This window comes from Mobula birostris, chromosome 14, assembly GCF_030028105.1.
Source record: "Mobula birostris isolate sMobBir1 chromosome 14, sMobBir1.hap1, whole genome shotgun sequence".
In the NCBI taxonomy this organism is placed as follows: Eukaryota; Metazoa; Chordata; class Chondrichthyes; order Myliobatiformes; family Myliobatidae; genus Mobula; species Mobula birostris.
The window spans coordinates 92,741,504-92,813,592 of NC_092383.1; the positions used below are offsets into that span (position 1 = coordinate 92,741,504).

The following is a 72,089-nucleotide window of genomic DNA, read 5'->3' on the forward strand; positions in this document are numbered from 1 at the left end:
TAACATTGTGGGACAAGGGCCTGTACTCCTATAACAGGCAGGCAGAACTGAATGCAATACTCGGGCTGATGTGGCCAAACCAGAGTTTTTATAAAATTGCAGGATAACTTCCAGAATCTTGAACTCAATTCCTTGACTAGTAAAGGAAAGCATTGATAGATCCTTGATGATCGGTCAGGCCATGAAGTGATACGGGGCAGGAGATTGGGGCTGGGAGGAAAAATGGATCAGCCATGATGAAATGGCAGAGCAGACTTGATGGGCCAAATGGCCCAATTCTGCTCCTGTGTCTATGGTCTTATGGTCTAGTATGTTCGATTTACCACACTGACAACCTGTGGTGAGAAACCTGCATTTAACTGCACGATTGGAGCAGGGCCGGAAAAGGTTAATATTTTTCACAGCTGAGGGGGCTGTATCCTTGTTCTCGAAGCAGCTCTCTCTGTTTGGCCACAGCCTGATAACATCAGCGATTAGCTGTTTCTAAATTAAAAGGTTGACTGTGACCAGAAGGCATTATAAACACTGGCTGCACACAACGTTTCAACATCTGATATAATAATCTGTGTTTCTGCAACATGACGCACAAGTCGATTACGTGCCCTGAGTCAGTCGTTCAGACAAACTGCAGCCTGGGTGCTCTCTACAAGGCCTGAGGCCGGAATGCAAACAAAGCAGGTCACACCCAGGCCTTGCTTCCAAAAAAAAGCCTCCACGTTTACAAGACTTCACATCAATGTTAGTGATCTTCTCGATATCAGCGCCAGTTCCATCCACAACTGACAACAAACTCAAACCTGAGCTCCATTCTGGGCGTCTTTTTATTCCTTATCTGTCGGGAATTGTTTACCACGTGCAGACTTTGCCGGAGTCCAGGCACGTCCAAACCCTCGGAAGCTGAGACCGCCTGGCATTGCCGTAATCACTTTACTGTTTAGTTAAGGTCACGCAACCCTTTCTCAGCTGCCCAGTCAGCAGAAAAGGACATTGGCGGCAAAATCCCGGTCACTGCAGGACTCGTAAGTGTCCAGCACGAACCAGCAAGAGGAAACTTCGCTGTGGACTCTACTCATCCTGCAAGCTGCCTTTTCCAAAAGCTTCATACTGGAAAGTGCTAAGGGGCTATTAAAACATAAATTTCACACCATCTGAGAAGTTTCTTCTGATCAATCTGATTAATCACTGTGGGCCTTCCCACCCCCTTCTATCTATTACCTCAGTCCCTGCACGACACAGTAAGCACTTTAAACCACTTTTTATAATACCGTTTGCATTGTAAATATATGGTGGCATTTATGCTTATTTTATTTCATATCTGAACTTTGACCTTTGTTTTTTTTAAATATAATTCTTTATAATTGTGGATTGTTGCATTTGTTGCATGTCACACCCTGCACAACTCACCACAGCAAATCTCAACCACACGTAAGTGGGGAGTGAAGTTAATCCCAAACAAGAGAAGATCTGCAGACGCTGGAACACAAAGTGCTGGAGGAACTCAGTAGGCCAGGCAGCACCTATGGAGAGGGGTAAACAGTCGACGTTTCGGGCCAAGACCCTTCATCAGGGATAGCAGAGGGAAGGAGCGCTGTACCCCTCCTTTGTTAGATATGTATCTCCACCCCGCCACCCCACATGGCACATAGTGAACGAATCATGGGAGAAAGATTGTGTCTAGCTTATCACCGCCTCTCTAATTTTATACTCTAGCAGGACGAGCATGGATCAGATGGGCCGAAGAGCCTCTTTCCGCAGTGTACGATGTATGACTGCTCACCCGCAAGGTAATTCATCTGGTGATGTACTGCCTCTCCATAGCTTCCTCAGAGTCCTTGCTGTGTTAGCACTCTAGATGTTGGAAATCCTTTGGTAACTCATCACAGTGCCCCCACTTTCCTATTCTGGCTTCTACTCCCCTTCTTTTCCAGTCTTAAACATCGACTATTCATTCTTCTGCATAGATGCTGCCCGACCTGCTGAGTTCCGTGTACGTAGATCAACGGTGATATTTCTGATGTTAAGTCATCCTCAGTTTCTTTACCAGCTGAGGCAAAACCGTTGACTCTGATGGTGCTGCTCGGCGAGTGTCTCCATCCGGCCGCACTTGATGGTCCGTATCTTTCTATAACTTGCCACTCCACGCTTCTGTCTAAATGTCTTTTAAACATTGCTACTGTATCTGCTTCCAGAACTTTCCATGAGGGCACACTCAAGTTCAAGTTTACTGTCATTCAACATGTCTGCTGCCAAAGGAAACAACATTCCTCCAGACAAAGGTGCACAACACAGTACATGTAACTCACAAGCAACACATCAAGTAACACTATCACAAATAATAAAACATATTCAGATGGTTGTCGTTCAGCATAAGGTGTATTTAAGACACAAGTTAAAATGTCAACAGTAAGCCGCTGACACATCACACTCTACGTGACGAGACCTGGGCGGTGGCAGGGAATTCAGTAGTTTCACAGCCTCGGGGGAGAAGCTGTTTCCCATCCTACCAGAGCTTGACTAAATGCTACGGTGCCTCCTGCCTGATGGTAGGGAGATCGAAGAGATTGTTCGATGGATAGTAGTGATTACTGACAATGCGAAGGGCCCCCTGCATTTGATTAGGGTCTCTGATGGGTGGAAGAGAGACCCCGATGATTCTGTCAGTAGTCCAGCCACCTACCTTCCTTTGTGCTAAATACTTACCTACCCTTTGACTTTAAACTTTCCCCCTCTCACCTTCTAGCCGTGCCCTCTGGTACCTGACATTTCTACTTCGGGACTCTGACTATCTACCGTATCTGCGCCTCTCCTTGGTATATGAACTTCTGTTGGTTCTCCTCTTAGCCTCCAAAGTTAGATTATGAGAACACTCAGTCCTCTTTTATTGTCATTTAGAGATACATACATGCATTAAGAAATGATACAATGTTTCTCTGCAGTGATATCACTGAAAACAGGACAAGCCATCAATTTGATGAAGAACAAACTATGGGTACGGTAAATAAAATCTCAAAAGTCCCCGAGTCGATCGACTCCCGAGTCCCCGGTAGCAGGTGGCAAAAGGGAGAAACTCCCAGCCATAAACCTCCAGGCACCGTCAACTTGCCAATACCTTGGAAGCAGCCGACCACAGCCAACACTGAGTCCATCGGTCCGAAAATGTCGAGCCTCCGACCAGCCCCTCCGATACAGCCTCCCGAGTGCCATCCTCTGCCGAACGCCTTTGATCTCGCCCCGGCCGCTGTAACAAGCAAAGCCAAGGATTTCGGGGCCTTCTGCTCCTGAGATTCCGGTTACCACACAGTAGCAGCGGCAGCGAAGCAGGCATTCCAGAAGTTTTCCAGCTGTTCCTCCGTACTCTCACGTCTGTCTCCATCAAATCAGGATTGTGCACAGTCCCCTACTTGACAGATAACAGACATCACCACCGAAGTGGCTGCGCGCGCTGCCGTCTTCTCCTCCTCCGGACAACCCAAGTTTGTCCAAACTCTCCCTCTAGCTAATACTCTCTAATCCAGGCAGCATCCTGGTGAACCTCTCCAAAGCCTCCACATCCTTCCTGTAACGGGGCAACCAGAACTGTAGGCATGACTCCAAATGTGGCCTAACGGAAGTTTTATACCACTGCAAGTTGTGGTGTATTTTGAAATACCTTTCATCCAAATACACTCGGTGGCCACATTATTAGGTGCCCACTTACCTAATAAAGTGGCCAATCAGCGTATGCTCACAGTCTTCTGCTGCTGTAGCACATCCGCTTCAAGCTTTGATGTGTTGTCCACTCAGAGTCGCTTTTCTGCACACCACAGTTGTAATGCATAGTTCTTTGAGTAACTGTCACTGTTGTGTATTTAATGCGTCAGTAATATTTGAGTAGCATGTAAGTATATTGTTTGATTAAACATTCTTGTTTGTTTAAGTAATTCACTGCGGGTTATATGCAATGTTCCCTCTAATTTTTAGTAGGCAGTTTGCGCAAAAATCTTATGTTGTGCAAATTTTTTTCCAAAAGAATCTTCCATCCTTGGACTCACTTTACACCGCACGCTGTCGGAGCAGTGCTGCCAGGATAATCAAGAACACGACCCACCCAGCCAACACACTTTTCATCCCTCTTCCCTCCGGGAAAAGGCTCAGGAGCTCGAAGACTCGTACGGCCAGATTTGAGAACAGCTGTGATAAGACTGCTGAACGGATCCTGACCCGGATCTGGGCCGTACCCTCCAAATATCCGGACCTGCATCTCAGTTTTTTTGCACTACCTTACTTTCCATTTTTCTATTTTCTATTTATGATTTATAATTTATATTTTTAATATTTATTAATTTTTACTATTTTTAATATTTAATATTTGTAATCCAGGGAGTGGGAAGCGCAGAATCAAATACCGCTGTGATGATTGTACGTTCCAGTATCAATTGTTTGGCGACAATAAAGTATAAAGTATGTGCACACTGAATGCACGCATGGCACAGTTTATGTAGGTTTACAAAATATTTGATGTAAAACTGCACTGAATAAAAACAAAATAACATACATATTTAAGTCACTCAGTTATATGTGAAAATACATCATCACGCCTCCAAGTCATACGTGCATGCGTCTCACTAAAGTAAAAACAAAGTACACTCAAGTTATGCCAGCTTCGTATTTTTCTTTCAATTAGTTTAATGTTTTGGAGTTACAAAATATAACAGTCACCTTCCTGTCAGCTTGAACCAATCTGGCCATTCTCCTCTGACCTCTCTCAATAACAAGGCATTTCCACCCACAGAACTGATGCTCACTGGATTTTTTCTTTGTTTTTTTGCACTTTTCTCCGTAAACTCTAGAGATTGCTGTGTGTAAAAATCCCAGCTGATAAGGGATCTAGTGTTTTCCCGACGTATATGATGAATGAACTCATCTCAGGCTTCCAGTCGGGTACAGGTATCGATTATAACCGACGTTTCAATTACAAACTCTGCCATCTTCTTCAGCCATGATGGCTGGGCATGTCTAGTCAGATGATATTTATACCCCTGTAGGCTGTCCTTCCTGATTGAATAGTCCTCATCCAGTCAGGTTTCCAATCTCCCACCTTGTCTTTGCTAACATTCTTTTTCTCTAGTTTTCATTCAATTGCTTCCTTCACCAGGCAATCCCAAAAGCTATTGGCGTGGCACAGTAGTTTGTGCCATCAAAGTCAATCTTGTGGCCATTGAGAATTCAGTGTTCTTGCTGCTACTGATTTCTCTGGGTAACCCACTCAGTACAACTCCTGTGCTCTTTGATGTGTGTTTCCACCGTGCATCCTGCCTGGCTGATATACGCTGCCCCGCGTTCACAGGGGATCTTGTAAACGCCCCCCGTCCTGAGTCCCAGGTCATCTTTGACCCGTATAATCTGTGACTTGAGTTTCCTCAGCAAGCCAAACTACACCTATGGAAAAGAGTAACAATTGACGTTTCGGGCCAAGACAGTATCTATGGAAAAGAGTAAATAGTTGACATTTTGGGCCAAGACCCTTCACCTCTTGGCCGGAAATGTCGACTACTTATTCTTTTCCATAAATGCTGCCTGGCCCGCTGAGTTCCTCCAGCATTTTGTGTGTGTTGCTTGGATTTCCAGCGTCTGCAGATTTCCTCTTGTTTGTGACATGTGCTTCCTTACAGGTTCGTATAAATCCAGTACTTATTCAGGATCGTGGCCATCCTTGCAGAAACCATGGGAACATAGGGAAGACTGGCAGTAGTGATGGGTCCTCCTTCATTGCTAGGTTCGTAGTGTGGCCTCATGGACTCCAGGCACTCCAAAGGTTCCATGACCAACTGATCAGTATACATCAAAACATTCAGTTTACAGTGGAGATGGAGAAGGATGATTGCCTCCTGTTCCTAAGCATTCTAATATGATGGAAACAAGATGGCAGCCTCGGACATGGCATCTATCGGAAACCCATTCACATGGACTTATAACTCAACAATAACGACCACCGTCACGTCTCCCGACGTAGAGTGGTTCTTTCTACCTTGATTAACTGTACAAAAACTATTTCAGACCCGGAGAGTCCCCCCGAGGAAATAAGATAGTTATGCACGACGTTCCTACAGAATGGCTACAAGATGAAGGAAATCAATCAGGCCCTTAATGGGCCTAAGGAAAACCCAGGAAACCGAACAACAAGGAGGAGCCCGTCACTACCGCCTGTCTTCCCTATATTTCCACGGTTTCTGGAAGGATCGGCAGGATCCTGAGGAAATACCAGATTAACACCATCCACAAACCCGTAAGGAAGCTCAAATCACAGTTTATGCGGGTCAAAGATGGCGTGGGACTCAGGCTGGCTGCTGTTTACAGGATTTCCCGTGAATGCGGAGTAGCAGGTATAGACCAGGTGGGATGCATGGTGGACACCCACATCAAGGAGCACGGGAGGTGTATCCGTTTGGGTGACCCGGAGAAATCGGCCGTAGCAGAACACTTCAATCGGTTGACTTCGACAACACAAAACAACTGAGCTTTTGGGACTGCCTGGTACAGGAAGCCATTAAAATAGAACTAGAGGAAAAGAATTTTAACAAAGACAAATGTCTCACTCCGAGTAAGAACTGGAATTCGATTGTAAACAAGGTGAGAGAATGGAAACCTGATTGGATGGGGATTAACTGGAAGACTACCACACACTGGAGGCTGTGGTAGAACGAAGGATCCTACGGAAAATCCAGGAAATTCTTGTCAATGTTCCCCGCCTTCTGCATGCCCCCTTGGCTGAACAGAGGAGCACTTTTAGTAATAGACTAAGACAACTGCACTACTCTGAAGAGCGCTATATGAGGTCATTCTTACCCTCGACCATTAGGCTCTATAATGACTCAACCTATAGCTGGGAAGTGATGACCCCCTCCTGTTGGACTGTTTGTGGTAACTTATTCTTTTATTTTTTCTTACTTCTAATATTTTATATTTGTATATCTGTTAACTTGTAATGCTACCGTGACACTGTGATTTCCTTTGGGATCAATAAATTAGTTATCTGACCAATCAGGAGGGATGGTCTAGGTGGGTAGGTGGGGGGGGGGGTTATAAATACCACTGGACTAGACATGCCCAGGAATCATCCCTGAAGATGATGGCAGAGTTTGTCATTGAAACATCGGTTATACTGATACCTGTATCAGCTGGAAGCCCGAGAAGAGTTTATTCAAAAATCACGGGTGATCAGCAGTTTCTGAGATACTCAAGCCACCCCATCAGGCACCAACAATCATTCCATGGTCAATGTCAATTAGATCACATTTCTCCCCCAGTCTGATGTTTGGTCTGGACAACAGCTGAACCTCTTGACCACGTTCACATGTTTTAATGCATTGAATTGCTGCCACATGACAGATATATGTATTAACAAGGTGTGCAGGTGTAACTATTAAAGTAGTCACTGAGTGTATATGTCCTTTCTTGTACTTGCTGAAAGCACTTTCCCCTGGTATGGATTAAATGGATATTCTATGCTTCTCTGGCCATGAACCAATGCAGAGATGTACGAACGGCAGCCAACAGCAGAACTCCATGTTCCAGAGCACAGCCTGTGCTTCTGAGACCTCTCTAGACATTGGGAGAGGCTTGTTCCATCCAGGAGAACAGTAGATACAGGATGTACTCCTGCTAATGCAGGGGGCACAGAGACATAACGCTTGTGTTACGGGAATAGCAGCCGGAGTTGAATCCAAAGAATTCAAATCCCACCATGCCAGCTGAGTAATTTAGACTCAAGTTATTAAATAAATCTGGAATTTAAAGAAAAATGCAGTAACCATGGAAACTATGGAATAGCTAAATGAACTTTACTTGTTCAGAGGAAGAACTTACCTCTTTAACTCAACCTGGTCTATGTGACTCCAACCAGTGTGATTGAACATACAGTGCAGTACAGGCCCATCGGCCCAAAATGTTGTGTGGACCTTTTAATCTACTCTATGATCAGTCTAATCTTTCCCTCCCCCCATAGCCCTCCATTTTTCTTTCATCCATGTGCCTATCTAAGAGTCTTTTAAATGTCCCTAATGCACACCTGCTCCACCACCACTGCTAGCAGAGCGATTTCGGATATGAAAGGGTATGAGGAGAGTTTGATAACTCTAGTTCTGTACTCGCTTGAGTTTAGAACAGGGGTTCCCATCCCTTTTTATGCCATGGATCAATGCCATTACGCAAGGGGTCTGTGAACCTCCGGTTTAGAAGAATAAGGAATGGATCTCATTGAAACCTATCAAATATTGAAAGGGATAGACAGAGTGAATGTGGAAAGGATGTTTCCAGTGTAGTGGTATCGCTTTAGCTCAAGATGAGGGGGAATTTCCTTAGCCAGTGGAAGGTGAATCTCTGGAATTCATTGCCACGGATAACTGTGGAGGCCAAATCAAAGATTAACTCTGGGTGAAGAAATTTTTTCTCCTTCCTGACTGGCTTGGCCCTTTTCTTAAGACTGTGACCTATAGATCTAGACACCACTGCATTGTCTTTTCTTGTCACTGTTGTTGTTCGTGTTGTTCTGCTGAATATTGCGGGCGTGCTATTTTGGCATTGGAATGAGTGGTAACACTCGTGGGCTGCCCCCAGCACACCCTTGAGCGTGCTGGCTGTTAACGCAAATGGTGCTTTTCATTTGTATGTTATAATGTATGTGATAAATAAATGAATCTGAATCTGGTTCGTCAAAGCAGAGCAAAACTCCGATAATCTGGGTTCCGATTGTCTGAGTATTCCAATATTTTGGCATCCTGCTTTCTCATCAGCCTATCCCCCGAGCCGGGTGTGTGGAGCGTCTGCGGCAGGAGCCAGTGTCGGGACTATGGGCCGGATGTGAATCCGGGGCCAGGATTCGGATCAGGAACGTGGGAAGATGTCAAGCCGGAGAGGGATCTGCACCACTCGAACGCTTGATATTGCTTTTAAACTCGCCGGGTTTTCTAGAGAATTCACTCGCACGCTGTGCGACAGGTGGAAGAAGTGAAGTCAAAATATGTGCTTCGGTATCATCTAGAGGAACTTCCAGAAGTCTGGAACGTCTGTCGGTAGATCAGATGGGTCCAGCCGAAGGATCTCGATTCAGAACACCTGTGCCTGAACCCTTCCAGCAGACTGCGTGTCGCATCAGACTCGAGCACCTGCAGTCTCTTGTGTGGTCAATGAGTCAAGCTGGCAGAACGGGTTGGATCAGTTCATCCGTGGGAAAATTCCGCCCCGGTCGTCACGAGGGAACTTGCGAGGAGAGTCGGCAGGTGAACTTTAACCCTGACCAGAAAAACAGGCCCCTTTGCCACCCTCCCAACCACCCACACACATACACAGAGCCAGGCCACCTCCAGAGTCCTTGGCCCAGACTCTCCAACTCACAGGCATCAGCCCTCCGGCCTCCAAGCCCTGGACCAGACTGGCAGACATCAGTCCTCCAACTTCTAGGCTTCAGTGTCTGGTATCAACATAGGAGCTTGCTGATCACAGGACTTTGAACTCCAGACTTGCACGGATCTCTGACCCTGGGACTCGCTGACTGGGGGGTGGGGGGGGTGGAATCACTGGCCATTGTGTTTCTTGCCTACATAGTCCTCTGATCCTAGGACTCACTGACCTGAGGGCTTGCCAGTCTTCATCCTCAAGCCCTTCCAACCACGGCCCTTGTCCACGTGAGTACTTCAGACAGTCTGGAGTCCCGCCCTGCCGCAACCCTTCCCCAGCAGCCAAATGCTCACGTTCAGGAAGGAGAACCAGATTTATTATCACCATCTCATACAACATGAGATTTGTATTTTTCACAGCAGCAAAAGATGTAAAATCGGTATAAATTACAAAATAAATAGAGCACCAAAGGATAGTGACGTCATGTTCATGGGTTCATGGACCGTTCCAAAATCTGAAGGTGGAGGGGAAGGAGCTGTTCCTAAAACATTGAGTGCGGGTGTTCAGGCTCCTGTACCTCCTCCCTGATGGTAGTAGTGTGAAAAGGCCATGTACTGGGTGACAGGGCTCCTTTATTGATGGATGCTGCCTTTCGAAGCTGTCCACAGTACTGGGATGGCTTCTGCCCGTGATGGGGCTGGCTGAGTTTGCAACTTCCTGCAGCTTTTTCAGATCCTGTGAAGTGGGCCCTCACTTGTCCATTCAGAAGTCTGATGGCGGGTAGTGATGAGAAGGGAAGATAATGCTTCGACTCCTTCCAGTGGTGCCTAGATCTATGGATCACAGACTTAAGAAGAGGGCCAAGCCAGTTAGGGAGGAGAAGAAATCTCTTCACCCAGAGGTAATCTTTGAAATTTCCTACTCATGAATCTTATAACTATGGGGTAGGGCTTCCCTTGAGCCTGATGTTATGTGTGTTCAAGCTTTCCTTTCTTCTTCCCAACGGGAGATGTGGTGGGGTGGGTGGGGGGCGGAGAGGAGAGAGAACATCCGGGTTGGTTAGGGTCTAATGTGCCGGCTGCTTTACTGAGACAGTGGGAAGTGTAGACAGAGTCCATGGAGAGGAGGCTGGTTTCCGTAACGTGAATAATATTTACTGCAGGACAATGGAAACCTGCTGAATCTTAAAAGAAATGCAATATTCTGTTAGACAATGTAAGACTTAGCGGGGTGTGAAGACGGACAGCAGGGGAGAATTTTAGGAACAAGAGAAACCCTCTCTGCAAGGCTTCTGCTTATAAGACACAGAACATAGAAATCTACAGGCCCTTCGGCCTACAATGTTGTGCTGACCAAGTAACCTACTCTAGAAACTGCCTAGAACTATCCTACCGCACAGCCCACTATTTTTCTAAGCTCCGTGTACCTATCTAACAGTCTTTTAAAAGACCCTATTGTATCCGCCTCTACCCGCCGCCAGCCCATTCCACACACCCACCTCTCTCTCTGTGAAAAACTTACCCCTGACATCCCCTCTGTACCTACTTCCAAGCACCTCAAAACTATGCCCCCTCGTGTTAGCCATTTCAGCCCCGGGAAAAAACCTCTGAATATCCACATGCTCAATGCCTCTCATCATCTTATTACCTCCAAATTTAGAGCTTAGAATCATAGAACACTACAGTACAGAAACAGACCCTTCAGCCCATCTAGTCTGTGCCCAAACTATCATTCAGCCTAGTCCCATCAACCATCTCCTGGGCCGTAGCCCACCATACCCCTCCCATCCATGTATTCATCTAAACTTCTCTTAAAGATCGAGACTGAACATCCACTAGCACTCCAACCACCCTCTGAATGGAGGCTCCCCTTTATATTCCCTTGAAATATTTCACCTTTCACCCTTAACCCTCGACCTTGAGTTCTAGTCTCACCCAACCTCAGTGGAAAAAGCTTTTAACCAGTACGTCCTCTCCCTTCACAACCTGAAACAAGCTGCAGACATGTTAAAACACCCATTTTTTCTCTCTAGAGTACTTAGCCCTGTTGTGATTTGAGACTGATTTTAACCAGAAGCGTCAGTTAATAACATTCCTAATGACTACACGGGGACAGAGTACTCCAGATAAACAAGAAAACCCAGGAGAGAAGGTGAACCAGTTACGCATTGGTTCCCGAAATAGGAATAGGCTGCCGAAATAGGAATAGGTTCCCGAAATAGGAATAGGTTAAGTAAATTGTTCTGTTTGGAATAGTTAAACACAGGTACAACAAACTGAGGTGATCTCCAAATAATTTTTAAAAGTTGCCCAATAGCCGTAAAATCAATGCAGCCAGTGGACTGGGCAAACTGTCTGATCCGGAATAAACTAGGAAAATAAATAGGGAAGGCCTTCAGTAAATTAATAAATAAATAAAATGTTTTTAAAAAATAATATTACCCAATGGTCATAAAATTAATGGAAGAAAATCCTTTAACCCTTTCCTGTCAGGAAACTGATAGACTTGGATGGAACATAAAACAGAGAACATAGAACAGTACAGCATAGAATCAGGCCATTCAGCCCTCAATGTTGTGCTGAACCAGCTCAAAAGCAAATCAAAAGCACCCAAGCACTTGTAAGGGGATTTCATCTCTTATGTTACTGCGTAGGCTCATTAAAATGGCTTCTTCGTTATGTTATACTTGGGAATGCTTCTTCGTTATGTTAAACGCTGAGAAAGTTTTTGTGCTAGCAGCTTGTTTTTGTTTAGACTGTGATAAGAATATGTTACGAACCAATTGGGATAGTTGTTATGTTTTTGGTGTATGCGCAGGATTTTGGGGGAGAAGGCGGGAGAGAGAGACAGAGGATGGACCAGCTGCTGTGAGTCCACTAACGGGGTCGGACCCCGAGGAGGGCGTTCGGCGAGGAGAGGAGACGGAGATGGACTCGTGTGGAGCGTCTGGTCAACCACCGTTGTTGGTCCCAGGCGGCCGGTCAAGGTGGTCCGAAGGGTCGCAGGGTGAAGAAGAAGGGCCTGAGCTCCAAATGTTTGTGCACAAAGAGATTGAACTTTGATAAGTGTGGCGCCTTTTATTTTCCTTTTATATTTTATTCTCTATTAATTATATAGTTCCAGTAATATCTATAAACTGTAAATCATTTAATCGTATCTGGTGTATTGTCTGTTACTTGTGCGGGGTGGGGTACATCACACAGCATCCACACAAACTGATTACCCAGTTTGGCGGGGCCGAGGGCTGTTTCCCTAGACGTCAGCAAGCCGAGCGACCTTGAGGTTGGCCAGGGGGGCTACACACTAATCCCTCCTACCTACACAATGTCCATATCCCTCCATCTTCCTCACATCCATGTGCCTATCTAAACGCCTCTTAACAGCCTCTAATGTATTTGCCTCTACCACCACACCTGGCAGCGCACCCCAGACATCCACCACTCCCTGAGTAAAAAAACTTACCCCTCACCCTTCCTTGAATGTAGCCGCTCTCACCTTCAATGCATGCCCTGTGGTAATACTCATTTCAACCCCAGGAGAAAGATACTGTCCGTGCCTCTCATAATTGAATTCACCTCTATCAGATCTCCCCTCAGCTTCCAGCGCTCCGGAGATAAACTGCCCAAGTTTTTCCACCCTCTCATGCCCTCCAAACCAGGCAGCGTCCTGGTGAACCCCTTCCACATCCTGGACATCCTTCCTACAGTGGGGTGACCAGAACTATACACAATATTTCAGAGTTTTATAAAGTTGCAACATAACTTCTTCACTTTTGAACTCAACGCCTCGACTAATAAGCATTATATAAACATTCTTAACTACCCCATTGACCTGGGTAGCCTCTTTCAAGGAGCTAGGAACTTGGATAGTGTAGACATGCAGATGTTTGGACAAAGAGAATGGTTCTAATTGTGCAAGGGTCAGAACAGAAGGATGTCCCTTTAGAGCAGAGATGAGGAGGAATTTCTCTCGCCAGACATTGGTGAATTTGTAGAATCCATTGCCATAAACAACTGTGGAGGCCAAGTCATAGGGTATACTTAAACAGAGATCAATAGATACTCAATTTTTTTTTTGGCGTGTGCCTGTGTGAATACGTCTGCGTGTGTGTCTGCGCCTCCGTGCGTGCGCGTCTGTGTGTCCGTGCGTGCATCCGTGATGATGTCTTTTTCATGGCTTTTACAAGGCGCGGAGCAAGAGAGAGACCGTGTGGCGCGTCACTCCTCACACAGACATTTCCGCAGTATTTTCCCTTTATTTTACGAGGTCGAGTTGCAATCTCGACACTCAACCCGGCACGGATGGAAAACGTACTCGGGAGTGGACCCGACTGGTTTCGAACCCGGGAACCTCCACTCCCGGGTCCGGCACCGATATCATTGCGTCACCAGCCGGCCCTCAATTATCTTTTTTGAGGTGAGGGGGAAGCTGGTGGGTGGAGGAGGGAGATGTATTCAGAAGCTGGATAGGTGGAAGAAGTAAAAATTTGAAGAAGGTATCTGATAGGAGAGGACAGTGGACCCTGGGGGAAAGGGAAGGAGGAAGGGAACCAGAGGGAGGTGATGGACGTGTGAGGAGAAGGGCTGAGAGGGTAGGCAGATGAGATAAAGGGCTGAAGAAGGAATCTAATAGGAGAGGACAGATCAGAATGGTTTTTCCAAGCAACACATCCTGACAATTGGTTCCCGTTCTATGACATTTCTAGTCTGTGTGCTCAAAATATTCTTCATTCCAAGCGCTGAAGAACTCACTTCAATTAATTGGGAAAGATAATTTGAAAGTTCAAAGTAAATTTATTATCAAAGTACATATATGTCATGATGTAGAACCCTGAGTTTCATTTTCCTGTAGGTACACACAGTAAACACAGTAGAATTATTGAAAGACTGTACCCAGCAGGATGGGTAAACAACCAGAGTGCAAAATACAACAAACTGCAAAATACCACAGAGAAAGTAATAATGACAAAAGTGAGTCTGTAGGTTGTGGGGAACAGTTCAGTGATGGGGCGAGTGAAGTCACCCCCTCTGGTTCAAGAGCCTGGTGGTTGAATGCAATTCTGTCTCATGCGCTGATATTCGAAGACATGCAGTTGGGAAAGCCCTGTAGTAGTTTTACAGCATGAGACAGGCCCTTTGGCCCTACTGGTCCATGCTGACCCTGGTGAAACCAAGCTAGTCCCATTTACTCGCATTTGGATCATCTCCCTGTAAACCTTTTCTATGCCATGGGATCCCTACCATTAACCAAGAGGCCCATGGACACTAGGTTGGGAACCCCTGGTCTAAACCTTTCTCATCCATGTACAGTGTCTGTTCAAGTGCCTTTTAAATATTGTTAATGCGTCTGCCTCAACCACTTCCTCCAGTAGTTCATGTTCAAGTGGACATTCAACCAGACATGAACGTCCATGAGGGCAGCCAAGTGAAACAGTGTTCCTCTGGAGCCAAGGTACACAACACAGTACCACACTCATACGCGGCACAAGGCACATATAAGATTGAAAACAAATATAAGACATTAGTAAAATACAGTCACACAAAAATAAACTGTCCAAGCCCCTGAGTCCATGAACTCAACACAGCTTGCCTTTTGCCGAGCATACACCGAGGGGCAGCACTGGAGGGCGCACCACGCCACCTCTGGTGGAGTGTACTGGCACCGATGCCTCTCTCCTGGGCGGCTGTAAATAATCAGCAGCGTGGACTGAGGCCTGGTCGTTGCCCTGCTGTGACTGAGGCCTCCCAGCTCCCCCGCCACCCGCCAGTAAACAAGTGAACCGGACTTGCAGCGTTCCACATTAAAGATGTCCAACAGGGTCTTGCGCTCACCGGAGAAGCGACCGGGACGATTGCTCGCTGTCAGGCTGCACTCTTCCTTCAGGCACTGACCCCTGCAAATCCTCTCGGACACAGACAGCCGCACAATCCAGCTCCTTCAGCTTCTCCACCAACCAGCAACTCCCTGGTGGGGTAGACCTGCAGAACCACTAGGTTCTGGATCTCCAGCAGGGTCTTGTGATCATAAAAAAATGCACTTGAAAGGAAACCTTGTTCAACCCTGTAGAAGCCAGTGTGATCGAACATCGTTCCCGCCAGAAGTGGACCAGTGGAGGAACTCAGCAGGTCAGACAGCATCTCCAGAGAGAAATGGGCAGTCAACTGATGAAGAGTCTCGACCCAAAATGTCAATGATCCATTCTGCCCCGCCCCCTCAGACGCTGCCTGACCTGCAGGGTTTGCTTCCTGGTTGAGATGCCATCATCTGCAGTCTCTCCGAATCAAAGGTGGTGACGAATCAGTATACAAGAAGGAGTTTGAAAATCCAGCTGAGCGCTGCCGCAACAACAGCCTCTTTCTCGATGTCAAGCAAGACCAAGGAGCTGATTATTGACCTCAGCAGGAGAAAACCAGAGGACAATGAGCCAGTCCTCATGGGGGGGATCAGAGGTGGAGAGAGTCAGTAATGTCAAATTCCTCAGTGCTATCATTTCGGAGGATAGGGCCTGGCACGTAAGTATAATTATGAAGAAAGCACGGCGGCACCTCTGCTTCCTCAGGAGTTTGAGGAGATTCAGCATGACATCTAAAACTTTGACAAACTTCTATAGATGTGTAGTGGAGAGTATATTGACTGGCTGCATCACGGCCTGGTACGGAAGCGCCAATGTCTTTGAATGAAAAATCCTGCAAAAAGTAGTGGATACGGCCCAGTCCATCACGGGTAAAGCCCTCCCCACCGCTGAGCACATCTTCGTGGAAAGCTGTCGCAGGGAAGCAACATCCATCAATGAGGATCCCCACCACCCAGGCCGTGCTCTCTTCTCACTGCTGCCATCAGGAAGAAGGTACAGGAGCCTCAAGACTCACACCACCAGGCTCAGGAACGGTTATTATCCCTCAACCGTCAGGCTCTTGAACCAAAGGGGATAACGTCACTCAACTTCACTGGCCCCATCCCACAAGCAATGGGCTGACTTTCAAGGGCACTTCATCTCATGTTCTCGATATTTATTGCTTATTTATTTATTATTATTTCTTTCTTTTTGTATTTGCACAGCTTGTTGTTCTTTGTTCACTGGTTGAACGTCCAAGTTGGTACAGTCTTTCATTAATTCTTTTATGGTTATTATTCTATTATGGATTTATTAAGAATGCTTACAAGAAAATGAACCTCAGAGTTTATGTACTCTGATAATAAATTTACTCTGAACTCTTGAATCCCACCATCTTAGCAACTGGCTGCCGAGCTCCCTCCCTTGAGGTTAAACAGATCACTGTGGAGAAGCAGGTCCCATTGAAAGTTTCCAGCCTTACTCTTCACTCAGTACGTGCTCCTAACCATGGACAATGATTAATGCAGTGACTCCCCGATCAGTGACCTCTCTCAGGCTGTGCTGTTGCGCCACCTAATGTGACCCGATGATGCAACAACTCAATGGATTTCAATGAACCAGAACCTTGCGAAATTTGTAGTTTTGTTGCAGCTGCACAGCGCAATGCATTAAAAAAAATTACTATGCGTTACAATGAGAAACTCTGTTTCCTCTAAGCTGCGAGGGGGCACTGTCGCACAGTAACTGAAATGACCCCATGCACATAGCCTTTTTTGCCACACAGCTGGAATAAAGACTGACAAGAAAAAGTTTATGTAACGTCAAAGATTTTCTTTGTTGTACTGTACATCATTATACCCTTCAGTTAGTAAATAAAACCAAAAGTATGTGGTTCTTCAATTTTCATTCTAAATATTCATAGTGTGCATATTATATTAAAAAAAATTTAAATTGCCGCACTGATTTCAGGCCAGGTAAAAATTTCCTGCTCAGAGCAATCTTTGGTCCATGCAGCTGTAAAAAAAAATAGAGGGAACATTGATGAGAAATAGATTAAAAAATAAATAAATAGTACAAAAGACAGGTAAACAGGTAGTGTTCATGGGTTCATGGACCATTCAGAAACCTGATAGCAAAAGGGAACAAGCTGTTCCTAAAAATGTTGTGTGTCTTCAGGCTCTTGTACCTCCTCACTGATGGTGGTAATGAGAAGAGGACAATGTGGTGCGGGTCCTTCAGGATGGATGCTGTCTTCTTGAGTCATCGCCTTTTAAAGATGTCCTTGATGGTGGGGAACCTACTGCCCATGATGGATCTGGCTGAGTCTTCAAGCCCCTGCAGTTTTTTCTGGTTCTGTTCCCTGGCGTCTCCATACCAGACAGAGATTGCAACCAGTCAGAATGCTTTCTGCCATGTAGAAACTTGCGAGAGTTTTTCGTGACAAACCTAATCTCCTCAAACTCGTACTGAAGTTTAGCCACTGGCATGCCTTCTCTGTGGGTGTATCGGTATCCTGGGCCCAGGGTAGTGTTAGACAATAGACAATAGACAATAGGTGCAGGAGTAGGCCATTCAGCCCTTCAAGCCAGCACCACCATTCACTGTGATCATGGCTGATCATCCACAATCAGTACCCTTTTCCTGCCTTCTCCCCATATCCATTCACTCTGCTATCATTAAGAGCTCTATCTAACTCTTTCTTGAAAGAATCCAGAGAATTGGCCTCCACTGCCTTCTAAGGCAGGGCATTCCACAGAACCACAACACTCTGTGTGAAAAAGTTTTTCCTCTGTTCTAAATGGTCTTTCCCTTATTCTTAAACTGTGGCCTCTGGTTCTGGACTCTCCCAACATCGGGAACATGTTTCCTGCCTCTAGCGTGTCCAATCCCTTAATAATCTTATAGGTTTCATTCAGATCCTCTCTCATCCTTCTAAATTCCAGAGCATACAAGCCCAGTCGCTCCAATCTTTCAACATATGACAGTCCTGCCATCCCGGGAATTAACCTCGTGAACCTACACTGCACTCCCTCGATAGCAAGAATGTCCTTCCTCAAATTTGGAGACCAAAACTGTACGCAATACTCCAGGTATGGTCTCACCAGGGCCCTGTACAACTGCAGAAGGACCTCTTTGCTCCTATACTCAACTCCCCTTGTTATGAAGGCCAACATGCCATTAGCTTTCTTCACTGCCTGCTGTACCTGCATGTTGATACACAGGAATTTGAAACTGCTCATCCTTTCCACTGCCGACCCTCAGTGAGGACTGGAGTGTGTTCCCTCGACTTCCCCTTCCTGAAGTCCTTGTTCTCACTGACACCAGGGGGACAGTTGTTGCTGCGACACCACTCAACCAGCTGATCTGTCTCACGCCTGGACGCCTCCTCGTCGCCATCTGAAATTCCGCCAGCAATAGCTGCGTCATCGGTAAATTTATCTATGGTGTTTGAGCGGTTCCTAGCCGCACAGTTATGGGTGTGGCGAGAATAGAGCATCGGGCAAAGGAGGCATCCTTGAGGTGTGCCTGTGCTGATCGTCAGCGAAGAGGAGGTGTTATTTTCAATCCGCACTGACTGTAGCTCCCAATTAGGAAGTCAAGGATGCAGTTGCAGAGGAAGATAGATAGATAGATAGATACTTTATTGATCCCAAAAGGAAATAACAGGGTCACAGTAGCATTACAAGTGCACAGATATAAATATTATAAGGGAAGTATAAAGAATAAAAAATAAGTTACCACAAACAGTCTAACAGGAGGGGGATCATCACTTTCCCAGCTATAGGTTGACTCATTATAGAGCCTCATGGCTGGGGGTAAGAATGACCTCATATAGAGCTCTTTGGAGCAGCACAGTTGTCTTATCTATTAGTAAAAGTGCACCTCTGTTCAGGCACGGTGGCATGCAGAGGGTGAGAAACATTGTCTGGAATCGCCAGGATTTTCCATGTGGTCCTTTGCTCTACTGCAGCCTCCAGTGTGTCCAGTTTGACTCCTATAACAGAGCCAGTCTTTCTAATCAGTTTATTGAGCCTTTTGGCATCACCTGTGTTGATGCCATTGCCCCAGCACCCCACCACACAGAAGATTGCACTGGCGACAGCAGACTGGTAGAACATGTGAAGGAGAGGCCTGCAGACTCCGAGGGACCTCAGTCTCCTCAGGAAGTAGAGGCGACTCTGGCCTTTCCTGTACACAGCCTCTGTGTTGGTGCTCCACTCAAATCTGTCATCCAGGTGCACCCCCAGGTACTTGTGGGTCCCCACTACATCCACGTCCTCACCATCAATAGTAACAAGGAGCAGTGCAGGCTTAGTCTTACAAAGGTTACAAAGGGCGAGGTTTTGAAGCTTGTTGATTAGTACTGAAGTCCTCTGTATTAGAACACAGAACATAGACTATTACAGCACAGCACAGACCCTCTGGCCACAACACTGAGCCAACCTTTTAACTTATTCTAAAATCAATCTAACCTTTCCTTCCCACGTAACCCTCCATTTTTCCATCATCCATGTGCCTACCTAAGAGTCTGTTCACTGTCCTCAATGCTTCTGCCTCTGCCACCGCCCCTGGCAATGCATTCCACTCACCCTCCACTCTCTGTGTAAAACACCGCCCTCTGACGTCCCCCCCTATACTTTCCTCCAATCACCTTAAAATTATGAATGCCCACTCACGTTAGCCATTTCCACCCTGGGGAAAAGACTCTGACCGTCCACGCTGTCTATGCCTCTTATCATCTTGGACACCTCTGTCAAGTCACCCCTCATCCTCTTTCACTCCAAAGAGAAAAACCAATGCTTTCTCATGAGATATGGTCTCTAGACCAGGCAGCATCCTGATAAATATCCTCTGCACCTTTCTACAGTTTCCACAGCCTTCTTATAATGAGGCGACTGGAACAGAACACCATATTCCGAGTGCAGGGTTTTATAGAGTTGCAACATCACCTCTCGGCTCTTGAACTGAGTCCCCCTGCCAACACACCTCATCGGTATTGATGTCCTCTGATGTCAAGAACTCTCCAACTCATGTTCTTAGTTTTTTTTTGTTTTAGCAGTCTTCCTCCTTTTGCTCATTGGTTGTCAGTCTTTGTTTGTGTGAAGTTTTTCATTGATTCTATTGTATTTCTTTGTTCTACTGTGCATGCCTGAGAGAAGATGAATCTCAGGGTAGTAGATGGTGACATATATGTACTTTGATAATAAATTTATTTTGAACTTATATATATTTAAACAATCTATCTCTAGAGTTAAATGGCAATAGCACCATATAAAATGCAGGCAGTTAGCATAGAGTCATATAGCACGAATACAGGACCTTCTGACCAATGTATCCACCTAGCTAGTCCTAAACCAATCAGCTAGTCCCAAATTCCTGCATTTAGCTCATATTCCTCCGAGCCCTGCCCCTTTCTGTACCTACCCAACTGCTTCTTAAATCGTCTTGTTCTACCTGCTTCAATCACTTCCTCTGGCACGCTGTTCCATATAGTCGTCACCCTCTGTGTGGAAAGGTTGCCTCTCTGGTCCCTTTCAAACCTCTGTCTCCCACCCCCGGTCTTGGACTCCCCTACTCCAGAGAGAAGATCATTGCCACACACCTGATCATAGTTTTAAACATTTTTATAAAGTCTGCCCCCCCCCCGATTCTCTTATGCTCCAAGGAATGAAGACCTACCCTAGCCATCCTCCCCCTATAACTCAGGCCTTTGAGCCCTGGCAACGTCTTCGTAAGTCTTTCCTGCACTCGGTCCTGTTTAATCATATCGTTTCTGTAACAGGGTGACCAAAACTGTACACAGCACTCCAAGTGGGACTCACCAGTGACTTACAGAACTGCAACACGTCCCAGTGCCTGAGTGATGAAGGCCAGCATGCTAAAGGCCCTTTTCACCACCCTGTCCACCTGTGGCATTGCTTTCAATGAACTATGCCCTTGTATTCCTTGGTCCCTCTGTTTCATTACATTCCCTCTTGCCCTACCATTCATAGTAGAAATCCTATGCTGGCTTGACTTTCCAAAATGCATCATCTCACACTTGTGTATTAGTTACCCGAAACAGAAGGCGATGCGATCAGCCCAGATGAAGGAGCTCAATCCCAAAACATCAACTGTCCGTCATTAAGGACCCCCATCGCCCAGGTCATGCCTTGTTCTCATTGCTTCCATCAGGAAGGAGGTACAGGAGCCTGAAGGCACACACTCAATGATTCAGGAACAGCTTCTTCCCCTCTGCTGTCCAATTTCTGAATGGAGATTGAACCCATGAAAACTTCCTCGCTAAATTTTATTTCTATTTTTGCACTACTTATTTAATTTAACTATTATATTTTTTTTCCTCTCTCTCCCCTTATGGATGTTGTGTATGTGTATTTTTTCTTCAATCTCGGGTCCTCTACCAGAGGTCTGGGAGCTTGAGGTTTCAGCACAGTATCCTTGCTGTTCCCAGTAGTGCACTCTCCCAGACCGAGATCTCAGATGTTGTTCCCAGGATTTGTTGGAGCCTGATCTCAGGTGTCACAGTTCCAAGTGCTCCAATCTCCACCGGGATTACGCTGGCTTTAACCTTCCACATCCTTTTTATCTGCTCTTTCAAGCCCTGGTATTTCCCCAGCTTCTCATATTCTTCCTTCCTGACATTACTGTCATTTGGGATTGCCACATCTGTGACTATTGCTTTCTTCTGTTCCTTGTCCAGTATTACTCTTTCTGGTTGGTTGGCCAGTATCTGCTTATCAATCTGCATTTGGAAGTCCCACACGATCTTAGTTCTGCCATTCTCCACGACCTTCTCAGGTGTTTCCCGTTTGGAGTTGGGAGTGTCCAATGCATACTCAGTGCAGATGTCCCTGTACACAATTATTGCAACTTGGTTGTGCTGTTCAGTGCATGCTGTCCCTGCCTGCATCTTGCACCCTGCTACTGTGTACTGGATGGTTTCAGCAGATTCCTTGGCCAGCCTGCATCTTGGGTCTTGTCTGGCAAGGTAGACCCCTGTCTCTACTGCTTGTGCTCAGCGCCTGTTCTTGTGCAGCCACAAGCAGCGTCTGTCTGCCGTCCCTCAGCCCTGCCATTTCCAGCCATTGGTAGGTCCTTCTTATGTCAACCACCTCTGATATCTGGTGATGGTCTATCTCATGCAGAGTCTGGTCCTGCCATGGTCTCTGTCCTCTGGCTCTGCTTCACCCACTTTGATTTCCATGTCCCCTGCCTGCTGTCTGAGGGATTCTCCCAGCAGGTCGTCTGTAGGGGGCCGTCTTCCTGACATACTCATGGGTGTTTCACATTTCTTCCAGGACTGTGACTTTGACACTTCCAAGTCCCCATCCTCCTTTATTCAGTAGAGAGTACTGTTATAACCCCTCACCCTCCCCGCCCACACACACTGTATATGTATAGACAACCTACCCCTGCATTTCTAATGACCAACACTGTTGATTGTTCTTGTGATAGAATGCTTCTGTGGGATTATGGCGGGAAGTTCCAGTTCATTTATTGTTCCATTTTAGCTCGGATTATATAGTTACTCGCTTGTGTACTTGTGGGTCACCCTAACTGAAACCGGGTGTGTGATGGTCACCTCCCCCGTTGGTGTGAGACTGGTTGGGTTCACTCTCCACGCAGGATGCCTGGTCTGTTTTCTGTTTATTGCAATAAAACGGTTATTGAGTTAACGAACATCCTCGTCTGTCATTATGGACCTTCAGTAATGCACCCCCCCTTCACCATTCCCACTATATATAATATATATTTACTGTAATATACATTTTTTAATATTATTATGTATTGCAAATGCACTGCTGCCACAAAACAACAAATTTCACGACATATGCCAGTGATATTAAACCTTCCACGGACTCTGCCTGACCCAGCAGAAGTTTACCTGTTTGTCCAGCAGGTGGTGCTGTTGTACCACAGGCAAACAAATGACCGGGATAAACTTGGGCTGATTTCTCTGGAGCAGCGGAGGCTGAGCGGAGACCTGATGGAGGTTTATAAGATTATGACAGGTGTAGTTAGAGCGGACAGGGAGTATCTGTTTACCAGGGTTGAAATGTCTAATGTCAGAGGGCATGCATTGAAGGTGAGAGGAAGTAGGTTCAAGGGGCTGTGAGGGGTAAGTTTTTAACTTAGAGAATGGTGGATGGCTGGTATGGGGGTAGAGGCAAATAAATCAGAGGCTTTTAAGAGATGTTTAGATTGACTCATGAATGTGAGGAAGATGGAGGGACATGGACATTGTGTAGGTAGGAGGGACTAGTTTTTTTTACTTTTTAATTGGTTTGGCACAACATTGTGGGCCGAAGGGTCTGTACCAGTACTGAACTGTTTTATGTTCCATGTAATATCTAAAAATGTGAATGGGGTTGGGAATCACAGGGAACATCATCCAACAGTCTGGACAATCTCCCAGCTGGACATCACCCCAACATCCAGAGTGTGCGGCATTGGGCCATTGCTGTCCGGGGAAGGAAGGATGTGCTTCCCTCAGAGTTCAGGGACAGAGGTGAAGCCTGAAGAGCCAGCAGTTTCTGCATCACCCCCCCCGCCCCCCCCCCCACACACACACACACTCTCACACACACACACACACACACACACACACACACACGCACTCCACTCCGACATGCACGAGAGAGAGAGTGAGAGAAATCATACACACAGCACTGAAACAGGCCCTTCGATCCAATGACTTTTAGAAGTCAGGGTGCACTGTACTGTAATGGTTAACACCTCATCTTACAGCGCTGGCTATCACCATTCGGGGTTTAATTCCCACTACCGTCTGTAAGGAGTTTGAACGTTCTTCTCGTGACTGTGTAGGTTTCCTCAGGGTGGTCCGGGTTTCCTCCCAGATTAGTGAGTTGTGGGCATGCTATGTTGGTGCCAAAAGTGTGGTCCCAGCACAATTCTCGCTACTTCATTTTATTTATTTGTTTGTTTGTTTGTTTATTGCGATACTTCCGGCCCTTCGAAACACGCCAGGCAGAATCCTTTGATTTAGTCCTAGCCTAATCACAGGATTGTATGGTTACATGGTCGGCACAACGTTGTGGGCCAAAGGGCCTGTAATGTGCTGTAAGTTTCTATGTTCCATGTTCTAATCACGGAACAATTTACAATGCCTAATTAACCTACCAACCGGTAGGTCTTTGGACTGTGGGAGGAAACCGGAGCACCCGGAGGAAACCCACAAGGCCACGGGGAGAACGTACAGACCCCTCATAGACAGTGGCACATACTGAACCTGGGCTGCTGCTTCAGTAAAACATCGTGTTAACCATTAGTCTACCATATACTTGATGCAAAGCAACGCATCTCACTGTATGTTCCAATGTACATGTGACAAATAAAACTGATCTTTATATTTATCCATCTTATACCTCCCTCAACCTCTTCCTCTGGCAGCTCGTTTCACATGTTATCTACCACCCTCCGTGTAATAAAGTTGCGCCTGAGTTTCATGTCTCCGTTCCTAACCTTGTCTGCCAGTGACAGTGAAAGTTCAGTGACGTTGGGTCATTCAGGATGGGAAACTCTTCCATCAGCTACGCTCTACCTAACCCGAGTTAGCACGGTGAAGAGATGCTTGTCTTGCGGAGGACTTCCCCTCAATCCAGGATGTTCCCAATCGATGTCCAAACGATCAAAGCCGTACTGTCGGAGGAAGCTGATGGCGGACGTTATGAAGGTCTGACGGTTTTCGGGTGTGGACACCGCAGTGCTGAACCTGAGGGAGGAAACCCATCTCTGATGACCGTAACGGGCTGACCATTCACTCTTAGCTTCCCAGTGCGAACGACAGCTGTTCTCACCTCATCACCCAGACAAAGGTGAAACAAAATGTGTTCACACTTACTGCTGAGTTCCAAAGTTCCAGCCTCCGCCAGACAGCAGGGTTTTCAACTTTTTGTTCCTGTTGTAGATTAAGCGGATCGTTGGAGAATGATGCCTGAAATTATAATATCCCATTTAAAGTGCCTGTCCCCATTGACCTGCATCTGGACCATAACCCTCCATACCCCTACCATCCATGTACCAATCCAAACTTCTCTTAAACGTTCAAATCAAGTTCACATGCACAACTTGCACTGGCAGCTTGTTCCCCACTCTCACAACCCTTGTTCCCATTAAATTTTCCACTTTTCACCCTTAACCCTTGACCTCTAGCTGTAGTCCCCATCAACCTCAGCGGAAAAAGCCTGCTTGTGTTTACCCTATCTATACCCCTCATAATTTGGTATACCTCTATCAAATCTCTCCTCATTCTTCAAGGAATAAAGTCCTAACCTATTCAATCTTTCCTTATAATTCAGATCCTCTGGTCCCAGCAACATCCATGTACATTTTCTCTGTACTCTTTCAATCTTATTTACATCTTTCCTGTAGGTAGGTGACTAAAACTGCACACAATACTCCAAATTAGGCCTCACCAACGTCTTATACAACTTCAACATAACATTGAATATCCTGTACTCAATACTTTTATCTTTGAAGTCCAATGTGTCAAAAATGTACTTATCCAAATTTCTCTTAAATATTGAAATGAAATCCATATCCTCTACTTCCACTGGCAGCTTGTTCCACACTCTCACCACCCTCTGAGTGAAGAAGCTCCCCCTCAGGTAGCCCTTAAATACTTCACCTTTCACCCTTAACCCATGACTTCTAGTTCTAGTCTCAACCAAACTCATTGGAAAGAACTTGCTTGCCTTAATCTTGCTAAGGCTTATTCTGGAGTTAGGTTATATAAAAAAATGCTAACTTCAGCAACCAACTTCAACAACCAATCTTTAGATGTGAACATGGATAGCAGATTAAATTTAAAATGCAGTCTGGGACAGTAATTTTTTGGAGCTGTGGACACCAGTTGATTGGAAAACTAGACAATGCTGAGTAACATTCACTTTGGGATCTGGAGTGTGGGTGCAAACAAGGATGTGTGAAAATGATATGTAATTTAAAGGGAAGCATTGTAGCTACATTGTAACTTTAGAACTGTCCTGCTGTTATCTTTGATCTTTATTGGGTCCAAGAGTGTCTCAATTTGATGCCTGCTGCTCATTTTTATTGAATCAAACACTTCTGTATCCACAGCTTCAGTGTCTGGTGACTTTGTTGCAACATTTGGGGGCTTGTCCGGGATACCTTCGTGTGACCAGCGATCTCAACAGACTAACTAGGTGAGTTTTTTTTTTAAATTAGCACTCACACTTGGACCTGTTGGGTTGGTGGCTATGGGATCATGAGGTATCACAAACACGGTGGAGAGCTGAACTAGTAGATATGAAAGGAGCGTGGCGCACGTGCGTGCACGTGTGTTTATGTACAAGATTAGACTTTGTGTGTTAACTTGGTTGATGAGGCCATCAGCAGTGAAGGGTGTTTACTGATGGCTTGGTATTCCGCAATGGGCCAGCGAGATAGACCAGAGGAGGGGGAAGAGAAGTCATAAAGCCGTGACATCACAGATAACTTGCTTTGTGTGCCAGCAGCTGGGGCGCACAGTGAGGAACTGCTGGAACAGGCGTAGGAGGGGAAAGGAGATGGTTTGTTACAGCCGTGACTTCTCAGGCCACAGTTGGGGTCAGTGTCCAGAAAAAAGAGGGAAGTGTGAAAGTGACTCACCAAAGCAGGCAAACTCCACAGCAGCGCCCTTCTTTTCCAATTTGGCTGCTGCCCAGATTATAGAGCTGGTGATGGCAGTCTCTGTTGCCAGTGGTGGCCATCAGCGGACGTACAGAGGAGGTTTGTTAGAGGGTCAGCAACGTGTAGTGTTGGTGGGCACAGGGTCGTCAGTACCAGTAACTAATCTACCCTTGCCCAGGACTAGCGAGACGATTTACATTACCATTGCAGGAGGTGAAACAAGGAGGGCGGAAAGAAGTCAGCCCAAACAATGACGGGACTATCCTGGGGTTAGACACACTGGCGAAGGCAGCTGCTATCACAGACTCAGGGAAGGGAGAAACTACACAGACAAGAGAGGGGCAGCGAGTGTGCGTGACCCGCAAAGCAGCTAACATGGCCCACAGAGAGACCGCAGCTCCAAGCAGGGAGGAGAGACAGGGTGGTATGCGGGAATCATGTCAGGAGGTCCCCAGGGTAGGAGCCAAGCACGGTCAGGAGCTGCTGGAAGTAGTAGCTGCCTGAAGAGGGAGCAGTGATTGAAGTGAAGGCCCACCAGAAAGGGGACAGCAGGGAGCAGAAGGGGAACGAGAGAGCAGACATCAGTGTGAGGAGGGTAGTGGAAGAACAAGAAGCAACAGAAATTACAAGTGTACAGAAAGAAACTACAAATACCATTTTGGTAAGATTACATGGAGATGTGAAGGACCACCATAACCAGGGTAACACATAGAGGGATTGAGCAAAGGAGCAGCAGCATATTGATGATCAGAGGGTAAGTGAGTCTGAGGGAGAGAAGAGAGTCTTCTCACAGCCAGGTGACCAAGTCACGGTAAGAGAGCTGGTTGAAAAGACAGGTTTCACTCCCTTGAGGACAGGTGGTGGTCCAAATGAAAAATCCCTGTGTTCATGTACAGGCCCGGCGGGGCAGCCAGTGGAAACACTGGACTCGGGTTAAAGTGTAAAAGAGAGACGAGAATGGATATTGGACTACTGGAAGGTGAGGTAGTAATGGAGGAGAAGGAACTGGTGGACGAACTGAATAAATATTTAGCACCAGTCCTTCACTGTGGAAGACACTATCAGTATGGTACAAGTTCCAGGAGTCAGGGTTTATGATGTCTGTGAAGTTACCATCACTAGAGAGAAGGTTTTTGGGAAACTGAAAGGTCTGAACGTAGATAAGTCACCTGGACCAGGTGGTGCACACCCCAGGGTTTTGAAGAGGAGGCTGAAGAGATTTTGGAAGTATTAGTAATGATCTTTCAAGAATCACTAGATTCTGGAATGTCTCCAGAAGACTGGAAAATTGCAAACATCATGCCACTCTTCCAGAAGGGAGAGAGGCAGAAGAAAGGAAACTGTAGGCCAGTTGGTCTGACGTCAGTGGTTGGGAAGATGTTGGAGTTGATTTTTAAGGATGTGGTTTTGGGGTCCTTGGAGGCACATGATAAAATAGGCCATAGTCAGCATGGTTTCCTCAAGGGAAAGTCTTGCCTGACAAATCTGCTGGAATTCTTTGAAGAAACACCAAGCAGGACTGACAAAGGAGAATCAGTTGATGTTGTGTACTTGGATTTTCAGAAGGCCTTTGATTAGCTACCACACATGAGGCTGCTTAGCAAGCTACAAGCTCTTGGTATTACAGGAAAGATTTAGTATGGATAAAGCAGTGGCTGATTGGCAGGAGGCAAAGAGTGGGAATAAAGGGACTTAGGGAGCCTTGTTTGACTGGCTGCTGGTGACTAGTGGTGTTCCACAGGGGTCTGTGTTGGGATCAATTCTTATTACATTATATGTTAACAATGTGGATGGTGAAACTGATGGCTTTGTTGCAAAGTTTACAGATGATACGAAGATATGTGGAGGGACAGGTAGTTTTGAGGAAATAGAGAGGCTACAGAAGGACAGACAGATTAGGAGAATGGACAAAGAAACAGCAGGTGGAATACAGCCTTGGGAAGTGTATGGTCATGCATGGTTGACTATTTTCTAAATGGAGAGAAAATACAAAAATCTAAGTGCAAAGGGATTTTGGAGTCCTTGTGCGGGACTCCCTAAAGGTAAATTGTGTCTGTGGTGAGGAAGGCATATGCGATGTTAGCATTCATTTCAAAAGGACTAGGATATAAAAGCAAAGATGTAATGTTGGAAACACCAAATAATCTGCAGATGCTGTGATCAAAGCAACACTTTCAGTACGCTGGATGAACTCAGCAGGTCGGGCAGCATCAGTCAGAAACGATGAGTTGACATTTCGGGCCGGAACCCTTCATCAGGACTGAAGAATGAAAGATGGGGAAGGATTTGAAGAATGCTTGTAGCTTCAGTTGAAAGACCAGTAATTTGAAAGACAAAGGGGTGGGGGAGGGGAAGCATTGACGTCATAGCCCTGAAAACAATGGGTAGTAGAAGAAGGAGGCTGAACCATGAGGCAGCTGGGGGAGGGGGCAGAGTGAAATAGGGATAGAGGAAGGGAGGGGGAGGGAATTACCGGAAGTTGGAGAATTCTATGTTCATACCAAGGGGCTGGAGACTACCTAGACGGTATATGAGGTGTTGCTCCTCCAACCTGAGTTTAGCCTCATCATGGCAGTAGAGGAGGCCATGTATGGACATATCTGAATGGAAATGGGAAGCAGAGTTGAAGTGGGTGGTCACTGGGAGATCCTGTCTGTTTTGGCGGATGGAGCGGAGGTGCTCGACAAAGCGGTCCCCCAATCTGTGTCGGGTTTCACCGATGTAGAGGAGGCCGCACCGGGAGCACCGGATGCAATAGATGACCCCAACAGACTCATAAGTGAAGTGTTGCCTCACCTGGAAGGACTGTTTGCAACCCTGAATGGTGGCAAGAAAGGAGGTGTAGGGACAGGTATTGCACTTACACTTACAGGGATAAGTGCCGGGTGGGAGATCAGTGGGAAGGGACGTGCAGATAAGGGAGCCGCGGATGGACCGATCCCTGCAGAAAGCAGAGAGGGGTGGAGAGGGAAAGATGTGCTTAGTGGTGGGGTCCTGTTGAAGGTGGCGGAAGTTGCGGAGGATAATGTGCTGGATCCGGAGGCTGGTGGGGTGGTAGGTGAGGACCAGGGGAACTCTGTCCCTGTTGTGGTGACGGGAGGATGGGGTGAGAGCCGAAGTGCGGGAAATGGAGGAGATGCAGGTGAGGGCATCATTGATGACAGTAGAAGGGAAACCACGATCCCTAAAGAAAGAGGACATTTGAGATGTCCTGGAATGGAAAACCTCATCCTGGGAGCAGATGTGGCCGAGACGGAGGAACTGGGAATAGGGAATGACATTTTTGCATGTGGCGGGGTGGGAAGAGGTATAGTCGAGGTAGCTATGAGAGTCAGTGGGCTTGTAGAAGATGTCAGTGGCCAGTCTGTCTCCAGAGATGGAGACCGATTGTAGAAGATGCCAGTGGACAGTCTGTCTCCAGATGTAATGTTGAAAGTTTATAAAGCACTGGTGAGGCCTCACCTGGAGTATTGTGAACAGTCTTAGGCCTCTGATGTGCTGAAACTAGAGAGGGTTCAAAGGAGGTTCACAAAAGTGATTCAAGGATTAAACGGCTTGTCACATGAAGAGCATTTCATGGCTCTGGGCCTGTATTGACTGGAAATCAGAAGTATGAGGGGTGACCTCATTGAAACCTATCAAATAGTGAAAGGCCTCGATGGAGTGGATGTGGAGAGGATATTTCCTACAGTGGGAGTGTCTAAGACCAGAGGACACAGTGTCAAAATAGACGGGTGACCTCTTAGAATGGAGATGCAGTCATTCAAATAGAGACTACCCCAAAACCCCTCCTATACATCAATGAGAGGGCCTGTGAGCCTGGTACATTTACCAGGCTGGTACCCTGTCCAGAGAATAATTGCTGAGTTTTAGCTATCAGGAAATGAAGGATTGAAGATACGAATGTAATTAAACTGCAATCAGCCAGCAGGGAAGCAGGCTACAAACATACAAATGACAAAGCTGCATTTTAGAGACACTTTGTCAAATTTCTGGAACAATCTCTGCTTAGGGTCTTGTTGGTAGCCATTAGGGTTGATTATGTAGATGTAGATGCACATAGGGTAAGTGGGGGAAGGGTTCCGAAGCTGGGCATTTTTGCTATCCTATTTGATTAGATCCTCCCTCAGGTTTGGCCTTTCCTAGAACAAATTTATTTTTGTCCAGGAGGACCAAGAGGAGGGACTGTAAGGGAGTATTCCAGAGTTAGGTTATATAGCAAAATATTAACTTCAGCAAGCAATCTTTAGACCTGAGTGTGGACTGTAGATTAAATTTAAAATGCAGCCCTGGACAATAGTTTCCTGGGGCTGTAGACACCAGTTAATTGGAAAACTAGACAACGCAGATTAACATTCATTTTGGGTGTCTGGAGTATGGGTGTGAAGGAAGAGGTGTGTGAAAACTGTATGTAATTCAAAGGAAGCATTGTAGATACATTGTAACTATAGAATTGTCCTGCTGTTATCTTTGATCTTTAGCATATAAAATGTCATGTAATACTGGGTCGAACGGGCCTCTAGAGAGTGTCTTGCTATGATGGCTGCTGCTCATTGCTGTTGAATAAAACACTTCTACATCCATTAGCTTCAGTGTCTCTCTGGTGAGTTTGTTCACGTTACCACACCCCTCATGACTTTGTATATCTCAGTCAAATCTCCCCTCATTCTCCTGTGCTCCAGGGAACAGAGTCCTAACCTATTCAACGTTTCCCCATAACTCAAGTCCTCAAGTCCCAGCAACAAGGAGTGCCCGTTGAGTGTAAATAATATTAATGTTGTGAAATTCGTAATCACATGCATCCACTGCGTGATTTTTCAGTGTTTCCTGGTTCTGATTTTCTAATTGATGTTGCTATTTAAAATTGGGAAATTCTGAGGTTAAAGAAAAGAGGAAATAGTTGGAAGTGACTGTGTTCTGCTCTTGAGAAATGTAGATCATTACTCACTAGCATTGTGCACTCTTTTTTGTTTGAGCTTATTTTGACAGATATATTATTGACAAATCACAAGAATAATATTAGAAATAGTGCCCTGTAGAGTCACAGGACTGAAACTGTCATGGCACAGTAATGTAACAGCTAGGGTAATGTTATTGCAGTGCCAGTGATCAGCGTTCAATTCCTGCCATCCCTGTAAGGAGTTTGTACGTTGTGTCCGTGACCGCGTGGGTTTCCTCGGATGCTTTGGTTTCCTCCTACGTTTTAGGGACGTATGGGTTAGGGTTAGTGAGCTGCAGGCAAGCTATGGAGGTGCCAGAAGCAGGGTGACACTTGCGGGCTGCCCCCAGCATATCCTCGGGCTGTGTTGGTCATTGCTGCAGACGACACATTTGGTATGTTTCGACATTTCAATCTGACTTTCAAGTGACAGAGGGGAAGAAGTTGTTTCTGAAACATTCAGGATGGTTTTTCATGCTCCTGTATCTCATCCATAACAAGAAGAGGTTGAGATTTTACAGATAGATGTCCTTGTCAACGTGGATGAGTTGGGCTGAAAGAATTGTTTCTGTGCTGTAGGACTCAGTGACTCGATCTACAGTGACATAACTTGCAGGGATTATTTTCCATCAATATGGTGACGTCCTTTGGTCCCCGATCCAAGATGAAAGTGTTCTTCTTTTTGAGTCAGGAAACCAAAACACTATGTGAGAGAAAGAAAACCATAACACATAGGAGCAGAAGTAGCCCATTTGTCCCATCGAGCCTGCTCCACCATTCTATCAGGGCCTCTTCACTATCCCTCTCAACTCCATTCTCCTGCCTTCTTCCCACAAATTTTGAAGCCCTTACTAATCAAGAATCTATCAGCGTCCATTTTAAATATACCCAATGACTTGGCCTGTGCGGCCGTTTGTGACAATGAATTCCATAGATTCAGCACCCTCTAGCTGATGAAGTTTCTCCTCATCTCTGTTCTAAAGGGACTTCCTTCTATTCTGAGGCTGTACCCTCTGGTCCTAGACTTCCCCACCATTAGAAACATCCTCTGCATGTCCACTCTATCTGGCTTTTCAATATTTGATAGGTATCAATTAGATTCAATTAGGTGTTCTTCGAAACACCACCAGGTACACCCAAACCCATCAAACATGCTCATACATTAACCTCTTCTTTCTCAGATTTAGATGGAATGTGTCTTTGTGCCTTGAAAGCTGGGATAGAGAAGAACAAACAGCAGAGACAATCCATGCCACTGGGGCCTTGGCAAGCTCTAATTCATGAGCTACATTGACGTGTCCATTTACCAGACCACAATAGTGATAGCACAGTGACAGCTGGCCCTGTAATCTGAAACCCCAGAGGTGAAACAAACACAAACTGCTCTTGACGTCTCCATTTCCTTTCTTCATTCTGACCTTTCGCAAAACAGTGACTATTGGAATGAGTCATCACTTCAATTGTGTCACTTTTTTGCACTCTTGGTTTGCGCAGTCTATTTTCTACACTGTCTTGTATAATTTATCTATAATTTACACTCAATAGCATCTTTATTAGTTATCTCCTCTACTTAATAAAGTGGCCACTGAGTGTATGTTCATGGTCTTCTGCTGCTGTAGCCCAGCAACTTCAAGGTTCGACATGTTGTGCATTCAGAGTTGCTCTTCTGCACGCCTCTGGTGTAACTTCTGGTTGAGTTACCATCACCTTCCTGTCGGCTCAAACCAGTCTGGCTATTTTCCTCTGACCTCTCTCATTAACAAGGTATTTTCACACAGAACTGCCACTCACTGGATTTTTTTTGTTTATCGCACCATTCTCTATAAACCTTAGGGATGTGTGAAAATCCCAGGCAATTAGCAGTTGCTGAGATACTCAAGCCACCCTATCTGGCACCAACAATCATTCCATGGTCTCGTAGGTCACATTTGAGATTTGGTCTGAACAACAGCTGAACCTCTGGCGGACAGAGCGTAGATGTTCAGCAAAGCGGTCTCCAAGTCTGCGTCGGGTCTCACCAATATATAAAAGGCCACATCGGGAGCACCGGACGCAGTATATCCGTCCACCAGAGAAAGCAGGATCTCCCAGTGGCCACACATTTTAATTCCACATCCCATTCCCATTCTGACATGTCTATCCACGGCCTCCTCTACTGTAAAGATGAAGCCACACTCAGGTTGGAGGAACAACACCTTATATTCCATCTGGGTAGCCTCCAACCTGATGGCATGAACATCGACTTCTCTAACTTCCGCTAAGGCCCCACCTCCCCCTCGTACCCCATCTGTTACTTATTTTTATGCACACATTCTTTCTCTCACTCTCCTTTTTCTCCCTTTGTCCCTCTGAATATACCTCTTGCCCATCCTCTGGGTCCCCCCACCTCCTTGTCTTTCTTCCCGGACCTCCTGTCCCATGATCCTCTCGTATCCCCTTTTGCCTATCACCTGTCCAGCTCTTGGCTCCATCCCTCCCCCTCCTGTCTTCTCCTATCATTTTGGATCTCCCCCTCCCCCTCCAACTTTTAAATCCCTTACTCACTTTTCCTTCAGTTAGTCCTGACGAAGGGTCTCGGCCTGAAATGTCGACTGCACCTCTTCCTACAGATGCTGCCTGGCCTGCTGCGTTCACCAGCAACTTTTATGTGTGTTGCTTGAGTTTCCAGCATCTGCAGAATCCTGTTGTTCACCAATTTATTGGTATATTGTTGTCACATGTACTGAGATCATTCAAGAGGACCACAACCTTGTCGTAGGATTTGGAGGCTTGCATGCCTCAATGACCCAGAGAGCTATATTGACTGGAGTCAAGGCCTTGCACCTGGTAGGGTCACCCATGCTAAACAGGTCAAAGGGTAGAGGCCGAACTAAGACCTGTCCACTGGTCCTCAAGGTTCAGGGGTTCAGCTCACGGCGAACAACCCCGACTGGTCAAAAAACAATTGTTACAGAAACAGCAATGAAGAAACCTTCTATACAGCCAAAGATGGAGGACCTTCATGGCTGCCCTAAATGGCGTAACCAGCGGTCAGTATGTACTGAGATACAGGGAAAAGCTTTTATTTGTCTGCTATCCAGACAGAACATTGTAATAGTTCAGAACAACACAGGAACAACCTTTCAGCCCATCGATACCATACCATCCATCAAACACCCATTTTATTCTTGCATTTGCATCAACTCTCCCCCACCTGTATTCTGGGGACAATTTAGAGCAGCCGATGAGCCTACCAACCCACCCATCATGTGAAGAAACTGGAATTCCCAATAAAACCCACATAATCACAGGGAGAATATGCAAACTCCACACGGAGAGAACCCAAAGTCAGGAATGACTACATCACATAACCAAGCCAATTATTCCATTTAGAGCAGGGGTTCCCAACCTTTTTTAAGCCATGACCCCAATTATTAACCGAGGAGTCCGTGGACCCCAGTTTGGGAACCTTGGTTTAGAGCAAGCCAAAGTGGCTCTGTGGACATGAGGGACTGTAGATGCTGGAATCTGGAGTATCAAACAATCTGCTGGAGGAACTCAGCAGGTCGAGCAGCATCTGTGGAAGGGAGAGGAATTGTAGATGCTTTGGGCTGAGACCCTGCGCCAACACTGAGAGTGGGGAGACGGCCAATGTAAAGGGGGAATGGTGAGTGAGGAGTAAGAGATAATTGGACCTACAATTTGATTAGTTGTTGATCTAGCTCATCTGTAATCAGTACAATGAGTTACCTCCAGAAATCCCGAGGCCACTGTGCAGAGTGTTAATGAGAGGGTAGGGTCCCTGGTGACAGAAGGCGCCAGTGAAGTCGTCCAGGGCAAGATCCCACACCATGGCTCCTCCAAAGTTGTTCCTCTTCAGCCACTCGACCTGGAAGACAATGGAGGAGAAATCATGCCATGAAACTTCCTTTGGAAGAATGTTCAGGTTGCCAAACACTAAGTCCCTGCCATAACGGAACATGTAGTTACAGAGAGGATGGCGGCGAGGGGCAGTTCCTCTTGGGGAAGAGAACTGAAGACTAGCTGATGGTGGTTGCGATGTCAGCAAGCTTTCTGCAGGAGAGCCGCTGACAGACCACCACGCCAGTGGGAGTTTGCCTGGAGGGATATTAGCCCCCAGGAGTTCAATACCATTTTCTTTGGCAATGTGGACCACATAGATCCTAGTTATGGTACACAAAATATGGAACATGGAATTCCGAACATGGAACGGTTTAACACAGGATCAGTGTCACAACCAAAATATTGTTGATCAAAAAATAGATTTATTTCCAGTTAGTATGAGAACTGTATCTTCTCAGTGTAACCTTGTGGGCATGTAGTGTTCCTTCGATTGTTAACTTTTCACATCTAATTATTTGTCTTTGGACTATCTGGGTTTTTCACTTTGTGTTGCAGGGGTCACGGGGATTGTTAAACTCTCTTTGTACTGATCACTTTCATTCAATTTGGGGGAATTAAGTTAGCACTGGATTTTCAATGTCTCGCATTGTAGTTGTTGTCTTTGGGGGTTATTGCTTGTCCGGACACCTATGTTGTCTGATTGGCATTGAAATGGCATTGAATTCCTACATGCTCCAGGGTGTATGTCGGGTGGGGGGGAGGGAGAGCTTGCCAACCTCTCTTTGCTCGGTCGTTGTGGATCCTTGTCTGGTGAAACTCTGACCGAGTTCCTCTGTATGTCGTGAGCGATTTCATTTGCTCAAGTTCTCTCTGCATAGTTCTCATTGCCTGAGTTCTCATTAGCTTTGCTGGCTAATTTCTGTAACTAACCTTTTGTTTTGTTTGAATTGCCAAAGTCTCTGTGATTCCTGCGCTTGAGTTCGCGAGTAACCCTGACCATCAGCCCGCTTTGTCCCTGCCGAACAGTCTGCCAATTTAAACTCATCCCACCTGCCTGCTCGTGATCCAAATCCCTCCATTCCCTGCCTGTTCAGGGCGCCCATCTAAACACCTCCGAAATATTACTATATCCGCCCCCACTGCCACCAAATGTGGCACATTCCAGACACCAACCACTCTTTAAAATAAATTGCCTCATAAATCTCTTTTGAACTTTCTCCCCCATCACTTTAAACCTACATCCTCTGTGACATTTCCGCCCTGGGGGGGAAAAGCTTTGACCATCTGTGCTCCTCATAATTTAACTAACTTCTACCAGGTCACCTCTCGTAGAACTCCTCCCCTGATTCTACATAATTTTTTACATCTTGCGCTGTACTGCTGCCACAAGACCACACATTTCACAACATATGTCAGTGATCCTGAATCTGATTCTGAACTAACGGAAGAAGTTGGATCTCATGGATCTATTGAACTCATTGACCACTCCCCCCCCCCCCCGTGTCAATACATGTGCCCAGCTTTTGGGGGCTCTAAATAACACATACCATTTTAGTGGTTGTATTTCATTCGGAGTTTGGGGAGATTTGGTATGTCACCAAAGACGCTGGCAAATTTCCACAGATGTACCATGGAGAGCATTCTGACCGGCTGCATCACCGTCTGGTATGGGAGGTGGGGGGTGGGGGGGGGTCACTGCACAGGATGAAAATAAGCTGCAGGGAGTTGTAAACTTAGCTCTGCCATGGGCACTAGCCTCCGTAGTATCCAGGACATCTTCAAGAAGCGATGCCACAAAAAGAACGTGTCCATCTTTAAGGTCCCCCACTACCCAGTTCATGCCCTCTTCTCATTGCTACCATCAGGGAGGAGATACAGATGCCTGAAGACACACACTCAATGATTCAGGAACAGCTTCTTCCCCTCTGCCATCCGATTTGTGAATAGACATTGAGCCCATCAACACTATCTCACTACTTTTTTATTTCTGTTTTTTGCACTGCCTATTTAATTTAATTATTTAATATGTATATGCTTACTATACTTCACTTTTTTCCTCTATCATCATGTATTGCATTGTACTGCTGCTGCAAAGTTAACAAATTCCACGACCTATGCCACAGACATTAAACCTGATTCTATTGCCTGACACACACATTCTAAAGCCTCTAACGTTATAACTACCAACGTCATTGTTTCCACATAGATACCTCCCTAAACATTTGCTTGCTTTGGTCTGAGCTCAGATTGAGAGCAGAACGTTTGACAAGTGAATTTTACAGCTTCTTGTTCTCGGCCTGAAACACTGACTGTTTATTCACTTCCATAGATGCTGTCTGACCTGCTGAGTTCCTCCAGCATTTTGTGTGTGTTTTCTTTAAATTATGTTGGTTTTAAACAAAAATTTAAACAAAGACACAAATCTATTGGAAAGGTACTTCACCCATCTCCAGCTATAAGACCATAAGACATCGGCCATTCAGCCCATCGAGTCAGTTCCACCATTCCATCGTGGCTGATTTATTATCTCTCTCAATCCCTTTTTCCTGCCTTCTCCCATAACCTTTGACACCCTTACTAATCAAGAACGTATCATCCACACTTTAAATACACCCCAATGACTTGGCCTCCATAGCATCTGCGGCAATGAATTCCGCAGATTCACCACTCTCTGGTTAAAGAAATTCCTCCTCATCTCTGTCCTGAAGGGACATCCCTCTATCCTAAGACTGTGCCCTCTGGTCCTAGACTCCCCCGACTCATTCTCTCCAGGCCTTTCAATATTTAATAGGATTTGATGAGGCCCACCTCATTCTTCTAAATTCCAATGAGTACAGGCCCAGAGCCATCAAACGCTCCTTATATGTTAACCTTCCGTTCCCGGAATTATTCTCATGAACCTCCTCTGGAGCCTCTCCAGTGCCACCACATCTTTTCTTAGAAAAGGGGTCCAAAACTACCCACAATATCAAACATGGGTAGGACAGGCTGGTTATACAAATCAGCATAATTCAGACTGTGGTCTTCGGAGCTTCCTGGCCAAGACTAGAAAGAACGCTAGTGCAGCGACTAGGGAATTCCCTCAGGTAATGACACTATAATCTGACAGATGTTCTTGCCAAGGTGTCTGGATGCCCAGTAATTAAATCCATCGTCAGTTTCCAGTACAATGTTTAAAAACATTGAATTCCATCCCTGAGTCTGTGTTCCCACGAAGTCCCCCTTTCACCCCAGAGTTACCATTCAGATAAGTAAGCACAACCTGATACACCAGGGTTTACAGAAAGATACCTTGTCTCCAAAGCTCTTCTGGTCGTCATACCTGACCCAGATTCCATTTTTGAATGCGTACGGAGTCAACTGCGGGGCATCCCACGCCTTGGTGGCGCCATTCAAGAACGTACAGATCTGCCGGAAGAGGAAGAAACCAACGGGGTTAGCAAGGCTTCCAGTGGGTTACACACAGACTCAAAACATGAAGTTCATTTCTAGACACAAGGGAATTCTGCAGATGCTGGAAATCTTGAGAAACACGCACAAGATGCGGAAGAAACTCAGCAAGTCAGGCAGCATCTCTGGAGGGGAATGAGCAGCCGACATTTTGGGCTGGGATCCTTCACCAGTCCTGATAAAGAGTCTTGGTTTGAAGCATCTATTGCGTATTTCCCTCTGTAGATGCTGCCTGACCTGCTGAGTTCCTCCAGCACCTGGGCATGTTCTAATTGATCGTTGTAAATTGTCCCGTGATTAGGCTAGGTTTAGATCAGGGTTGTTGGGATCCGCTGGGCAGTGGCTTGAAAGGCCACAAGGGTCTACTCCATGCTGAATCACGGAGTACGATAAATAATTTAATTCAGTAAAGGATACACGGCTGAGTGGCACCATCTGTGCTCTGAGAATCCAACAATTCTTTGCTGAACTCTGTTTGGTAGCCCCTCTGGTTTGGAAGTAGCACTTACTATTTTTTTTTACAGTAAACTCCTTGCAGAATGTTCCCAGTATTGGCAAGCGTTCAGTAATGCAGAGCAGCAAAATGCATTCGTAGCTCATAGTAAGCCAAAAACCCGGCCTCCAGCTGGCCCAGCCCCTCCTGCTGGGGCTAAGACCCCGGTGTTGGATGAGGTCAGCTGGAAGGAGTGTCCGTATGTGGGGAAACCAACATTCAGCTTCTCTGCTGGGGCTCCTTTGTTCTTCCAATAGTTCATTGCATATTCCTGCAGAGAAAGGGACAGGCAGTCAGGGTCGGGTCGGAAAGATTTGGCAAAAGCTAGACGCCAGTCTAGAGAAGGGAATGGAAAGGTTTGGCAGGGTTCCCTTTTCTCCAGTACCTACCACATTGAAGTACGGGTTGGTCTGATCCTGGTTATTAGGGAGGGGGTAGAGGGGGCTATTCTCCCCTGTCACATGACTCCAGGATCCATAGAAGTCATAGGTCATCACACTGATGAAGTCCAAGAACCCTGCAAGAGAGGAGACCGGAGTCACTCTGTCTCTCCGTTTACCGAATTAACAGTAATAACTCAATCACTACACAATGTGCTCTGACCCCTGAATCTGTGGACAGAAGGGAAACCATAAAATTACCCTTATGGTGGTTGTGTAGCAGAGAGCTCAACATTTTACCAAACTGGCTGTAAGATTGGGGATCTATTACTGCTGCTGCTCAAGGAGTTTGTACGATCTCCCAGTGACTGTGTGGGTTTCCTCTGGGTGCTCTGGTTTCCTCCCACATACAGGTTAGAGTTATTTAATTATGGGCATGCTGTGTTAGCAGCAGAAGTGTGACAGCACTTGCCGGCTGCCCAGCACAATTCTCACTGATTTAATCTGAAGCAAAACAACGCATTTTGCTCCATGTTTCAATATACAATTCTGTGCAAAATCCTTATAAGGCACAGGCAAAAATAATTCTGTATAGTGAAGATGCTTTCAAAATAATGAAATGAGAAGTTACTAAGTATCAAAGAATTTACTATAAAGAGCAGAAAACAGATAAAGAAACTAAATCAAATCAATATTTTGTGTGACCATCCTTTACCTTTAAAACGGCATCAGTTCTCTAGGTACTTGGAGAACTTGCCACAGTTCTTTTGCAAACTTTGGCTGTCTCTTTGCTTCTGTCTCTCCAGCTAATCCCAGACAGCCACAATAATGTTGAGATCAGGGCTCTGTGGAGGCTATGCCATCTGAAGCCATATAAAAAATCTAGAGTGCCTAAGGCTGTATACTGTATGGGACGATTAAAGCAAATCTTTCATCTTTAACCAGTCAATCTCCCGAGAAGCACACAGGTAAAGGTTGAGTTTTCACTACAGAAGAACACTCACTGTCCAAGTTGAGGAACCTCATAGCCAGCATCGATGTTACTCTTCCCTCCAGCCACGGCTGCTGCCAGCAACAGTCTTGGTTTCCCGCTGCTCCTACCCTCAGCCTCAAAGGCTGCCATCAGTTCCTGCGGGTTGGAGAGGTCAAAGTTTCTGTTAGCAAGAGTTCCAGGTGGAATGGACGCTCTCAAACCCTGCCTAATGTTAGCATCAAATCAATGCCAAATCCAACCAAGCAGGGGTGGGGGAGGGAGAGTGGTCAGGGAAGAGGGTGGAGAGAGAGAGAGAGGAGCACAAAGGGAAGAGAAAGGGAAAAAGAGAGGGGAGTGTGAGGGAGAGAGGGCAGAGAACACCTCTTGCCTTGCCTCAGACCTGAGCACAAAGGGAGAAGGGTGTGGGGGCTTCACTGTCACTGATACTGCCTTTGGAATCTGACATTAAGGCCTTGATTCCCTCCCAGCTGGATGTGACGCTCCTTCTGAAGAGCGGGAAGGTCTCTCGGAGATTCAGGAGTCTTTGGAAGTTCCTACAGCCTCTTACACAGCATTAAATCAGACCGCATGATCCCTGTGACAGTGCAGCCCCCAGGACCTCTCTCTGAGGAAGCTTGCTGTCGTAGTTCCAACAGTACACATAGGTTTATATTTCAAAAAAAAACACTTCATAAGGTCCTTTGGAAGCTCTTGAGATGTGAAAGGCACAATATATTATTCCCTGAATGCCTTTACTGAAGCAAGTGGGATTCATCCCAATGCCAAAAATGGCATTATAGGCTGCCACCATTAAGGACCCCTATCACCAAGGACCTGCCCTCTTCTCATTGCTACCATCAGGGAAGAGGTACAGGAGCCTATAGATGCACACCTAATGTTTTAGGAACAGCCTCTTCAACCCGTTCATCAGATTTCTGAATGGTCAGTAAACCTATATTCTCTACCTGACTGTTCTTTATTTCTTTTGTCACTCTCTTTTTATGTTATTTATTTAATGTTTTATCATATATATGTATAAACAATGTATATATTTCTTACTGTAATTAACATTTATTTTTTATTTTATTTTATTCAGATACAGTGTGGAATAGGCCTTTCTGGTCCTCAGAGCAATGCCGCCCAGCGAGTCCTGATTTAAATTCTGCTTCCTTTCATCCCACATGTATCCCCAGGGTTTTGTCAGACTGCACTCCTGATCTTACCTGCATCAAAAGAGTGAAGAGGTGTTTATCAACGGAAGGACTCCCTCTAGACCCAGGATATTCCCAATCGATGTCCAAACCATCAAAGTCATAACCCCTCAGGAAGCTGATCACAGACCTTATGAAGATCTGGCGAGTTCCTGCTGAGGCCACCATCGCGCTGAATCTAGAGGACGGAAGAATGGGAGGTGAGGATTTATAAACATCTGAAATAGCTTATTCTCATAATTCTAGTCCAAAATAATTGCAATCATCCTAATGCAGGCCTTTTGCAGACATTCCCCCTGCCTTCTCCCGCACTGAAGGCTTCCGCGGAGTTTAGAACATCGAACAGGCCCTTCGGCTCACAATGTTGTGCTGAACTTTTACCCTGCTCCAAGATCCTTCCCTCCCTCATAACCCTCCATTTTTTCTATCATCCTTGTCTCATCCATCTTTCATCTAAGAGTCTCTTAAATGTCCCTAGTGTGGGGGTTCCCAGCCTGTGGACCACAGACTCCTTGCTTAATGGTATTGGTCCATGGCATAAAAAAGGTTGGGATCCCCTGCTCTAGTGTATCTGCCTCTACTGCCACCATTGACAGAGCATTCCATGCATCTATTACCCTCTGCCTTTGACATCATCCCTATAATTTCCTCCAAACACCTTAAAGTTATGACCCCAGTATTAGCCATTTCCAATCTGGGAGAAAGCCTCTGGCTGTCCACTCCATTGGTGCCTCTTATCATCTTGTACACCTCTACCAAGTCACCTTCCATCCTCCTTCTTCCCAAACAGAAAAGTCCTAGCTCACTCTCATAAGTGTAATTCAGAGCAGTGTCCTGGTAAATCGCCTCTGCACCCTCTCTAAAGCATCCACATCCTTCCTATAACAAGCTGACCAGAGCTGAACACAATACCCCACCAACATGTGTGTGTTGTTTCTTTCTGCGTGTTGCATCGGGCAGCAAACTTGCCGTTTCTTTAGCATTTTTGTCTGTGTTTTTTACGAGGCCGAGTTGCTAGCTCAACGCTCAATCCAGCACGGATGGAAAGCGTGCAAGGAGCCGGCCGGATTCGAACCTGGGACCACCTGCCTCGAAGTCCGGTGTGGATACCACTACACTAACGGCTGGCTTTCCAGCAATGTAACACCGATGAGAATGTAAGTGACGTCCGCATTATAGAATGAACATAGTTTCTGTCTCATTCCACCAAGATGCAGCACAGAGCGTCATAGGAAGTCATTCCTGCCTGTGGCCATCAAACCTTACAACTCCTCCCTTGGAGGGTCAGACACCCTGAGCCAATAGGCTGGTCCTGGACTTATTTCCTGGCATAATTTACATATTACTATTTAACTATTTATGGTTTTATTACTATTTATTATTTATGGTGCAACTGTAACGAAAGCCAATTTCCCCCGGGATGAATAAAGTATGACTATGACTATTTTACAACCTCCTTGGAACTTATAAGGGTTTTACATCTTTAAAATGGCAGGAAATTTTCGGACGACTCAGAGTGGGACTGTGGTCAGGCATAGCAGGGAGAGTTTTCTTCCTTCTCCCGTCTGCGTGAGATGTGGGACTTTCGAGAGACTTTGAACTTTTTTACCGTGCCCATGGCCTGTTCTTCATCAAGTTATGGTATTGTTGCACTGCGGTAACTCTATGTTATAATGATGTGGTTTTTGTTCATTTTTCAGTCTTGGTCTGTCCTGTGTTTTTGTGATATCACACCAGAGGAATATTATATCATTTCTTAATGCATGCATTACTAAATAACAATAAAAGAGGACTGCGTGTCCTCATAATTTAATCTAAATTCATTAACAAATTAAGAAATAATGGGTCCTGAATCTGCAAACTTCTCTTCAATTAGAATTAATCAACAATCAACAATGTTTACAATTCATTCCAAAGGGACATGACAGATTAAATTTTTTACATTACACTGACTGTAGCCAGTAACATTTTGGAGTCTATCTGGGTATTCTGTTAAATCTTCCCTTATCTCACTCACCTGAACTAAATGAGTTTCCCCACAGTGCCCTTCACGAGGGATGTTATTAGAGAAATAGTTCATCATGTTGTGCATAAGAAGGACCATAGAATCAGGTTCTTCTACTAAAGAGGGAGGGTCTGAGATGGGTGAGGAAGCTCTTCAATTACTTTAGTAGTGCCCTCCCCAGGGGGCAAATAAATGTTGGCAGCGCTATTGATGTGTAGGAAGGTAATGGAACAGTACGGAAGGTATTGACTATGAATGTAAAGAATGAAAAGGCATTCCATGGTTTATTCTTGAAAATATTCTTTTCTGAAATGTTTATTTTGATAATAGAAAAATAAGGGGATTTCTTCCCCTAGTAATGGGTATTTACATTAGTGCCTAAACAATTTTAAAAAGCCCTCTTTGAAACAATCCTTAAATAAAGTTGCCAACTTACTTCTGAGTTCCAAAGTTCCAGCCTCCAATGGACAACAGAGTCTTGAGGTTTCCATTCCTTTCAAAAGAAATATTTGAAGAATTAGAATAAGGAAAGGCAATATATTATTAATAGTATTTCGGTTATCGGTTCATTGTTGTAGACTGTTTTTTTTTGGTGTTCTACCAAGCAGAGCGGACATGCAAAGCTGGCATTGGAATGTGTGGCCACTCTTGTGTTTGTTAACACAAACCACAAATTTCACTGTATGTTTTGATGTACATGTGATTAATAAATATGAATCTGAATTTCCATCGAAATGTCTAATTTCTATAGAATCATGGGCATATCCAATTCTTCAGTGAGTGGTTACAGTCTCATGACTGAATCTCATCTCTTATGACTTCAAGTGCAAGTCCAAAGAGAAAAGAGAAACTCAAGAAATGACATACACCCAGGTTCAGAATCAGAATCAGGTTTAATATCACCGGCATATGTCATGAAATTTGCTGTTTTGTGGCAGCAGTGCAGTGCAAACATAAAAAAACATTAAATTACAAGAAACTATATTTACGGTATATGTAAAATTAAATTAATTAAGTCGTCCAAAAAGTGAGGCAAAAACAGTGAGGCAGGTTCATTGTCCGTTCAGAAATCTGCAGAAATGCTCAAAGTTAGGGGCATGGAACTCATATCACAAAATGAGGATGTGTGAGCTGACCATTACCACAGAGAATTGTGCACACAGTCCATCAAGACAACCAGCCTCTCCTCCGTTGACGATGATTACACTTCCTGGTGCCTCGGGAAGACAGCCAGCAGCCAGCATAATCAAAGATCCCTCTCCTCCACCCACAACCAGCCATTCTCATTATTCCATACTCCTGTTCGCCAGAAGATTCAAAAGGGTAAGAACATGTACCACTGGGCTAAGGGACAGATTACCAAAGTCTTGAATGGACCCCCACTAACCAGACTATGCTCTTTTCTCACTTCTGCTGCCATTGGGCAGGCGGTACAGAAGCCTTGGATCCCACACCACCAGGTTCAGCTATCACCTTTCAACCATCAGACTCCTGAACAAGCATGGATAACTTCACTCACCTCAACTCTGAACAGATTCCACAATCTACGGACTCACTCTCAAGGACTCTGCAACTCGTGTTCTCTGTACTATTTACTGTTTTTTCTCTGTGCACAGTTTGTCTTCTTTAGCACAGTGGTTCTTTGTCAGTCTTTGGTTTGTGCAATTTTCCATTGATTCTATTGTGTTTCTTTGTACTTACTGTGAATACTTGCAAAAACATGAATCTCAGGGCAGTATATGGTGACATCCATGTACCTCAAAATTTACTTTGAACATTGAGTTTTGATTGAGAAGGATGAACCTCTAATCTCCCAATACCCTTACACCTTATCTGTCTATCTACACTGCCCTTTCTACTCTAGGAAAGTGGCTCTTTATTCAGATATTCTTTTTCCTTTGGTACTACGAAGAACTGATATATGAATTCATCCATCTGGATGGTACACACACACACACACACACACAATCCCCATTTACTGTACCTCAGTACTAAACCAATTTCCCTATCAGAAACATGGAGGGACTGCCCTGGGCATCGCTACTCTACTCTGCCCTCTGCAGGAGAGTTTTAGACTGGCAGCTCAGTCCCACTCCAGACTCACTTTCAGGACTCTACAACTAATGTTCTCTGTATCTGTAGAATGTGTTGCCAGAGGCGGCTGTGGAGGCCAAGTCATTGAGTATATTTAAGGCAGAGGCTGATAGATTCTTGATTAGTCAGGGCATGAAGGATTATGGTGAGAAAGCAGGAGATTGGAGCTGGGTAGGAAAGTGGATCAGCCATGATGAAATGGTGGAGCTGACTTGATGGGCTGAATGGCCTAATTTTGCTCCTATGTCTTATGGTCTTATTATTTTGTCTCAGTCCAATGTCTCTAACAGATGGGTACATGACTCATCAGATCAGGTCCTTATAAACTCACCACAGCCCCTGTACCTGTGCTAACTTGAAATTTACTGGGTTCTCTGGAACTTTTCATTTTAACATGTTAAGAAACTGAACAAAAATGTTTTATGCTGTCTATACGTATAATTTTTAATAGTCAGTACGATCTGCAAATCTTGTACCATCAGAGTAATAGAGTTTTGAACTTGTTCTTAAGGCTGTTGATTTCCTGGTAGGGTTTCGGGTCGTTCCACTCGTAGGTGGTGATCTCATTGTTCTTTATCCCGGCGAAGGCGTAGATCACATGCGTGCACAGGCAGGGGTCCACATTCTTAGGCAGGTGTTTCCCCTCTCCGGGTCTGTACTGAGCCCAGTTTGTGAAGTAGCAAACCAGTCTGTAGGCAGAGCCTGCGGGCAGGAGACAGGAGTGAGGAGAACACCTCGACCCAATAGACAAAGCAAAGCAATGATCCCAGGAATGAAAGGGTTAATGTATGAGGAGTGTTTCATGGTTCTGGGCCTGTACTCACTGAGGGCGGATCTCATTGAAACCTATCGAATACTGAAAGGCCTAGAAAGAGTGTATGTAGAAAGAATACTTCCAATGGTGACAGAGTCTCGGACCAGAGGGCACAGCCTCAGAATAAGACAGCCCCTTAGAACAGAGATGAGGAGAAATTTCTTTACCCAGAGGATGGTGAATCTGTGGAATTCATTGTCATAGTCGGCTGTGGAGGCTAAGTCACTGGTTATATTTAAAGCTGAGGTCAACAGGTTCTAGACTAGTCAGGGTGTCAAAGGTTATGGAGAAACGAGAATGGAGATGAGAGGGATAATAAATCAGCTATGATAGAATGGTGCAGCAGGTTTGATTGGCCAGTTCTATTCCTATGTCTAATGGTCTTATGGCATCTAACTGAACGTGGGTGAAGTGCCATTCCTATAGCTTTGTGTCTTGGCCGAGTCAGTGGGTATATTTAAAGCAGAGGTTCTTGATTAGTCATGATGTCAAAGGATACTGGGAAAAGGCAGGTTGAGAGGGATAATAAATCAGCCATGATGGAATGGCAGAGCTGACTCGATGGGCTGAATGGCCTAATTCTACACTTATATCTTATGGAGTTCTGGTGATGCACAGAGACTTACCCAGTTGCAGGCACGCCAACAAGACCACTGCTGTAACAGAGGGTGCAGAACTCATGTTAGAAATTAGAATCAAATCATGCCTTAATCTTACTGCAAGTATAGCTGAGTTGTAGAATCAGAGTCTTATACAGCACAGGAGTAAAACCATCAACCCTTTATAAGCAGTATTGTGGTTTAGTGGTCGTCACCTGGCTTCACCGCATTAACAATAACCGATCGGGGTTCAATTCCCGCGTCTGTCTGTAAGGAGTTTGTACATTCTCCCTGTGACCACGTGACTTTTGTCCAGCGGCTCCCATTTCCTCCCACATTCCAAAGACATACGGGTTAGGGTTAGTAAGTAGTGGGCATAGTATGCCAGTGATAACAAACCTAGTTTTGGTTCTAGGGTAACACACAGGAATGCAGGAGGAGCTTGGCAGGTCAGGCAGTTTCCTCTATATGTGCCAAACATACGCTAATACAATTTAAAGTAGTACATAGGGCCCATATGTCTAAAGATAAATTAGCTCGTTTTTATTCCCATATAAACCTTATCTGTGACAGATGTCACTCTGAGGTGGCTTCCTTGACTCATATGTTTTGGTCCTGCCCTCTCTTGGAAAAATTCTGGACAGATATTTTTGATATTATTTCAACAGTTTTGCATTTTGACTTACAACCCCATCCTATTACGGCAATTTTTGGATTGCCAATGACAGAACATAGAATTTTATCCTCTTCAGCCTGTCGGATGATCGCATTTGTTAATTTAATGGCCAGAAGATCCATTTTATTGAACTGGAAGGAGACCAATCCTCCTACCACATCTCAATGGTTTTCCCAAACTATATCATGTTTAAATTTAGAAAAAAATTAGAAGTGATATTTTTGATCCTTCGGTTAAATTTGAAGAGACTTGGAAACCATTTATTCAACATTTTCATATGATGTAATTTGACCTTTTCCGAATCCTTTTTATTAACTTAAAATATATGAATAGAGGAGCGGAGTTGACGACATTACTGAATGTGTTCGATTTAAGATATTGGTCCAGCCTTGTTTTGTTCTGTTTGCTTTCTTTTTGGGTTTAGTATTTAGTTTTATTTTTTTGGGGGGGTTTTCTTTGCATTATTTTGTTTTTTCTTTTTATTTCTTTTTTTCTCTATGATTAACTATATTAAGAGTTTGTAAGTGTTATTGCACCTGTATTATTTGAAGTCTTTTTTGTACATGTTTATCAACAATAAGATTCAATCTTTCTGTATCAATATTGTTATTCTGTTTATAATTTTAGAAAATTAATAAAAAGATTTTAAAAGAAAGAAGCAGGTCAGGCAGCACCTATGGAGGGGGATAAACAGTCGATGTTTTGGAGCAAGACTCCTCATCAGGACTGGAAAGAACGGGGAAGAACCAGAATAAGATGATGGGGTTAGGAAAGGAAAGAGTTCGAGCTGGCAGGTGTTAGGTGAGACCAGGTGAGGGGAAAAGTGGATGGGTGGGGGAGAGGCAGAGAACGAGAATTACACAGAGAGCAACAGAGACACAGAGCGACAGCCTACCAGAAAGATCTGATTTCAATATTAAATCCCAAGGGCTGTGACGTGCTCAGATGGAAGATGAAGATGAAGCACTGTTCCTCAAGCTGGGCATGGTTAGAGCATCAGTGGAAACCGTAAACAGAGATGTCAGTGTGGGAGAAGGGGTTGAAGTGACAGCGGTCACTCTTGAAGACTGAACAGTCTCCCTACCTACTTGGCTTCTCCAGTGTAGAGGAGGCCACATGCAAACAGTCAGTGAAGTAACACTTACATTCACGTACACTGAACTTCAGAACAGGCATTGCAGAACTCCTCAGTATCCACCCTGTTTTCTCCCCACAGATACGGCTTCACCTTCATCTTATCTCTTCTGCCTCAAGGGGTTAAATTCATTTGATAGATTGGTTTACTATTGTCTCATGTACCGAGGTAGAGTGGAAATCTTTGTTTTGCATGCCATGCAAACGGATCATTTCATCACATCAGTGCATTGAGGTAGTACAAGGGTAAAACAACAACAGAATGCAGAATAGAGTGTTACAGTTGCGGAGAAAGTGCAGTGCAGGCAGGCAATAAGGTGCGAGAGCCATGACAGGGGTAGGGTTGTGAGGTCAGCAGTTTATCTTATCATACTAGGGAAGCATTTGGTAGCTTCGCAACAGCAAGGTAAACACTGTCTTTGACCGTGGAGTTATAGATTGCTACCGTACAAAAGCAGACCCTTTGGCCACTCTGTGCCACTCTGTTATTCTGTCTACTCCCACCCGGACCATTGCTCTCCACACCCCTCCCACCCACGTACCTGTACGAATTTCTCTTAAATGCTGAGATCCAAGCCTCATCTGCCACTTTCACTGGCAGCTCGTTCCACACTCACACCATCTTTTGAGTGAAGAAGCTCCCATTCAATATTTCACACTTCACCCTTAACCCATGACCTAGTCTCACTCAACCTCAGTGGGAAAAGTCTGTTTGTGTTTATCCGATATACACCCCTCATATGTTTTTTAATTCTTCAATCAAATCTCCCTTTATTTTCCAGGGAATAAAGTCCTAACTTACTCGGCTTTTCCCTTTAACTCAGATCCTCAAGTCCTGGCAACGTTCTTGTAAACTTTCTCAGTGGCCTTTCAGTCATTGACGTCTTCTCCATATGCTGGGAGAATGGACGGAGGATAGCAAGAAGGGGACAAGTGTAGCCAGGTGGTGTGGAAAGATAAAGGGCTGGAAAGGAATCAATCTGATAGGTGAAGAGAGCAGTCCAGAGCAGAAAAAGAAGGAGAAGGGAAATCAGGTAAGAAGATGTTAGAGGCCAGAGTGGGGAAGAGAAGGAGGGTGGCGGAAATAGACGGAAATGACCAGAACCGCGCACAATACTCCAAATATGACTCGCCAACATCTCATACAACTTCAAAATAACTGAGGTGGAAAGATGCTTTGCCAGGCGGTGGTGTCCAGAAGAAAGGGGTCACAGTCTCAAAGAAAGAATTAGGGAGGAGGAGAAATTTCTTCACCTAGGGGCACATTTTTGAAAAGTCCTACCCAGGAGGGCGATAGAGACTTAGTCTATGAGTATAATTAAAACAGGAGTCAGTCAGAGTTTAGATATTCTTTGTCCATTCACTATGTGCCATGTCGTACGACATGGGCGATCATGGTCTTCCCATGACCATGATTGTTCTTGGCAAATTTTTCTACAGAAGTGGTTTGCCATTGCTTTCTTCTGGGCGGTGTCTTTACAAGACGGGTGACCCCAGCCATTATCAATACTCTTCAGAGATTGTCTGCCTGGTGTCAGTGGTCGCATAACCAGGACTTGTGATACGTACCAGCTGCTCATATGACCATCCACCACCTGCTCCCATGGCTTCATGTGACCCTGATCGGGGGCTAAGCAGGTGCTGCACCTTGCCCTAGGGTGACCTGCAGGCTGGTAGAGGGAAGGAGCACCTTACACCTCCTTTGGTAGAGACATATCTGCACCCTGACACCCATTAGAGATACTAAAAGATCGTTTCAGGAGAGTGGAACTGAGGTAAAAGATCAGCTATGATCCCATTGAATGGCCAGCAGAAACAATTAGCTTAATGGCCTAGTCCTACCCCCGTATCTCCTGTTTCAGGGCATTGCATTAGCAGAACGGGCATCTAAAGAATTCCCCTGAGGCCCTGAGGGGAGATAAAATGGATCTCCAGAGAGAAAGCTACAATGATTCCTGTTCAACGCAAAAGACTAACACACACAAAATGCCAGAGGAATTCAGCAAGTCAGGCAGCATTTTGTGTGCATTGCTCAGGATTTCCAGAATCTGCAGAATTTCTGCTGTCAGAAGTTCAGATTCGGATATTTATCACATGTACATTGGAACACACAGTGAAATGCATCCTCTGCAAGGGTGTGCTGGGAGCAGCCCACAAGTGTTGCCACGCATACCAGCACCAACGTAGTGCGTTGGTGTTCAGCAGAACAACACAGGGCACAACCAGTAATAAAGCAACAGCAGAAAAACAAGCCCATTCTTCCCTCCCCACCCACTCACCCTTTGTTAAGGACCCACACAGGACATGCCCTCTTCTCGTTGCTACCATCAGGAAGGAGGTACAGGAGTCTGAAGACTCACACTCAACATTTCCGAACCACCTTCTTCCTCTCCGCCATCAGATTTCTGAACGGTCCACGATCACGTGACACCTCCTCACTACCTAGTTCTCTTCCTGCACTGCCTATTTAATTGTTATATATTTCTTATTGTAATGTATTACTTCAAGCACTGTACTGCTGCCACAAAACAATAAATTTCACAACATGGGTCAGTGATGATAAACCCGCCTCTGATTCACACACACATGACAGGCCTTCAACCACAGCCTCTGAGCCTCCAGTCTCCAGTCAAAGCCACTGAGTGATGCTTCGCTCTGGAGTGCACAATTATTTCAGAGCTGAGCACAGGTGTCCCTTCACTCTGCCGTGCATGCAATGCCGAATACGATAAAACATAAGTGAGTAAACGGCTCACTCACCTGATACAAGCAGAAGCTTTGCCATCTTGCAGCTGTCCTAATGTGGACAAGGCAAGTCCTTTTATACACCGTGAGTCGCCCATTTTTTTTTACCATAAATTATGCAACCAGGCACTTTGCCGATTTAATGCTTGCAGAAGAAAATACTCTGCCAGTTATTCTGCTTATCTTGGTAACTTTTATGTTGAAAGTTATGCATTGTTTTCATGGACCAATGACCTTCACGGTGACCTGGGTCTTGATAGAGTGTTCCATTATTACTTTCACCTGTTGGAAGAAGTTGACATCAGTGGTAACTCTATCCCATTACAGTATATATTTATGCACAGGTTACTCCACATCCGTGCTTCAACCTCGAACTTTATGTTTTGTATCATTCTTTATTATTTGTCATTGTTAAATGTTTTTGTTGCATGTTCAAAGTCCAAAGTGTATGTATGTCACCATATACAATCCTGAGGTTCATTTTCTTGTGGGCATACTCAATAAACCTATAGAATAATAACCATAACAGAATCCATGAAAGACTGCCTAACTAGGGCGTTCAACCAGGGTGAAGACGACTACGGACTGTGCAAATACAAAAAAAGGAAAAAAATAATAATTAATAAATAAGCAATAAATATCAAAAACGTGAGATGAAGAGTCCTTTGTCATCCCCTAGCCAACACACCACAGCACACTCCTAACATGTGCAGTTATTACCCTTCAACCATCAGGCTACTGACCAGAGTTGATAACTTCATTCAGCTCAACACTGATCTGATTCCACAACCTACAGACTCACTCCAAGAACTCTACAACTCATGTTCTCAATATTATTTATTACTTATTTATTTATATTTTTGTGGTTGCAGTTTAACTTCATTTACCCTTTGGTGTTCATCAGTCATTGTGTGTATCTTTTCATTGATTCTATTGTATGTGGTGACAGATACTTCTGTACTTTGAGTTCCTTAAAATTGTTGTAGCTCGGGATGGAATGGGGACAAGCTCCCACTACCTATTAAATGCTCCCAACGGTGTGTGTCTCAGATAGCCTCTGACAGCCAAGTTCAGCTCCTGGCCTTCACGTGTGGCTTAGCCACTAAACCCAGTGGAACCGTATCTACTGACAGGAGAAGGGGCAAAGGCAGGTTACTGGCACCTTAACACCAGTCACTGCGGGCAGATGGGGCTCGTTAGCCATGGTTGGCAGCCCAGCAAGGATGAGGAAAACTCTGTTCTAAAACCTCTGCTGCCATGCGGCCATACCCACTCATTGGGAAGGCTTCAGGAGTAATCCCTGAGGGAAAAATCTGGAGCCAGAGTCCCTAAGTCAGTCCTACGTTAAGTTCAACACTGACTGGCAACTCCTGCAGTGCCACTGGTGCCAAACTGTATCGGTCTCTGCCGTTCCTTTGACTTCATCAGCTGTGTGGAGACGGGGAGGCTGCTTGTTCTCCATACTGAACTGCCGGGCTTGCATAATCCTCCAAGAGGACCATAACCCTGCCGTAGTGTTTGGAGACTTGCGTGCTTCAATGACCGTGAGAGCTATATGGGCTGGAGTCCGAGCTTTATGTTTTGACTCTTGGTAGGGTCATCCTGCCAAACAGGTCAAAGGATAAAGGCCAAACTAAGAGTGGTGCACCGGACCTCCAGGTTTGGGGGTTCAGCTCAGGGCTAACAACCCTGACTGGTCAAACAAAACTGTTACAGAAACAGCGATGAAGAATCCTTCTTTACCCGTGTGCAACAAGCATGGAGAAGAGAAGATGGCGGCGCGACGCAGCTCGTTGCGGCCACTCCAGCAGTGATGTCTGTTATTTGTCAAGTAGGGTGCCGTGCATAATCCTGATTTGATGGAGATGGACGTGAGAGCATGAAGGAACATCTGGTGAAACTTCTGAAATGCCTGCTTCATTGCTGCTGCTACTGTGTGGTCCGAAATCTCCGGAGGGGAATGCCCCAAGTCCTCAGCTTTGCTTGTTGCTTGGCGGCCGGGGCAGGGTTGAAGCGCTCGGCAGAGGATGGTGCTTGTTGCTCGGTGTCGGAGTGCTGGTCGGAGGCTCAAAGTTTTCAGACGGACTCAGAGTCCGCTGAGGTCGGGTGCTTCCATGGTGCTGCATCGGCAAGTCTGCGGCACTTGGAGGTTCATGGCAGGGAGAGTTTCTCCCTTCTACCGTCTGCGTGAGATGATGAGGCTATCGGGACTTTGAGACTTTCTTTTTACCGTGCCCATGGTCTGCTCTTTATCAAATTATGGTATTGCTTTGCACTGTTGTAACTATATGTTATAATTATGTGGTTTTATCAGTTTTAGTCTTGGTTTGTCCTGTGTTTCTTGTGATATCATTCTGGAGGAACATTGTATCATTTTTTAATATATGCATTTCTAAATGACAATAAACGAGGACTGAGTGTCCTCATAATCTAACCTAATGGACAGACGGAGACGGCATTGCTGCCCTAAATGCCAATGACATAATGGGCAACAAATAAGGCTTATGTATCACATAGACAGCTAGAATGCAACATCCATGGTCGATTTCCAACTACGGAGGACCTCAAATACATACATTGATCATAAATTTACTTTGAACCTTGTAAATATATAAATAGTGAATCAAGTTGATCCTTGATCCTAAGTGATCAGTCTTCAGTGGAAATGTAGAGTAGTGAACATTTGAACAAAGGTGAGCCCGGAACTTCCCTTAACATCCACACATGTTTTACTGCCCATTACACCGCTGGCGTTTAGGGCAGCAATGAAGTTCCTCCAACTCCAGTGGTGTTCAGGGCTTCCTTCATCATGCCACCAGCTCAGCTTTCACTACTGTCAGTCATGCAAGTCCCGGGTGGAGACCCAGGAATACCATCACACTCAGATGTAGAAGGATTCTTCATTGCTGGTTCCGTAACAGTTTTGTTTTACTGGTCAGGGTTGTCAGTCCCGATCTGAACCCCTGAACCTAGAGATCTAGTTGACCAACTCTTAGTCTGGCCTCTACTCTTTGACCTGTTTAGTATGAGTGACCCTATCAGGAGCCAAAGCATGAAGTCCTGACTCCAGCCAACATAGCTCTCCGAGTCGTACAAACCCAGCGGCAAGGTTGTGGTCCTCTTGGAGAGTCCACACATGCTCTTGCTGTTATTCCTTCTTTGGTAGCAGTGTCACTGAGATTAATTGACCATCCTTATCAAATATTGAAAAGCCTAGAAAGAGAGGACGTGGAAAGCATGTTTCCTATAGTGGGGTAGTCTCAGACCGGAGGGCACATCCTCAGAATGCAAGGACATCCATTTAGGACAGAAATGAAGAGGAATTTCTTGAGCCAGACGGTGGTGAATCTGTGGAATTCATTGCCGCAGATGGCTGTGGAGGCCAAGTCATTGGGTAGATTTGAGGCTGAGGTGGATAGGTTCTTGATTAGTAGGGGCATCAGAGGTTACTGGGAATAAGGGAAGAGAGTGGGGTTGAGGGGGATAATAAACCAGCCATGATGGAATGGCAGAGCAGACTCAATGGACCAAATGGCCTAATACTGCTCCCACTGTATGTATTATATTCTTTATTGGGCAGACCATCTCACTGGACAGGACAGCAAGCATCTGTATTACGCTGGGTGGAGAACCTAAGGAATTCATTGTCACAATTCACTGGGAGATTTAAAGCAGAGGTTGGTAGGTTATTGATTAGTGAGAACATCAAAGGCTATGGGAAGGAGGCAGGACAATGGGGTGGCATGGTAGTGTAGTGGTTAGCGTGACACTTTCCAGCGGTAAGATCAGGGTTCAAATTCCCGCTGATGTGTGCAAGGAGCTTGTACTTTCCCCCATGTCCATGTGGGTTTCCTCCGGGTGCTCGGGTTTCCTCCCACATTCTTTCCAGTGGTAAGATCAGGGTTCAAATTCCCACCGATGTGTGCAAGGAGCTTGTACTTTCCCCCATGTCCATGTGGGTTTCCTCCGGGTGCTCGGGTTTCCTCCCACATTCCAAACGTACCGTTAAGGTTGGTAGATTGTGGGCATGCAATGTTGGCACAGTTAATATGGCAACACTTGTGGGCTGCCCCTCATATATCCTTGATGCAAACAGTATATTTTACTGTATTTTTCAATGTGCACACGACAAATAAAACTGATCTACCTTTAATCCCAAAAAAAGTCTTGCGATGGCAAGCAGGACCTGGGAAATCATTCCTTTCCGGAGCAGGAACGTTAGGAATGAGGATTGGGCATGTCTCCTCTCCCCCCTCCCTGAAAGTATTTCCACAACCACCCCCCCCCACCCCATTGACCAAGCACCCGGCTCCCCACCAAAGATCTCCAACGTGCCTCGGTGCCACATTGTGCCAAGTGGCATCTTTCCTCATTTCGAAGGAGGTTAGCATTTCCATTTGCGCAGGCAGCCTCAATGCAGCTGTCACCAGCCAGACAAGGAACACACACGACCAGTTTAGTCAGGCTCCAGTATTCATCATGTAGTCATTCATACACAGGCCATTCTGCCCATCAGGTCCACTGGCCAGCATTAATCCCATCCGCCAGTCCTATTCCTATCGCCTTCTAAGCTTAGGGAGTCCAGTTTCTCTTTCAGGCATAGAACATAGACCATTACAACACACCACAGGCCCTTTGGCCGACAATGTTGTATTGACTCTAAAACCTACTCTAAGATCGATCTAACCTTTCCCATCCGACATATCTCTCTATTTTTCTATCAATCATGTGCCCATCTAAGAGTCCCTTAAAGGTCCCTAATGTATCAGCCACTACCACCAATCCTGACAGCGCGTTCCACACACATGTAAAAGCCTACCTTTGACGTCCTCCTATTCTTTCTTCCGATCTCCTTGAAATTATGCCCACTCGTATTTGTCACTTCCACCCTGGGAAGGTGTCTCTGGCTGTCCACTCGATCAGACACTTCTTAAAAAGTGCTGGCAGTGTCTCTGGGGTCACTGCAACAAACAGCTGTGGAAGGGCAGGGTTAGGTTGGTCTTGGAGTAGGGTAAAAGGTTGGCACAACATTGTAGGTCAATGTCCTATGTTATGAAACTTGCTGGAGGAGCCAAAGGGTTGAACAGTATCTGAGGGTGGAAAGGAGCTGTAGATACTTTGTGTCAAAACCATTCCTCATCAGTCCTGGTGTAGGATTTCAACCTGAACAGTTTCTTCCCCCTACGGATGCTGTTCAACTTGTTGAGTTCATCCCGTAAATTTCCCTGATGCTCCAGGTTCCAGCATGGGCACTCTCCTGTGTCTCTGGTTCCACTGTCTTTCCATCAGTGTATTCCAGTTACTCTGGGTGAAATAGGCCCCCTTCAGCTCCTCTCTAAATCTGTGCCCCCTACTTTTATAGGAACGTAGAAATAGGAGCGGAGTAGGCCATTTGGCCCATCAAGACTGTTCTGCTGATCTGGCCATGGACTCAACTCCACCTATCTGCCTTTTCTGCATAACTCTTCTAGATTCAGGATTATTTATTGTCATTCTTCAGTACACAAGTGTAAAGGAGAACAAAAGAATGGTTAATTCCCCTACTAAAAAAAAATCTAACTGTGCATTAACTATATTCAACGAGGTAGAGGCCCTTCTGCTTCCCTGGGCCAAGAATTCCTCAGATCCGCTACCGTCTGGGAAAAGCAGTTCCACCTCATCTCCTGATGCACAGTCTCAGCCCAAAGCATCGACTGTTTATTCTTTTCCGCAGATGCTGCCTGACCTGCTGAGTTCCTGCAGCGTTCTGCGTGTGCTTCTCCTCGTCTCCGTTCATCTACCTCTGCTGTGAGGGAGGTTTCCCGAGGACTCCCCTACCTATACCCCCACCATGATTGTGAGCTGGTGTTAAGCAAACAGAAGGCTGAGGATTACGTCGCGGTTTTGTGAGAGCTCAGCGCAGAGACCCAACCAACAACGCTGGACTGGATCGATGCCTTAGATCCACGTAGACTAACTTGGCGCATGTCAGCACGGAACCTTGCAGGGCCTCGCTTGATTTCCTACACGGAAGGTTGGGGTTTTAAAGTGAGCTAAAAGGTCCCTTTCTAAACTATACAACTACAACTCCAAAGTTATTGTTGATTGAGTCCTACTGGAGCAACAGATCAGATCAGATTCAGGTTTACTTATCTCATCTCCTGAGGCCTGCATTGCTGAGGGTAGACCATAGATGCTGCATCCTTGCTGTCTACGTGATACGCAAGCCAGGGTAGTACAATATGGAGAGCAAGCTGTTGTCCATGTAGCAAGCTCCTCCTCTTCACAAAGCTGATGAAGCCAGAGGATTGGCAGAGACCGATACAGTTTGGCACCAGAGGCATCTCAGGAGTTGCCAGTCAGCTTTGAACTCAATGTAGGATGGCCTTAGCGACTCCAGCTCTAGATTTTTCCCTCAGGGTTTACTCCCAAAGTCTTCTCCATGAGTGGATATAACTGCAAGGCCAGTGGAGATTTGAGATCAGAGTTTTCCTTCTCCTAGATGAGCACCAACCATAGTTGACGAGCCCTATCTGCCTGAAGCGATGGCTTATCAGGCACCAGTAGCCCGTCTTTGCCCCTTCTCCTGTCGGTAGAAATGTTCCACTGGGCTTAGTAGCTAAGCCACACATGAAGGTCAGGAGCTGGACTTGGTTTACAGAGGTTATTTGAGATGCACGCCAATAGGAGCACCTAATCAGTAATGGGAGCTTATCCCTACCACCACCCCGGCTATAACAACCGTAAGGAACCTTATCACGTGTATACTGAAACACAGAGTGAAATGCGTCATTTGTGTTAACAACCAACATAGCCAAGGATGTGCTGGGGGCATCCCACAAGTGTCATCACACTCATCCTCGATTGTTCTCAGTTTTTATTCTGACATTTCCACAAACCCACCCCTTCTACCCCCCCCCCAAGATTCTAGCCCTCACCCATGCACCACGGGCAGCTTAGAGTCAGCAGAGCAAGCGCACAATGCTTGGCAGAATAAGCAACAAAGCAACAAGAACAAAACAAGCCACGAAGCTCGTCTCCCCTCTCTGTATCTGTGTTGTGGGGTGTAACTCGTCCTGCCTCTCTGTTTATGTGTTGTGGGGTGTAACTCGTCCCGTCTCTCTGTATACGTGTTGTGGGGTGTAACTCGTCTCCACTCTCTGTATCTGTGTTGTGGGGTGTAACTCGTCCCGTCTCTCTGTGTACGTGTTGTGGGGTGTAACTCATCCCGTCTCTCTGTATACGTGTTGTGGGGTGTAACTCGTCTCCACTCTCTGTATCTGTGTTGTGGGGTGTAACTCGTTCCATCTCTCTGTGTATGTGTTGTGGGGTGTAACTCGTCCCATCTCTCTGTATATGTGTTGTGGGGTGTAACTCGTCTCCACTCTCTGTATCTGTGTTGTGGGGTGTAACTCGTCCCGTCTCTCTGTGTACGTGTTGTGGGGTGTGACTCGTCCCATCTCTCTGTGTACGTGTTGTGGGGTGTGACTCGTCTGTTTCTCTGTATCTGTGTTGTGGAGTGTAACTCGTCTCCACTCTCTGTACATGTGTTGTGGGGTGTAACTCGTCCTGTCTCTCTGTATATGTGTTGTGGGATGTAACTCGTCCCGTCTCTCTGTATCTGTGTTGTGGAGTGTAACTCGTCTCCACTCTCTGTACATGTGCTGTGGGGTGTAACTCATCCCGTCTCTCTGTATATGTGTTGTGGGATGTGACTCGTCCTGTCTCTCTGTATATGTGTTGTGGGATGTGACTCGTCCCGTCTCTCTCTATCTGTGTTGTGGGGTGTAACTCGTCTCGTCTCTGTACATGTGTTGTGGGGTGTAACTCGTCCCGTCTCTCTGTATACGTGCTGTGGGGTGTAACTCATCTCCACTCTCTGTATCTGTGTTGTGGGGTGTAACTCATCCCGTCTCTCTGTGTATGTGTTGTGGGGTGTAACTCATCCCGTCTCTCTGTGTATGTGTTGTGGGGTGTAACTCATCCCGTCTCTCTGTGTATGTGTTGTGGGATGTGACTCGTCCCGTCTCTCTCTATCTGTGTTGTGGGGTGTAACTCGTCTCGTCTCTGTACATGTGTTGTGGGGTGTAACTCGTCCCGTCTCTCTGTATACGTGCTGTGGGGTGTAACTCATCTCCACTCTCTGTATCTGTGTTGTGAGGTGTAACTCGTCCTGTCTCTCTGTGTATGTGTTGTGGGGTGTAACTCGTCCCATCTCTCTGTGTATGTGTTGTGGGGTGTAACTCATCCCGTCTCTCTGTGTATGTGTTGTGGGGTGTAACTCGTCCCGTCTCTCTGTATACGTGTTGTGGGGTGTAACTCGTCTCCACTCTCTGTATCTGTGTTGTGGGGTGTAACTCGTCCCGTCTCTCTGTGTACGTGTTGTGGGGTGTAACTCATCCCGTCTCTCTGTGTACGTGTTGTGGGGTGTAACTCATCCCGTCTCTCTGTACATGTGTTGTGGGGTGTAACTCATCCCTTCTCTCTGTGTATGTGTTGTGGGGTGTAACTCGTCCCATCTCTCTGTGTATGTGTTGTGGGGTGTTACTCGTCCCGTCTCTCTCTATCTGTGTTGTGGGGTGTAACTCGTCCCGTCTCTGTACATGTGTTGTGGGGTGTAACTCGTCTCCACTCTCTGTACATGTGTTGTGGGGTGTAACTCGTCCCGTCTCTCTGTGTATGTGTTGTGGGGTGTGACTCATCCCGTCTCTCTGTATATGTGTTGTGAGGTGTAACTCGTCCTGTCTCTCTGTGTATGTGTTGTGGGGTGTAACTCGTCCCATCTCTCTGTGTATGTGTTGTGGGGTGTAACTCGTCCCGTCTCTCTGTGTATGTGTTGTGGGGTGTAACTCATCCCTTCTCTCTGTGTATGTGTTGTGGGGTGTAACTCGTCCCATCTCTCTGTGTATGTGTTGTGGGGTGTAACTCGTTCCATCTCTCTGTGTATGTGTTGTGGGGTGTAACTCGTCCCATCTCTCTGTGTATGTGTTGTGGGGTGTTACTCGTCCCGTCTCTCTCTATCTGTGTTGTGGGGTGTAACTCGTCCACTCTCTGTACATGTGTTGTGAGGTGTAACTCGTCCCGTCTCTCTGTGTATGTGTTGTGGGGTGTAACTCGTCCCGTCTCTCTGTACATGTGTTGTGGGGTGTAACTCGTCTCCACTCTCTGTATCTGTGTTGTGGGGTGTAACTCGTTCCATCTCTCTGTGTATGTGTTGTGGGGTGTAACTCGTCCCGTCTCTCTCTATCTGTGTTGTGGGGTGTAACTCGTCCCGTCTCTGTGTATGTGTTGTGGGGTGTAACTCGTCCGTTTCTCTGTGTACGTGTTGTGGAGTGTAACTCATCTCCACTCTCTGTATCTGTGTTGTGGGGTGTAACTCGTCCCGTCTCTCTGTGTATGTGTTGTGGGGTGTAACTCGTCCCGTCTCTCTGTACATGTGTTGTGGGGTGTAACTCATCCCTTCTCTCTGTGTATGTGTTGTGGGGTGTAACTCGTCTCCACTCTCTGTATCTGTGTTGTGGGGTGTAACTCGTCCTGTCTCTCTGTATCTGTGTTGTGGGGTGTAACTCGTCCTGTCTCTCTGTGTACGTGTTGTGGGGTGTAACTCGTCTCCACTCTCTGTATCTGTGTTGTGGGGTGTAACTCGTCCCGTCTCTCTGTGTACGTGTTGTGGGGTGTAACTCGTCTCCACTCTCTGTATCTGTGTTGTGGGGTGTAACTCGTCCCGTCTCTCTGTATCTGTGTTGTGGGGTGTAACTCGTCTCCACTCTCTGTGTATGTGTTGTGGGGTGTAACTCGTCCCGTCTCTGTGTATGTGTTGTGGGGTGTAACTCGTCCCGTCTCTCTGTACATGTGTTGTGGGGTGTAACTCGTCTCCACTCTCTGTATCTGTGTTGTGGGGTGTAACTCGTTCCATCTCTCTGTGTATGTGTTGTGGGGTGTAACTCGTTCCATCTCTCTGTGTATGTGTTGTGGGGTGTAACTCGTCCCGTCTCTCTGTACATGTGTTGTGGGGTGTAACTCGTCTCCACTCTCTGTATCTGTGTTGTGGGGTGTAACTCGTTCCATCTCTCTGTGTATGTGTTGTGGGGTGTAACTCGTTCCATCTCTCTGTGTATGTGTTGTGGGGTGTAACTCGTCCCGTCTCTCTGTACATGTGTTGTGGGGTGTAACTCGTCTCCACTCTCTGTACATGTGTTGTGGGGTGTAACTCGTCCCGTCTCTCTGTATACGTGCTGTGGGGTGTAACTCATCTCCACTCTCTGTATCTGTGTTGTGGGGTGTAACTCGTCCCGTCTCTCTGTGTATGTGTTGTGGGGTGTGACTCATCCCGTCTCTCTGTATATGTGTTGTGAGGTGTAACTCGTCCTGTCTCTCTGTGTATGTGTTGTGGGGTGTAACTCGTCCCATCTCTCTGTGTATGTGTTGTGGGGTGTAACTCGTCCCGTCTCTCTGTACATGTGTTGTGGGGTGTAACTCATCCCTTCTCTCTGTGTATGTGTTGTGGGGTGTAACTCGTCCCATCTCTCTGTGTATGTGTTGTGGGGTGTAACTCGTTCCATCTCTCTGTGTATGTGTTGTGGGGTGTAACTCGTTCCATCTCTCTGTGTATGTGTTGTGGGGTGTAACTCGTCCCATCTCTCTGTGTATGTGTTGTGGGGTGTTACTCGTCCCGTCTCTCTCTATCTGTGTTGTGGGGTGTAACTCGTCCACTCTCTGTACATGTGTTGTGAGGTGTAACTCGTCCCGTCTCTCTGTGTATGTGTTGTGGGGTGTAACTCGTCCCGTCTCTCTGTACATGTGTTGTGGGGTGTAACTCGTCTCCACTCTCTGTATCTGTGTTGTGGGGTGTAACTCGTTCCATCTCTCTGTGTATGTGTTGTGGGGTGTAACTCGTCCCGTCTCTCTCTATCTGTGTTGTGGGGTGTAACTCGTCCCGTCTCTGTGTATGTGTTGTGGGGTGTAACTCGTCCGTTTCTCTGTGTACGTGTTGTGGAGTGTAACTCATCTCCACTCTCTGTATCTGTGTTGTGGGGTGTAACTCGTCCCGTCTCTCTGTGTATGTGTTGTGGGGTGTAACTCGTCCCGTCTCTCTGTACATGTGTTGTGGGGTGTAACTCATCCCTTCTCTCTGTGTATGTGTTGTGGGGTGTAACTCGTCTCCACTCTCTGTATCTGTGTTGTGGGGTGTAACTCGTCCTGTCTCTCTGTATCTGTGTTGTGGGGTGTAACTCGTCCTGTCTCTCTGTGTACGTGTTGTGGGGTGTAACTCGTCTCCACTCTCTGTATCTGTGTTGTGGGGTGTAACTCGTCCCGTCTCTCTGTGTACGTGTTGTGGGGTGTAACTCGTCTCCACTCTCTGTATCTGTGTTGTGGGGTGTAACTCGTCCCGTCTCTCTGTATCTGTGTTGTGGGGTGTAACTCGTCTCCACTCTCTGTGTATGTGTTGTGGGGTGTAACTCGTCCCGTCTCTGTGTATGTGTTGTGGGGTGTAACTCGTCCCGTCTCTCTGTACATGTGTTGTGGGGTGTAACTCGTCTCCACTCTCTGTATCTGTGTTGTGGGGTGTAACTCGTTCCATCTCTCTGTGTATGTGTTGTGGGGTGTAACTCGTTCCATCTCTCTGTGTATGTGTTGTGGGGTGTAACTCGTCCGTTTCTCTGTGTACGTGCTGTGGGGTGTAACTCATCTCCACTCTCTGTATCTGTGTTGTGGGGTGTAACTCGTCCCGTCTCTCTGTGTATGTGTTGTGGGGTGTAACTCATCCCTTCTCTCTGTGTATGTGTTGTGGGATGTAACTCGTCCCATCTCTCTGTGTATGTGTTGTGAGGTGTTACTCGTCCCATCTCTCTGTGTATGTGTTGTGAGGTGTAACTTGTCCTGTCTCTCTGTGTACGTGTTGTGGGGTGTAACTCGTCCCATCTCTGTACATGTGTTGTGAGGTGTAACTCGTCCCGTCTCTGTACATGTGTTGTGGGGTGTAACTCGTCCCATTTCTCTGTACATGTGTTGTGGGGTGTAACTCGTCCCATTTCTCTGTACATGTGTTGTGGGGTGTAACTCGTCCTGTTTCTCTGTATACGTGTTGTGGGGTGTTACTCGTCCCGTTTCTCTGTACATGTGTTGTGGGGTGTAACTCGACCCGTTTCTCTGTACATGTGTTGTGGGGTGTAACTCGTCCCGTCTCTCTGTGTATGTGTTGTGGGGTGTAACTCATCCCTTCTCTCTGTGTATGTGTTGTGGGGTGTAACTCATCCCTTCTCTCTGTGTATGTGTTGTGGGGTGTAACTCGTCCCATCTCTCTGTGTATGTGTTGTGGGGTGTTACTCGTCCCGTCTCTCTCTATCTGTGTTGTGGGGTGTAACTCGTCCCGTCTCTGTACATGTGTTGTGGGGTGTAACTCGTCTCCACTCTCTGTACATGTGTTGTGGGGTGTAACTCGTCCCGTCTCTCTGTGTATGTGTTGTGGGGTGTGACTCATCCCGTCTCTCTGTATATGTGTTGTGAGGTGTAACTCGTCCTGTCTCTCTGTGTATGTGTTGTGGGGTGTAACTCGTCCCATCTCTCTGTGTATGTGTTGTGGGGTGTAACTCGTCCCGTCTCTCTGTGTATGTGTTGTGGGGTGTAACTCATCCCTTCTCTCTGTGTATGTGTTGTGGGGTGTAACTCGTCCCATCTCTCTGTGTATGTGTTGTGGGGTGTAACTCGTTCCATCTCTCTGTGTATGTGTTGTGGGGTGTAACTCGTCCCATCTCTCTGTGTATGTGTTGTGGGGTGTTACTCGTCCCGTCTCTCTCTATCTGTGTTGTGGGGTGTAACTCGTCCACTCTCTGTACATGTGTTGTGAGGTGTAACTCGTCCCGTCTCTCTGTGTATGTGTTGTGGGGTGTAACTCGTCCCGTCTCTCTGTACATGTGTTGTGGGGTGTAACTCGTCTCCACTCTCTGTATCTGTGTTGTGGGGTGTAACTCGTTCCATCTCTCTGTGTATGTGTTGTGGGGTGTAACTCGTCCCGTCTCTCTCTATCTGTGTTGTGGGGTGTAACTCGTCCCGTCTCTGTGTATGTGTTGTGGGGTGTAACTCGTCCGTTTCTCTGTGTACGTGTTGTGGAGTGTAACTCATCTCCACTCTCTGTATCTGTGTTGTGGGGTGTAACTCGTCCCGTCTCTCTGTGTATGTGTTGTGGGGTGTAACTCGTCCCGTCTCTCTGTACATGTGTTGTGGGGTGTAACTCATCCCTTCTCTCTGTGTATGTGTTGTGGGGTGTAACTCGTCTCCACTCTCTGTATCTGTGTTGTGGGGTGTAACTCGTCCTGTCTCTCTGTATCTGTGTTGTGGGGTGTAACTCGTCCTGTCTCTCTGTGTACGTGTTGTGGGGTGTAACTCGTCTCCACTCTCTGTATCTGTGTTGTGGGGTGTAACTCGTCCCGTCTCTCTGTGTACGTGTTGTGGGGTGTAACTCGTCTCCACTCTCTGTATCTGTGTTGTGGGGTGTAACTCGTCCCGTCTCTCTGTATCTGTGTTGTGGGGTGTAACTCGTCTCCACTCTCTGTGTATGTGTTGTGGGGTGTAACTCGTCCCGTCTCTGTGTATGTGTTGTGGGGTGTAACTCGTCCCGTCTCTCTGTACATGTGTTGTGGGGTGTAACTCGTCTCCACTCTCTGTATCTGTGTTGTGGGGTGTAACTCGTTCCATCTCTCTGTGTATGTGTTGTGGGGTGTAACTCGTTCCATCTCTCTGTGTATGTGTTGTGGGGTGTAACTCGTCCCGTCTCTCTGTACATGTGTTGTGGGGTGTAACTCGTCTCCACTCTCTGTATCTGTGTTGTGGGGTGTAACTCGTTCCATCTCTCTGTGTATGTGTTGTGGGGTGTAACTCGTTCCATCTCTCTGTGTATGTGTTGTGGGGTGTAACTCGTCCCGTCTCTCTGTACATGTGTTGTGGGGTGTAACTCGTCTCCACTCTCTGTACATGTGTTGTGGGGTGTAACTCGTCCCGTCTCTCTGTATACGTGCTGTGGGGTGTAACTCATCTCCACTCTCTGTATCTGTGTTGTGGGGTGTAACTCGTCCCGTCTCTCTGTGTATGTGTTGTGGGGTGTGACTCATCCCGTCTCTCTGTATATGTGTTGTGAGGTGTAACTCGTCCTGTCTCTCTGTGTATGTGTTGTGGGGTGTAACTCGTCCCATCTCTCTGTGTATGTGTTGTGGGGTGTAACTCGTCCCGTCTCTCTGTACATGTGTTGTGGGGTGTAACTCATCCCTTCTCTCTGTGTATGTGTTGTGGGGTGTAACTCGTCCCATCTCTCTGTGTATGTGTTGTGGGGTGTAACTCGTTCCATCTCTCTGTGTATGTGTTGTGGGGTGTAACTCGTCCCATCTCTCTGTGTATGTGTTGTGGGGTGTTACTCGTCCCGTCTCTCTCTATCTGTGTTGTGGGGTGTAACTCGTCCACTCTCTGTACATGTGTTGTGAGGTGTAACTCGTCCCGTCTCTCTGTGTATGTGTTGTGGGGTGTAACTCGTCCCGTCTCTCTGTACATGTGTTGTGGGGTGTAACTCGTCTCCACTCTCTGTATCTGTGTTGTGGGGTGTAACTCGTTCCATCTCTCTGTGTATGTGTTGTGGGGTGTAACTCGTCCCGTCTCTCTCTATCTGTGTTGTGGGGTGTAACTCGTCCCGTCTCTGTGTATGTGTTGTGGGGTGTAACTCGTCCGTTTCTCTGTGTACGTGTTGTGGAGTGTAACTCATCTCCACTCTCTGTATCTGTGTTGTGGGGTGTAACTCGTCCCGTCTCTCTGTGTATGTGTTGTGGGGTGTAACTCGTCCCGTCTCTCTGTACATGTGTTGTGGGGTGTAACTCATCCCTTCTCTCTGTGTATGTGTTGTGGGGTGTAACTCGTCTCCACTCTCTGTATCTGTGTTGTGGGGTGTAACTCGTCCTGTCTCTCTGTATCTGTGTTGTGGGGTGTAACTCGTCCTGTCTCTCTGTGTACGTGTTGTGGGGTGTAACTCGTCTCCACTCTCTGTATCTGTGTTGTGGGGTGTAACTCGTCCCGTCTCTCTGTGTACGTGTTGTGGGGTGTAACTCGTCTCCACTCTCTGTATCTGTGTTGTGGGGTGTAACTCGTCCCGTCTCTCTGTATCTGTGTTGTGGGGTGTAACTCGTCTCCACTCTCTGTGTATGTGTTGTGGGGTGTAACTCGTCCCGTCTCTGTGTATGTGTTGTGGGGTGTAACTCGTCCCGTCTCTCTGTACATGTGTTGTGGGGTGTAACTCGTCTCCACTCTCTGTATCTGTGTTGTGGGGTGTAACTCGTTCCATCTCTCTGTGTATGTGTTGTGGGGTGTAACTCGTTCCATCTCTCTGTGTATGTGTTGTGGGGTGTAACTCGTCCGTTTCTCTGTGTACGTGCTGTGGGGTGTAACTCATCTCCACTCTCTGTATCTGTGTTGTGGGGTGTAACTCGTCCCGTCTCTCTGTGTATGTGTTGTGGGGTGTAACTCATCCCTTCTCTCTGTGTATGTGTTGTGGGATGTAACTCGTCCCATCTCTCTGTGTATGTGTTGTGAGGTGTTACTCGTCCCATCTCTCTGTGTATGTGTTGTGAGGTGTAACTTGTCCTGTCTCTCTGTGTACGTGTTGTGGGGTGTAACTCGTCCCATCTCTGTACATGTGTTGTGAGGTGTAACTCGTCCCGTCTCTGTACATGTGTTGTGGGGTGTAACTCGTCCCATTTCTCTGTACATGTGTTGTGGGGTGTAACTCGTCCCATTTCTCTGTACATGTGTTGTGGGGTGTAACTCGTCCTGTTTCTCTGTATACGTGTTGTGGGGTGTTACTCGTCCCGTTTCTCTGTACATGTGTTGTGGGGTGTAACTCGACCCGTTTCTCTGTACATGTGTTGTGGGGTGTAACTCGTCCCGTTTCACTGTACATGTGTTGTGGTGTGCCGTACCTGAGGCTTCTGTACTACCTGCCTGATCGCAGTAGTGAGATGAGAGCATGGCCTGGTTGGCGAGGGCCCTTGAAGATGGGCGCTACTCTACTGTGGCAGGGCTCCCCATCCACGCAGACACACACATACACGCACACACACACACACATACACAGTCCTCTAATCCCAGGACAAGATGTCTTCAGCCTCCAGTCTCTGACAGATCCGCAGACGCTGGGCAGCATCCTGCAGCGCGTAACTACCTCCAAGCATCAGGGAGCCAAGTTCATCCCTGACCTCTGCTGCTGTCTCTGTGGAGTTTGCATGTTCTTCCCTGTGACCAAGTGGGTTTCCCCTGGGTAACCTGGTTTACTGCCACATTCTAAAGACACGTGGCTCAGTGGGCTAAATGGGAGCTCTAAACTGACCACAGTGTGTGGGGGAGGAGGTGGAATCTGGGGGGAGGGAATGTAACAGGTTAGTTTACTTGCTGCTTCCACTGTGTCCGTCATCGATTGACCCATTCAAAGGATGCAGCAGCCCTTTCCCTCGGGTTGCTTTGTGTGCCACGGCACCAATGTCCAGTTCCGGGCACCTCAGTGGTATAAGAATAGCACATGCTAGAGTCTGGCTGTCTGTCCTTGTTTCCAGGGGCTCATCTTCACACTGAGGTCGTGACTAGCGCTGAAGAACCATTGAGAAAGTATGCTACAGATACAGGAGGACCCACCCGCACACTTAGCTAAGTATCTGTTAATTGTTTAGTTTTGTAGCTGTGTAACATGGGGAGACTTAATGAATTACCTCTTGAGTTTGAAGTGTTACTGAATGTTTAGCATAGTAGTTTTTATAACTTGGGGAGACTTCGACCTTTGATTTGGTTATTTTGCTGTTTGTCTGCAAATAAGTGTTTCATGTGCTTATCCATAATCAGTGTCTTCTGTCTCACTTATCAATCCTGTGACTGCTTCGTCATGACAGGGGAGTTTGTGGGAATGCGGAGAAAATAAGAATTCAGATGAGTAGAGAATGAGTGCATAGACTCAATGGGCCGAAAGGCCTGTTTCTCCACCATATCTCTCTGAGACTCTGTGACCTAAAAGTCCCACATGTTATCTGGTGCCAGGCAGGGGTGAGTATGAGTCTGTTTCTGGAGGGAAACTAAGTATGAAGTAAGATCTGCTGATCTGGAACGTGGCTATACTGTATTTGGCTTGGACCTCCTGATGCTCAGTATAATTGTCATAAAACAAATTTCAAAGACCATCTGGATCTACTCCTTGAGACCACGTACAAATCTGATAAGGAGCCAAATATATTTCCGTAAAATGGAAAAAAGTCATTGAAATGGAATGTGATTTAAAGTTGAAAGAACACGCACATCGTGATCAGGGTGATAAATTACTGCAAATACTTCTGGGCAAAGTTATTGGAAATTAAAATCAAGGTCCAAAATTATGTAGACATGGCAATGTAGGGATTTATCTGAGTTAGTCAGTGTGACTTTGTTAAGGGTGACTCTGTCCTATTTAGTGGAATTTTCCAATGAGGTAACTGAGCGGGACAGTACAGTAGCATAACGCTTCACGGTGCCAACACCCGAGATTCAACTCCCGTAGCTGTCTGTAAGGAGTTTGTACATTCTCCAGGTGCTCCCGTTTCCTCTCATGTTCCAAAGACACATGGGTTAGGGTTAGTGAGTTGTGGGCAGGCTACATCGGTGTGGGAAGCGTGGCAACACTTGCAGGCTGCCCCCAGCACGTTCTCAGACTGCGTTGATCGTTAAGGCGAGCAGCATATTTCACTGTATGTTTCAATGTTTCAATGTGCACGTGACAAATAAACCTTTCTCTCTCGTTATCTCTTTAATTTCTTTTTCCACACAGAGGGTAGTCAGTACTTGGGATGAGCTGCTGGAGGAAGTATCAAGGTAGGTACAACTGCAACATTTAAGAGGCATTCGGACAAACAGGTGGAGGTGAAGGGGGGAGCTTGGAGACTTATTGACCAAACTCGTGGAACTCTGACCAGCGGGGAGGATGGTGTGGTCAGCATGGCCCAGATGGTCTGAAGGGCCTGTCTCTATGCTGTATTACACTAGGTCAAGCAGAATTTGTTGGAGGAAAGGAATGGGTCCTGACGCAGGGTCTCAAGTCAAAATGTTGACAATTTCCTTTCCTCCACAGACGCTGCTTGACCAATGGTGGGGGAGTCTAGGTCCAGAGGGCACAGCCTCAGGATAGAAGGGTGTCCCTTTAAAACAGAGATGAGGAGGAATTTCTTTAGCTAGAAGGTGGCAAATCTGAGGAATTCTTTGCCACAGGCAGCTGTGGAGGCCAGGTCACTGGGTGTATTTAAAGCAGAAGCTGATAGGTTCTTGATTAGTCAGGGTGTCAAAGGTTATGGGGATAAGGCAGAAGAATGGGGTTGAGAGGGTTAATAAATCATGATGGAATGGTGGAACAAACTTGATGGGCTGAATGCTCTGATTCTGCTCCTGTGTCTTATGGAGAGGCTGAGTTCCAGCAGCCCATTGTCTGTTGCTCCATATTCCAGCATCTGCCACCTCCAGTGTCTCTGTAATGACATTGTTGACTGCAGCATCTTGCTGTGCATAAAACTGGTCTGTGTGCTTCTGACATTACTGCCGTGGTTGCACGTCGCTGACCGCCCAACTCCGTGGGTCATGAATTGCACTTTCCACATTCAAACCTTTTGTTCATGTTGCCGCGGGGACAAACGTAACAATGGATTATTCTAGAGAGTGAAGGAAAAGACAACTATTCATGGGTCTAGGCATCGGGCAGATGGGGGTTCTTCCCAAGCCGACTGCCTGTCCCTTTCCTGGGATTACATTTGTGCCTATGTGCCTTATCGCTACAGAAGGAGTGCAGGTTGTTTAGGGCTACAATAGGAGATTTCAAACTTCAAAGTCCAAAGTAAATTTATTATCAAAGTACATATATGTCACCATATACAACCCTCAGGTTCATTTTCTTGCAGGCATACTCAATAACCCAAAATAGGATAATACCATAATGGAATCAATGAAAGACCACACCAACTTGGGCCTTCAACCAGTGTACAAAAGACAACAAGCTATGTAAATACCAAAAGAAAGAAATAATAATAATAAATAGATATTGAGAATATGAGATGAAGAGTCCTTGAAAGTGAGTCCATGGGTTGTGGGAATATTTTAATAATGAAATGAAGTTGAGTGAAGTTATGCCCTCTGGTTCAGGAGTCTGATGATCGAGGGGTAATGACTGCTCCTGAACCTGGTGGTGTGAGCCCCAAGGCTCCTGTATCTTCTCCCTGGTGACAGCAGTGAGAAGAGAGCCTGTCCTGGGTGGTGGTGATGGATGCTGTCTTCCTGTCACAATGTCTCATGCAATACGCTCAGTGATGGAGAGGGCTTTCCATGCCAGGCTGTGATGCAGCCAGTCAATATACTCTCCACTGCACATCTATAGAAGTTTGTCAGAGTTTTAGATGTCATGCCAAATCTTCACAAACTCCTAAGGAAGTAGAGGCATTGCTGTGCTTTCTTTGTAATGACACTTGACGTGTTGGTCCTAGAACAGGACCTTCGAAATAATAACACTGAGGAATTTAAAGTTGCTGACCCTCTCCACCTCTGATCCCCCAGTGAGGACTGTCTCATGGACCAACGGTTTCCTCCTAGTGAAGTCAATAATCAGCTCCTCGGTCTTGCTGACATTGAGTGAGAAGTTGTTGTTGTGGCACCACTCAGCCAGATTTTCAATCTCCCTCCTATGTGCTGATTCATCACCACCTCTGATTTGGCATATGACAGTGGTGTTGTCAGCAAACTTGAACATGACATTGGAACTGTGCTTAGCCACACAATCCAGTGGGCTGTTATGCATTCTGGATAATGATGGCCATGTTATATAAGTTGAAATTGTAAATAGTGCGATTATGAAGTACTG

At 46.2% G+C, this 72,089-nt stretch overlaps 1 protein-coding gene and 1 long non-coding RNA gene across 2 annotated transcripts; one reads left to right on the forward strand and one right to left on the reverse strand.

Annotated features, from left to right (window-relative positions):
• Positions 1 to 516: 516 nt before the first annotated feature.
• On the forward strand, positions 517 to 12,473 carry LOC140210104 (uncharacterized). The gene is made up of 3 exons (XR_011889158.1): positions 517 to 1,235; positions 1,711 to 1,784; positions 12,193 to 12,473. It is a non-coding gene; the product is annotated as an uncharacterized lncRNA (long non-coding RNA).
• Positions 12,474 to 27,298: 14,825 nt separating this feature from the next.
• Positions 27,299 to 52,259, reverse strand: LOC140209415 (acidic mammalian chitinase-like). Its single transcript, XM_072277661.1, is given in 11 exon segments — positions 27,299 to 27,363; positions 35,532 to 35,670; positions 38,937 to 39,097; positions 39,721 to 39,859; positions 39,978 to 40,105; positions 40,959 to 41,097; positions 42,165 to 42,330; positions 44,594 to 44,650; positions 46,752 to 46,953; positions 47,692 to 47,721; positions 52,235 to 52,259. Coding segments are annotated over 11 exon segments (1,251 nt in total).
• Positions 52,260 to 72,089: the final 19,830 nt, after the last annotated feature.